The 72,089-nt window shown below is 38.9% G+C and overlaps 2 non-coding genes across 2 annotated transcripts; both read right to left on the reverse strand.

Moving 5' to 3' along the window:
* Positions 1–36,359: 36,359 nt before the first annotated feature.
* LOC112753439 (small nucleolar RNA R71) lies at positions 36,360–36,467 on the reverse strand. Its single transcript, XR_003177827.1, has one exon. It is a non-coding gene; the product is annotated as a small nucleolar RNA R71 (small nucleolar RNA).
* Positions 36,468–52,349: 15,882 nt separating this feature from the next.
* LOC112753196 (small nucleolar RNA R71) lies at positions 52,350–52,457 on the reverse strand. Its single transcript, XR_003177590.1, has one exon. It is a non-coding gene; the product is annotated as a small nucleolar RNA R71 (small nucleolar RNA).
* Between the last annotated feature and the right edge of the window lie 19,632 nt (positions 52,458–72,089).

The raw sequence follows: 72,089 nt of genomic DNA on the forward strand, positions 1-72,089 counted from the left end.
GGTTCTAACTTATACCACGAAGATACTAATAACTCGGACTCGGTCCCCTGTATTAGATATCTAAGAGATATTCATTCTAGCTTGTTTGCATGTAGAACGGAAGTGTTTGTCAGGCACGCGTTCATAAGTGAGAATGATGATGAGCGTCACATAATCATCACCTTCATCATGTTCTTGGGTGCGAATGGATATCTTAGAAGTGAAATAAGTTGAATTGAATAGAAAAACAGTAATACTTTGCATTAAATCATGAGGAACAGCAGAGCTCCACACCATGATCTATGTAGTGCAGAAACTCTACCGTTTGAAAGTACATAAGTGATAATGGTTCAGGCATGGCCGAATGGCCAGCCCCCATGAAAGTCTAAGATCGCATAAAACTGATCAAAGATTCCTAATACACTAGTAAAATAGTCCTATTTATACTAAACTAGTCACTAGGGTTTACAGAAGTAAGTAATTGATGCATAAATCCACTTCCGGGGCCCACTTGGTGTGTGCTTGGGCTGAGCTTGAAGTTTACACGTGGAGAGGTCATTCTTGGAGTTGAACGCCAGTTTGTAATGTGTTTCTGGCGTTCAACTTTGGCTTGTGACGTGTTTCTGGCATTTAACTCTAGACTACAGCGTAGAACTGGCGTTCAACGCCCTTTTGCGTCATCTAAACTCGAGAAAAGCATAGACTATTATATATTGCTGGAAAGCCCTGGATGTCTAATTTCCAACACAATTGGAAGCGTGCTATTTTAAGTTCTGTAGCTCCAGAAAATCCACTTTGAGTGCAGGGAGGTCAGAATCCAACAGGATCAGCAGTCCTTCTTCAACCTCTGAATATGATTTTTGCTCAAGTCCCTCAATTTCAGCCAGAAAATACTTGAAATCATAGAAAAATACACAAACTCATAGTAAAGTCCAGAAATGTGAATTTAACATAAAAACTAATAAAAACATCCCTAAAAGTAACTAGATCCTACTAAAAACATACTAAAAACAATGCCAAAAAGCGTATAAATTATCCGCTCTTTACTTGCTGTCATTGGCGTTTGACTCAATGTTGGAGGGCCAATGTTCAGCTTACCCACGCATACGCGTGCTTCACGCGTACGCGCAAAAGGGTCAAAAATGGTTATCCACGCGTACGCGTGCTTCACGCGTGCGCGTGGATGCAAATATTTCATTTTTCAGCTTCAGGGGATGTTGGCCTCAGCGTTGGATCCCCAACATTCCCTTCAACGTTGGCAATATCACGCGTGCGCGTACTCCATGCTAACGCATAAACTGTCTTTTTTTCTATCCACGCACACGCGTGCTTCACGCCTTCACGTGAAATCTGAAATTTTTCTTAGTCATGCGTAAGCATTTACCACGCTTACGCGTCTATTGCCTTGTTTTCAATCCACGCATACGCGTAACTGACACGTACGCGTCGATTTCAAAAATTTCAAATCAAAATTCTAGGCTGAGTATCGCAGACGTTGGAGGCTAGCGTTTGAGGTGATGTTGGACCTCCAACGTCCGATTTTGACGCGTATGCGTGACCCACGCGCACGTGTGGATGGTCAATTTTTGCCATTCCACACGTGCGCGTGACGTACGCTTGCGTGTGGATATCAAATTTTGCTTTTTTCACGCGTACGCGTCATTGACGCGTACGCATCACCCAAAATCCCCTTAGCTCCAGAATTGAATTTTTCATCACCACATTGGGGGTAACGTTGGATGTCCAACGCTACCTCAAACGTGAGCATCAGCAGTGTTTATAGAGAAGTGCCCTATTTCTCTTCCAACATTTGAGGCAACGTTGGTCGTCCAACTTGGCCACCAACGTTGCTTCCTCTTCATCTTTTCCATGCTCCCTCTTCAACCTTCCTCCATGCTTTCCTTCACCTATCATTAACCAATGAATGCATCAAATCCTTGCTAAAGTCATGAGGGTTCTTATCATTCTTAGTGTACAAGCAATCATAACATAAATCATCATGAAATTTAATCAATTCACTCATGGTTGAATGAATATAGGCAAACACAAATTTCTACCCAATTTGCTTACTTATAGCTCAATAAAGTGCATAAAACCTATCGAAAACAAAGAAAAAGGCTAGTGAAACTAGCCTAAGATGCCCTGGCATCAATAGCTTTCTTCCATCTCAAGAACAACAAAATATGTGGGGAGGAAGTAGCTTCGTACTTTCACTAGCACATTTTTAACTACTCTCAGTACTTGCTTCTGGGTCTTATCAGCCAGTTGAAGGGTTACATCTGTGGGTTTCAATTCATTGATTTGAAGCTTCCTCATGAGAGACAAGGGCATTAAATTTATGCTCGCTTCAAGATCACAAAATCCTCTATCAATCATTGTGTCCCCTATAGCACAAGGGATTTGAAAACTCCCTGGATCCTTCTTCTTCGTGGGTAAGTCCTTCTGGATAAGTGCACTACACTCTTATTCATCACCACTGTTTGTCCACCCTTCAATGGGCTTTTCTTGGTTAGCAACTCCTTCATGCATTTGATATATGATGGCATCTGTTGAAGGGCTTCAATGAAGGAGATATTAATATGAAGAGACTTGAATCTATCTAGAAATCTAGAATATGTCCTCTCTTTCTCACCACCCCTGACTCTTCGAGGTAATGGTGCCTTTGGTATATATGGCTTCAGGATTTCCTTCTCCATTGGCTCTTTCCTTTGTGCAGGGTCAATTCCCTGTTCTCCCCCTCCCAAATCCTTCTTTGGATCTTCTTGGTTGTGCTCTGTTGTCCTGTTAACTTCTTCCTCCAATGTCACCTCACTTCTTAGGGTGATGATCTTGCACTCATCCTATCTCACATTCCTTGTTTCTCCTCTCGGATTCTTCTCAGTGTCACTTGGAAAACTGTCAGTAGATTTAGGGATTTGTTGAGAAAGATGTCCTACTTGGCATTCAAGCTTCTTAATGGCATCCTCTTGATTTTTCATACTAGACCTCACTTCCTCCTTAAATGCTTTGTTGTCCTTAAACTCCTTGTATAAATCTCCAAGCAAGGCCTCGATCCGGGATAGTCTATCCTCATATGGTGTGATGCCATGGCATCTTAACTAGTTTCACAAGCCATTTTTAGTTTGTTTTAGGGTAGTTTCATGCATTTCTTAGGCAATAAGTAAGTATTTGGATGAGAATTTCATGCATGCCTTGATTCAATCAAACATTGCTAATTTTATGCATTTTCATGAGATTTATGCAAGAATTATCTAATGCTATGAATGAAGCAAAATCTTGTGATTATGACAATGCTTTAATGCATTTGTTTGGTTGATGATAGGTGAAGAGAAGCAGAGGAAGAGCAAGGAAGAGGAGAAGGAAGCAACATTGGTGGCCAAAGTTGGCTCACCAACATTGCCTCCAACGTTGATGAAGGAGGACAAACCAACGTTGCTGGCAACGTTGCAAAGAAAAGGGTGCCTAACGTTGGTGGGAACATTGGTGAACCAACTTTCCTCACCAACGTCTTCGAAAAAATCTGAAATTGGAATTGGAAAAATTGGTCGCGACGCTGATGACAAGTCATCTTATGCTAGTTTCATAAGCATTTTTCATTTGTTTCATTAGGTTTTATTCACTTTCTTGCACAACAAGTAAGTGGTTGGAGTGGCATTTCATGATTATTTTGAGTCAATCAAACATCATCTATTTTATACAAAATCATGAGATTTATGCAAGAATTTAAGTGATTATTATGAACGATGCAAATTTTTATGATTTTGGTGAGACTTTGATTGCTTGTTTGGTTGATTTTAGGTGAGAAAATGAAGAGAAGGAAAAGCACTATAGAATAACATTGCGTTCAAATAAAAAACGCCACGCTCACTTGTGACGCGTCAGGGGCAATTTTCGAAGACCCACGCGTACGCATGTATGACACGTACACTTGGAAGTGGTTGGCGCTTGTTTTTGAAGAGAGCGCTACGTTCACAAAGCTAGCCTTTTTGGGCAGATTTAAATTCCGAGGTGAAGTTCTGTAATCGACGCGCACGCGTGCATGACGCGCACGCGTCAATGGAGCACCTGGGAGGAACCACGCGAATGCGTGGGTGGAGCTGAAGCTTGGAATTGGTATTTTGCTACCCACGCGCTTGCGCAGAGGACGCGCATGTGTGGGCTGATAAACCCCAATTTCCTGATTTATCTTATGCTTATTTTAAGGGATTTTATCACCTTTTCCCACATTTATTCAATGAAATAGCATGGTTTTGTAATTCTCCCTTGAATTGTGCTTAAATGTAAAAACATGCTTTTTAGGCCTTAAAATAGCAAAATTTAATCCACTTTAATTCCATTTGATACCTTGATGTGTTTGTTAAGTGATTTCAGGTTCATAAGGCAAGTACTGGATGGAAGAAGTGAGGAGAAAAGAATGCAAGTGGGAGAACTCATGAAGAAATGAAGGAACCGTAAAGCTGTCAAGCCTGACCTTTTCACACTCAATCGATCATAACTTGAGCTACAGAGGTCCAAATGAGGCGATTCTAGTTGTGTTAGAAAGCTAACATCCGGGGCTTCAAAATGATATAAAATATGCCATAGTTACTTCACGTTTAAAGATGCACACGCGCACTGTACATGTGTACACCGATGGAGCAGCGTGATTCACTAAAGTGAAATCGTGGCCAGCGATTTGTAGAGCATTTTGGGCCCAATCCAACTCATTTCTAATGCTATTTCATGCAGAATTCAAGCTTGGGCAAAGGGGGAGCAATTATTTGTAACTTAGAATCATGTAGGTTAGTTTCTAGAGAGAGAAGCTCTCTCTTCTCTCTAGAATTAGGGTTCTTAGGTTATTCTCTCTTAGATCTAGCTTTGATTTCATGATTTCATCTCATTTCCTTTATGAATTCTTGCTTCTACACTTTCATTCTCATGGGTTATTGTGTTAATTTACTTTCATGTCCCTTTTATGTTCATGAATGCTCTATGTTGGATTTGGTTTATATTTAATAAAATTTGATGTTTGATGTTTCCTTTATTGGTGATTGAGTTGTGAATTTGCTTTTCTTGAAATTGGTAGTTGGTAGATTTATCATTCTTGCACTTTTACTATGCTTTTATTTTGTACCCACCAAGTGTTTGACAAAATGCTTGGTTGGCCTTTAGAGTAGACTTTGAGCATTCTTGGCTTGGAAAGAGTAATTAGGCAATCTTAATTAATGAAAACCCAACTTATGTTGGTGATCTAGAGTTTTTAGTTAATATCATTTCCATTGACTCTAATCTCTTGCTAATCCAATTAGTGAGTTAATTAGGACATTTGGATTGAGAATAGCTAGTCTTGTTAGACTTTCTCTCATGGAAGATAACCTATATCTTCTTCCATAACTGGGGATGACGTAATAAGATAAATTCTTATTAATTATTGTTATTAGTGACTAGGATGGAAGACCTATGATCTCAATTCTTGCCATGAATGTCTCTCTTTATTAATTGCTTTTCTTTATTTTTCTTTCTTTAATTGCTTGCTTGATTTACTTTTCTTGCCATTTATTTTCCGCCCCTTATAAATCAAACCCCTTGTTCCTTCATAGCCAATAAGCATACACTTCATTGCAATTCCTCGTGAGACAACCCAGAGTCTAAATACTTCGGTTAATTCTTATTTGGGGTTTGTTCTTTGTGACAACCAAAATTTTTGATGTGAGAATTGTTTGTTGGTTTGGAGCTATGCTTACAACGAAGTAATTCTTTTCTATAAGAAGAAAATCTAGACCATCAAGAAATTCTCGTTCATCAAAATGGCACCGTTGCCGGGGAGTTACAATGGTGCTATGTTATTGGTTATTGTATATATTATGAATAGCTTGATTTTTGGTTTGTTTGTTGGCTTTTGCTAGGTGTAGGACTTTGTTTTCTTTGTTTCTTGTTAGTTTTGTTTTTGTCTTCTCTTATCACCATAAATTCTCATCACTTTGGCTATGAGTGTGGTTCAAACTATGTTGTAGGAAATGGAAGCTTCAATGAGGATGTGCATCAAGGATTTGGAAATCAAAGATGGGAGGATCCCCAAGCTTATGGACAACCTTCTTGGCAACAACCTCCTCCGCACTCTTATGGGTATAATCCTAATCCTAATGCATACCAATCCAATGTGTGTGATGACCCTTATCGTGATTGTCAACCACAACTACCACATGCATATGAACCCCCTCCTCAACATAGCCCTACACCACTCTCACAAGCCTTCTACCACCATCCACCTCCATATGATCCCAACCCGTATCCACCATACCAACCACCATATCAACCATACCTAGAGCCGCCACCATTCCAACACCAATACTCCCAAGAACCACAAAGTCCACACACACCACCTCAAGAATTTCACCAATATGAACCACCTTCCAATTACAACAACCTTCCCTCAAATAGTGAACTCTCTCTTCCACCATCACCTCCCGATGAAGCCCACATGCTACAATTGAGAGATCTTGAATCTCATATCTTAAGGCGACACGAGGAAGATGAAAAGAAGTTTGAGGAGTTAAGAGCGAAAGTGGCTATCATGGTAGAAGCCATTGGCAACATAGTCTCATCCCGCCTAAGCCTATGCGATCAAGGCACTCCCATTGTTGAATATGGAGAAGCAACCAAGGAGCTTAGTGAGGGAGTGAACTTGAAGCTCCAAGGTAAAAAAGAGGAGTTAAAGCAAGAAATGCAACAAGAGGAGGAGGTAGAGATTATTGAACAAGAGGAAGTAGTGGTTGGAGCCTTAGGATATGTTGAGTACATAAAGGAAGCACAAATTGAAGAGCCTTCTTCCATGGAGTTCGAAGTTGATGTTGAGGAGGAGAGTGCACAACCTCCAAGGCACAATGTGATTGAAGAATTGGAAGAAGTGTCCCAAGTAATAGGCCCTCCTATTTATGATGATTCCATACTATGATCCTTTTGAGCTTGAAGAATCCTTCCCTACTATGCTTGAAATTGATGATGAAGTAGATTTCACTCAGCCTCCTATGTATGATTTGAGTAATGGGGAAGAGCTAGAGGACATTGGTGAAGAAGAATGTGAACTTGAGGAAACTTGGCAAGAGGTAGAGCATGAAGTATCTTGCCAAGTGGTGGAAGCCTTCCAAAAAGGATGGACAGGAGTGGAGCGTGTTTTGTCAAGACCGTTGGGAACTCCTCCACCTAGGTTGTCATCTAATCCTTCATTTGAGTGGGTAAAACTTCTAACTCTTAGCTTTATTATCCCACTTGAATATGGTTTGCTTGAGACGGATAGCCAACTTAGGACGCTTTGTGGAATTAAGCGTAAGAGGAGGATGTTTAGTGGTTGGCGTTGTAAGTCTAGGCTCATTATGGTTGGAAGCTCAAAATTGAGGAGCATGGATTGGTGTAGTGCTCAACTGAATGGGTATAGGAGGATAGTTTGGTGCTTCCATGAGAATTCATCTCTCTTTCCACCTGGAGAAAATCACTATGATCAACTCAAGGACAGGTGTGAAAACAAAGTGTGGGATCCCGGATCGCACAAAGAAGATCAACTTTGGGAGCCTATGGTTTGTGAAGAACTCCATCAAAGCTTGGCGTTATTTACTTTGAATGATGAAGCACAATGGAAGTCCAAGAATTGGTGGATGTTCAAGGATGGATTCAAGCGCAAGCCACCTTGATGAAGAGCTCCCCATAAGTCCAACTTAAGGACAATAAACAAAAGTGCTAGGTGGGAGACACCCCACCATGGTAACATCTTTTCATTCTCTCTTTTGTAAATATTGGTAAAATAAGTTTAATTCATTATTTTGATTGCTTAGTTGAGTTTATTTGGGAATCTAGTAGGTTAAATAAGGTTTTATGATGTTTTGGTAGCTGTTTGGAGGTTTGAAATGCTTGGTTTGGTGCAAAAACATAGAAAAATTTTGAAAAACAGAGCACCGTCCACGCATACGCGTGCTTCACGCGTACGCGTGCCCAAGTATTTTCGGCCATCCAGGCGCACGCGTCATGCACGCGTACGCGTGGATTGAATTTTTCCACTTCCCATACATTCACCCGAGAGTTGTGCCTCAAGTGTGCCAACTTTGTGCCCCAGGGCATGCGCACGTGTACCTTGCGCATACGCGTCGACTCTCTGCTTTGCCATGCACTCGTACGCGTCAGCCGCGCATACGCGTCGCTTCCCTTTCATCAATCCACGCTTACGCGCACATGACGCGCACGCGTGGATTGCCCTGTTTCACTCACCTTCTTTTCTTCTCTTCTTTCCATTCCTTTCCTTCTTTTCTTCTCTTTCCACCCTTCAAACATCATCCAACACTACCAAACACCATGTAACAGCATTTCTTTTAGTTAGTTAGTTAGTTTAATTTTTGTTTTCCATTATAAGTGTTGGATTACTAATCTTGTTTACTATTTACTGCTGCTTATTACTAATAAGATGTTAGTTTAACATCATTGATGTTAATTGTCATTGTTGGATTCTTTGTTGAGGTTATATTTGGTTACTTGGTTCGGAACTTTTCATGTTTAATGCTTTTGAATACCAAGTACATGTTACATTGCCTTCATGCATCTTAACTCTTTGAATTACATGTTTTGGCAACCATGCATTCATCATCTATTATTAGGCAATTGTACATTGTCAATGCATTTTTTTTAGGTGATGCTTGTTTATGATTGACCCTTTGTTCATATCACCTATTTCATGCATTGAGAGTGTGGGTGTGAAATTGGATCGAAAGCTTACCTAGTGACATATTTTTGAGCTTTTCAAGCTTTGTGGACTATGCTTGCTATGTGATTGATCTTAACTCTTATATTTCTTTTTCTAAGTTCCATATCATCCATGTGTTTCACCTCTATGTCACTTAGGTGTTGCAACAACTTCAATAGGTGTCATTGATTGTGGTGTAAGTTTCATATACCATTATGTTCATTAAGTTCACTTACACATCAATCAATGCCCATTCATTATCCAATTTGACAATCGCTTGATTTTTGCTTGAATGATTTCATGCTTCTTCACTACTTGTTTGGTTGCCTTAACCTACAAGTCTTTTAAAGCATCCCAAGCACACTAGAATGAGTGAAGTGCATGTTCTCTTTTGTGTAATTGTTACATCACTTTTATACTAGCGTGTGTGTGTTATAAACCGCGCGCAATTTTAGAACCCGCACACCTATTTTTCATTAATGTCACACTAATTCACTCACTCCATTCTAGTGGTTCTTACCTCATTCCAAAAATTCATGCTTCCTTAATTTTGTATGTTTTCATCTTACGGTGTTTATTTTGTTTTTCATTATTGATGCACCATAAGCAAAAATGGAAGCGGAAGGAAGAACACGTAGCACCGGTTAACCCACCAGCTGAAGGTGGCAACTCGGAAAGTCGTCGTACCCCCTTGCTCATTTTTAGGTGCAAACTTTTAAGTGTGGGAAGGTCGTCTGACCATTCAGCATTTTTGGGTAACAAGTTTCTAATCTCAACACTCTTGCATTTCATTTTAAGATTTTTAGCTGCACTTTCTCATTTTACATATGTATATATTAAGCTTAGTCAAAATCATGATATTTTCCAATGATTTGATCTATAGGGCACCCCTATTGATTGAAAAAAAATTTTTTTAGAACTTTCTTAAATTATACACTTTGTGGATCATGTTTTGAGCTAAGAACACAAGCATGTAAGTTTTGAGACTTAATTGTGTGGTTACATCATATAACCACTTATTTTCATTCTTGTGTGCATTATTCTCTCTCTATGAGTGTAATCTTTGATTTGTTTGATTCTTTATGTCCATTATCTTATGTATACATGCATTTAGATGATTGAGGCCATTGTTCAAATAGCTCACTTACCCAAATAGCCTACCTTTTATCTTCTATTGTTAGCCAATCTTGAGCCTATGCTTAACCCATTTGTTCTTAATTGTAGCACATTACAAGCCTAAGTGAAAAACAATAAATATCCCTTAATTTGGATCTTTGATTAGCTTAGGCTAGTGAGAGTATTTATCATTTGATTTTGGGAGAGTTGGGAACATTGTGTAGAGATAAAAGTGTGTTTTTGTATTTGTGTTGAGAATCTTGAGAATTGGGTACATACTCATGTATTAATCATGTATAAACCATATGCATTGATGTTCTTGTATATATTTTTGTTTGAAAAAAAAAGAGGAAAAAATGAGAAAAACAAAAAAAAAGTATCTATATATATATATATATATATATATATATATATATATATATATATATATATATATATATATATAAAAGAAGAAAAAAAATATATACAAAAGAAAGAAAAAGAAAAGCAATAAAAAAGGGACAAAAAGCCTCAAAGTGAAGTTCAATAAGAGTCAATGCATATGTGTGGTGATCAAAAAGAGAATACATGAGTGTGTGTGAAAAGTGAAGAATGGGTAGTTAGGTTTCTTTAGAATTGTATAGGTTGTCATAGGTTAGGTGGAAAGTTTAAGTTAATCAAAGATTCGAATTTCAAGCTCACTTGACCATATGCATCCTACCTTGACCCTAGCCCCATTACAACCTATGGGAAAGTCCTCGTGATATTTGTATGCATGCATGAAATAATTGTTGATTGTTAGATGAAAAATAAATCTTGGAAAGCATGATTAGGGGAGAATCGAGTGAATCAACCCTATACACTTGAGTGCCTAGAGCGGATACACATCCGGTGAGGGTTCGATTGCTCAATTACATGTTTCCACCCATAATCATCTTTTCTTGCAAGTTTGTAAAATCTTTCAATGATTCAATTCAATTGTGGGTTTGCTTTAACTGCTATGGCTTTAGCCCTTATACTTATATATGTATTCTTGGAAGTTGACTTATTTTGACCAAGTAGTTGCATTCATGTAGATAGATTGCATATAGATAGATTGTATTTAGTTATTTTGTATTGAATAAATGTTGATACCCCTTTGCTTCTTTCTTGATTTTAGCATGAGGACATGCTTAGTTTAAGTGTGGGGAGATTTGATAAACCCCAATTTTGTGGTTTATCTTGTGCTTATTTTAGGAGATTTTGTCACCTTTTCCCACATTTATTCAATGAAATAGCATGGTTTTGTAATTCTCCCTTGAATTGTGCTTAAATGTAAAAACATGCTTTTTAGGCCTTAAAATAGCTAAATTCAATCCACTTTAATTCCATTCGATGCCTTGATGTATTTTTTGAGTGATTTTAGGTTCATAAGGCAAGTATTGGATGGAAGAAGTGAAGAGAAAAGCATGCAAGTGGGAGAACTCATGAAGAAATGAAGGAACTGTAAAGCTGTCAAGCCTGACCTCTTTGCACTCAATCGATCATAACTTGAGCTACAGAGGTCCAAATGAGGCGGTTTCAGTTGCGTTGGAAAGCTAACATCTGGAGTTTCAAAATGATATAAAATATGCCATAGTTGCTTCACGTTTAGGAATGCGCACGTATACTGTATGCGTTCGCACTGATGGAGCAGCGTGATTCACTAAAGTAAAATCATGGCCAGTGATTTGTAGAGCATTTTGGGCCCAATCCAACTCATTTCTAATGCTATTTCATGCAGAATTCAAGCTTGGGCAAAGGGAGGGCAATTATTTGTAACTTAGCATCATGTAGGTTAGTTTCTAGAGAGAGAAGCTCCCTCTTCTCTCTAGAATTAGGGTTCTTAGGTTAATCTCTCTTAGATCTAGCTTTGATTTCATGATTTCATCTCATTTCCTTTATGAATTCTTGCTTCTACATTTTCATTCTCATGGTTTGTAGTGTTAATTTACTTTCATGTCCCTTTTATGTTCATGAATACTCTATGTTGGATTTGGTTTACATTTAATGAAATTTGATGTTTGATGTTTCCTTTATTGGTGACTGAGTTGTGAATTTGCTTTTCTTGAAATTGGTAGTTGGTACATTTATCATTCTTGCACTTTTATCATGCTTTTCTTTTGTACCCAGCAAGTGTTTGACAAAATGCTTGGTTGGGCTTTAGAGTAGACTTTGAGCATTCTTGGCTTGGAAAGAGTAATTAGGCAATCTAGAGTCATAAAAACCCAACCTATGTTGGTGATCTAGAGTTGTCAGTTAATATCATTTTCATTGACTCTAATCTCTTGCTAATCTAATTAGTGAGTTGATTAGGACATTTGGATTGAGATTAGCTAGTCTTGTTAAACTTTCTCTCATGGAAGATAACCTATATCTTCTTCCATCATTGGGGATGACGTAATAAGATAAATTCTTGTTAATTATTGTTATTAGTGACTAGGATAGAAGGCCTATGAATGCTTTTCTTTATATTGCTTTCTTTAATTGCTTGCTTGATTTACTTTTCTTGCCATTTATTTTCCGCCCCTTATAAATCAAACCCCCTTGTTCCTTCATAGCCAATAAGCATACACTTAATTGCAATTCCTCATGAGACGACCTGGAGTCTAAATACTTCGGTTAATTCTTATTTTGGGTTTGTTCTTTGTGACAACAAAAATTTTTTATGTGAGAATTGTTTGTTGGTTTGGAGCTATGCTTTCAACGAAGTAATTCTTTTCTATAAGAAGAAAATCTAGACCATCGAGCAATTCTCGTTCATCATGGGCAGCGTTCACTAAGCAAACGTAGCGCTCATTAAGTGAACGTCATTGAGGACGCGTACGCGTGAAAGGGGCGGGCGAGCATGTTGGGAGCTGAAGATTGATAGCGACGCGCACGCGTCGATGAGCAAAAATGCAAAAAGGAATGGTATGCGAAATTGTTACTCAGGTTGTGAATTATTGTTCGAAATTGATTCCCTGGCAATGGCACCAAAAACAGATGCACAGAACCATGGTCTAAACATATCTTCACAACTTTGCATAACTAACCAGCAAGTGCACTGGGTCGTCCAAGTAATACCTTACGTGAGTAAAGGTCGAATCCCACAGAGATTGTTGGTATGAAGCAAGCTGTGGTCATCTTGTAGATCTTAGTCAGGCAGATATAAAATAGTAATGGGGTTTTCGAAATTAATAATAAAATAAGGATAGAAATACTTATGTAGATCATTGGTGAGAATTTCAGATAAGCGCATAGAGATGCTTTCGTTCCTCTGAACCTCTGCTTTCCTGCTGTCTTCATCCAATCAGTCTTACTCCTTTCCATGGCTGGCTTTATGCAAGGGCATCACCGTTGTCAGTGGCTACATCCCCTCCTCTTGTGAAAATGGTCCAAGATGCCCTGTCACGGCACGGCTAATCATCTGAGGTTCCCGATCATGCTGAAATAGGATTCACCCTCCTTTTGTGTCTGTCACTACGCCCAGCACTCGCGAGTTTGAAGCTCGTCATAGTCATTCAATCATTGAATCCTACTCGGAATACCACAGACAAGGTTTAGACTTTCCGGATTCTCTTGAATGCCGCCATCATTCTAGCTTACACCACGAAGATTCCGATTAAGAGATCTAAGAGATACTCATTCAATCTAAGATAGAACGGAAGTGGTCGTCAGGCACGCGTTCATAGGGAATGATGATGATTGTCACGTTCATTACATTCAGGTTGAAGTGCGAATGAATATCTTAGAAGCAAAATAAGATGAATTGAATAGAAAACAGTAGTACTTTGCATTAATCTTTGAGGAACAGCAGAGCTCCACACCTTAATCTACTTAGTGCAGAAACTCTACCGTTGAAAATACATAAGTGATAATGGAGTTTATTGGTCTCAGCCCCAGAGGGGAACCGGAGTAACCAAGACTCGAATACAATGATAAAAAGTTCTATTTATAATAAACTAGTCACTAGGGTTTACAGAAGTAAGTAATTGATGCATAAATCCACTTTCGGGGCCCACTTGGTGTGTGCTTGGGCTGAGCTTGAAGCCTACACGTGGAGAGGTCATTCTTGGAGTTGAACGCCAGCTTTTGTGCCATTTTGGGCGTTGAACTCCACTTTGCAACTTGTTTCTGGCGCTGGACGCCAGAATTGGGCAGAGAGCTGGAGTTGAACGCTAGTTTGCGTCATCTAAACTCGGGCAAAGTATGGACTATTATATATTGCTGGAAAGCCCTGGATGTCTACTTTCCAATGCAATTGGAAGCGCGCCAGGTTGAGTTCTGTAGCTCCAGAAAATTCATTTTGAGTGCAGGGAGGTCAGAATCCAACAGCATCAGCAGTCCTTCTTCAACCTCTGAATCTGATTTTTGCTCAAGTCCCTCAATTTCAGCCAGAAAATACCTGAAATCACAGAAAAACACACAAACTCATAGTAAAGTCCAGAAATGTGAATTTAACATAAAAACTAATGAAAACATCCCTAAAAGTGACTAGATCCTACTAAAAACATACTAAAAACAATGCCAAAAAGCGTACAAATTATCTGCTCATCACAACACCAAACTTAAATTGTTGCTTGTCCTCAAGCAACTGAAAATCAAATAGGATAAAAAGAAGAGAATATACTATAAATTTCAAAATATCAATGAAACATAGCTTCAATCAGATGAGCGGGACTTATAGCTTTTTGCCTATTGAATAGTTTTGGCATCTCACTTTATCCATTGAGGTTCAGACTGATTGGCTTCTATAGGAACTCAGAGTTTAGATAGTGTTATTGACTCTCCTAGTTCAGTATGATGATTCTTGAACACAGCTTGTTTTATGAGTCTTGGCTGTGGCCCTAAGCACTTTGTTTTCCAGTATTACCACTGGATACATAAATGCCACAGACACATAATTGGGTGAACCTTTTCAGATTGTGACTCAGCTTTGCTAAAGTCCCCAATTAGAGGTGTCCAGGGTTCTTAAGCACACTCTTTTTTTTGCTTTGGACCTTGACTTTAACCGCTCAGTCTCAAGTTTTCATTTGACACCTACACGCCACAAGCACATGGTTAGGGACAGCTCGGTTTAGCCGCTTAGACCAGGATTTTATTCCTTTAGGCCCTCCTATCCACTGATGCTCAAAGCCTTGGGATCCTTTTTATTTGCCCTTGCCTTTTGGTTTTAAGGGTTATTGGCTTTTTCTGCTTGCTTTTTTTTTTCTTCGCCTATTCTTTTTTCTTTTTTTTTTCTGCAAGCTTTGTTCTTTGCTGCTTTTTCTTGCTTCAAGAATCATTTTTATGATTTTTCAGATTATCAAATAACATGTCTCCTTGTCATCATTCTTTCAAGAGCCAACATATTTAACATTCTTAAACAACAACTTCAAAAGACATATGCACTGTTCAAGCATACATTCAGAAAATAAAAAGCATTGTCACCACATCAATATAATTAAACTAAGTTCAAGGATAAATTCGAAACTCATGTACTTCTTGTTCTTTTGAATTAAAACAGTTTTCCTTTAAGAGAGGTGATGGATTCATAGGACATTCATAACTTTTAGACATTGTTACTAACTACTAATGATCATGTAATGAAGACACAAACATAGATAAGCACTTAACATAGAGAAAACGAAAAATAGAGAAAGTAAGAACAAGGAATGAATCCACCTTAGTGATGGTGGCGTTTCCTTCTTGAGGAACCAATGATGTCCTTGAGCTCTTCTATGTCTCTTCCTTGTCTTTGTTGCTCCTCCCTCATTGCTTTTTGATCTTCTCTAATTTCATGAAGGATGATGGAGTGCTCTTGATGTTCCACCCTTAATTGTCCCATGTTGGAGCTTAGTTCTCCTAGGGAGGTGTTGATTTGCTCCCAATAGTTTTGTAGAGGAAAATGCATTTGAGGCATCTCTGGGATCTCATGGTGATGAGCTTCATGCGCCTCTTGAGCTCCATGAATGGGCTCTCTTGCTTGCTCCATCTTTTTCTTAGTGATGAGCTTGTCCTCTTTAATGAGGATATCTCCCTCTATGTCAATCCCAGCCGAATTGCATAGGTGGCAGATGAGGTGAGGAAAGGCTAACCTTGCTATAGTGGAGGACTTGTCAGCCACTTTGTAGAGTTCTTGAGGTATAATCTCATGAACTTCCACTTCTTCTCCAATCATGATGCTATGGATCATGATGGCCCGGTCTATAGTAACTTCAGACCAGTTGCTAGTGGGAATGATTGAGCATTGAATGAACTCCAACCATCCTCTAGCTACAGGCTTAAGGTCCAGTCTTCTTAGTTGAACCGGTTTGCCTTTCGAGTCAATCTTCTATTGAGCTCCTTCTACACATATGTCCATGAGGACTTGGTCCAACCTTTGATCAAAGTTGACTCTCCTTGTGTAGGGGCGTGCGTTCTCTTCCATGTTTGGCAAGTTGAACCCCAACCTCACATTTTTCGGACTAAAATCTAAGTATTTCCCCCGAACCATGGTGAGATAATTCTTTGGGTTCGGGTTCTTACTTTGATCATGGTTCCTAGTGATCCATGCATTAGCATAGAACTCTTGAACTATTAGGATGCCGACTTGTTGGATGGGGTTTGTTAGAACTTCCCAACCTCTTCTTTGAATTTCATGTCGGATCTCCGGATACTCATTTCTTTTGAGCTTGAAAGGGACCTCGGGGATCACCTTCTTCTTGGCCACAACATCATAGAAGTGGTCTTGATGGGCTTTGGAGATGAACATTTCCATCTCCTATGACTCGGAGGTGGAAGCTTTTGTCTTTCCTTTCCCTTTTCTAGAGGAATCTCCGGTCTTTGGTGCCATCAATGGTAATGGAAAAACAAAAAGCTTATGCTTTTACCACACCAAACTTAGAATTTTGCTCGCCCTCGAGCAAGAGAAGAAAGAAAAGATGAAGAAGAAGAAAAGATGGAGAAGAGGGGGGGTGTGTTTCGGCCAAGAAGAGAAGAGAGGGTTGTGTTGTGTGAAAATGAGGAAGGATGGAAGGCTTTATATAGGGAAGGGAGGGGGTGAAGGTTCGGCCATTTAGGGTGGGTTTGGGTGGGAAATTGATTTTGAATTTTGAAGATAGGTGGAGTTTATGAGGTAGGTTTATGGGGAAGAGTGGATGGATGTGAGTGGTGAAGAGGTGATGGGGAAGAGAGTTTATGGGATTGTGTGAAAGAGGGGTGAGAAGAAGTGAGTGGAGGTAAGTGGGGATCATGTGGGGTCCACAGATCCTGAGGTGATCCTGTGGGGTCCACAGATCCTGAGGTGTTCAAGGATTTACAACCTTGCACCAAATTAGGCATGTAAAATGCCCTTGCACATAACTCTGGGCGTTCAGCGTCAGGCTGGTGCTTGTTTTGGGCGTTGAACGCTCATTTGTAGCCTATTTCTGGCGTTGAATGCCAGAACCATGCTTGTTCTGGGCGTTCAGCGCCAGCTCTCCTCCAGGGTGCATTTCTGGCATTCAAACGCCCAGATGCTGCCCATTTCTGGCGTTCAGCGCCAGAACCATGCTCTGTTCTGGCGTTGAATGCCCAAAACATGCTTCTTACTGGCATTTAAACGCCAGTAAGGTCTTCCTCCAGGGTGTGATTTTTCTTCTGCTGTTTTTGATTCTGTTTTCAATTTTTATATTTATTTTGTGACTCCACATGATCATGAACCTATAAAGACATATAACTAAGAAAAATATAGTTAGATAAATAAAAATTGGATTGCCTCCCAACAAGCGCTTCTTTAATGTCAATAGCTTGATAGTGGGCTCTCATGGAGCCTTACAGATGTGCAGAGCTTTGTTGAGACCTCCCAATACCAAACTTAGAGTTTGGATATGGGGGTTTGACACCAAACTTAGAGTTTGGTTGTGGCCTCCCAACACCAAACTTAGAGTTTGACTGTGGGGGCTTTGGTTGACTCTGCTTTGAGAGAAGCTTTTTATGCTTCCTCTCCATGGATGCAGAGAGAGATCCTTGAGTTGTAAACACAAGGTTGTCCTCATTTATTTGAAGGATCAATTCTCCTCTGTCCACATCAATCACAGCTCTTGCTGTGGCTAGGAAAGGTCTTCCTAGGATGATGGATTCATCCTCTTCCTTTCCAGTATCCAAGACTATGAAATCAGTAGGGATGCAAAGGGCTTCAACCTTCACTAACACGTCCTCTACTTGTCCATAAGCCTGTTTTCTTGAATTGTCTGCCATCTCTAATGAGATTTTAGCAGCTTGTACCCCATAGATTCCCAGTTTCTCTATTACAGAGAGGGGCATGAGGTTTATACCTGAACCAAGGTCACACAAAGCCTTAAAGATCATGGTGCCTATAGTACAAGGTATTATGAACTTTCCAGGATCCTGTCTTTTCTGAGGCAATGTCAGTTGATCCAGATCACTTAGTTCATTGGTGAACAAGGGAGGTTCATCTTCCCAAGTTTCAATACCAAATAATTTGGCATTTAGCTTCATGATTGCGCCAAGGAACTTGGCAGCTTGCTCTTCAGTAACATCCTCATTCTCTTCAGAAGAGGAATACTCATCAGAGCTCATAAATGGCATAAGGAGGTTCAATGGAATCTCTATGGTCTCTAGATGAGCCTCAGAGTCCTTTGGTTCCTCAGAGGGAAGCTCCTTATTGATCACTGGACGTCCCAGGAGGTCTTTCTCCTTGGGATTCACGTCCTCTCCTTCCCTTACAGGTTCGGCCATGGTGCTTATGTCAATGGCCTTGCACTCTCCTTTTGGATTCTCTTTTGTATTGCTTGGGAGAGTACTAGGAGGGATTTCAGTGATCCTTTTACTCAGCTGGCCTACTTGTGCTTCCAAATTTCTAATGGAAGACCTTGTTTCATTCATGAAACTTACAGTGGCCTTGGATAGATCAGAGACTAAGTTTGCTAAATTAGAGGTATTTTGTTCAGAGTTCTCTGTCTGTTGCTGAGTGGATGATGGAAAAGGTTTATTATTGTTAAACCTGTTTCTTCCATCATTATTAAAGCCTTGTTGAGGCCTTTGATCCTTCCATGAGAGATTTGGATGATTTCTCCATGATGGATTATAGGTGTTTCCATATGGTTCACCCATGTAATTTACCTCTGCTATTGCAAGGTTCTCAGGATCATAAGCTTCTTCTTCATAAGAAGCCTCTTGAGTACTGTTGGATGCAGCTTGCATTCCAGTCAGACTCTGAGAAATCATATTGACATGCTGAGTCAATATTTTATTCTGAGCCAGTATGGCATTCAGAGTATCAATTTCAAGAACTCCCTTCTTCATAGGTGTCCCATTACTCACAGGATTCCTCTCAGAAGTGTACATGAACTGGTTATTAGCAACCATGTCAATGAGTTCTTGAGCTTCTGTAGGCATTTTCTTTAGGTGAATGGATCCACCTGCAGAAGTATCCAATGACATCTTTGATAGCTCAGATAAACCATCATAGAATATATCCAGGATGGTCCATTCTGAAAGCATGTCAGAAGGACACTTTTTGGTCAGCTGCTTGTATCTTTCCCAAGCTTCATATAGGGATTCACCTTCTTTCTGTCTGAAGGTTTGAACATCCACTCTAAGCTTGCTTAGCTTTTGAGGAGGAAAGAACTTGGCTAAGAAAGCCGTGACCAGCTTATCCCAAGAGTTCAGGCTATCTCGGGGTTGAGAGTCCAACTACACTCTAGCTCTGTCTCTTACAGCAAAAGGGAAAAGCATGAGCCTGTAGACTTCAGGATCTACTCCATTAGTCTTAACAGTATCATAGATCTGCAAGAATTCAGTTAAGAACTGAAAAGGATCTTCAGATGGAAGTCCATGAAACTTGTAGTTCTACTGCATCAGAGAAACTAGCTGAGGTTTCAACTCAAAATTGTTTGCTCCAATGGTAGGAATGGAGATGCTTCTTCCATGTAAATTGGAATTAGGTGCAGTAAAGTCACCAAGCATTCTCCTTGCATTATTGTTGTTGGGTTCGGCTGCCATCTCCTTTACTTGTTCGAAATTTTCTGACAGGTGCTTGCTGGATAGTTGTAATTTAGCTTCTCTTAGTTTCCTCTTCAGAGTCCTTTCAGGTTCTGGATTAGCTTCAACAAGAATGCCTTTTTCTTTGTCCCTGCTCATAAGAAAGAGAAGAGAAAAAGAAAAGAAGAGAAATCCTCTATGTCACAGTAAAGAGGTTCCTTATTGTTAGTAGAAGAAGAAAAGAAGAAAAAATTCGAACACAGATAGAAGAGGGGGTTCGAATTTGGTGAATGATGTGAGGAAGAGATGTTAGTAAATGAATAAATAAATAGAATAAGATGAGAGAGGGAGAGGATTTTTGACAAAAAATTTTGAAAAAGGTTAGTAATTTTTTTTTTGAAAAGTTTAAAATCAAAAGTTAAAATAATTAATTAATTAAAAAGAATTTTGAAAAAGAGGGAGATATTTCAAAATTAGAGAGAGAGAGTTAGTTAGGTGGTTTTGAAAAAGATAAGAAACAAACAAAAGTTAGTTAGTTAGTTGAAACAAATTTTGAAAAGATAAGAAGTTAGGAAGTTAGAAAAGATATTTTGAAATCAAATTTTTGAAAAAGATAAGATAAGAAGATATTTTTGAAAAGATATGATTAAAATTAGTTTTTGAAAAAGATTTGATTTTTAAAATCACAATTAATGACTTGATTCACAAGAAATCACAAGATATGATTCTAGAACTCAAAGTTTGAATCTTTCTTAACAAGCAAGTAACAAACTTGAAATTTTTGAATCAAAACATTAATTGTTATTGTTATTTTCGAAAATTATGATGTAAAATTAAGAAAAAGATTTTTGAAAAATATTTTTGAAATTTTCGAAAATAACTAAAAAAATTTGAAAAAGATTTGATTTTTGAAAAAGATAAGATTTTTAAATTGAAGATTTGATTTGACTCATGAAAACAACTAGATTTTTAAAATTTTTGAAAAAGTCAAATCTAATTTTCGAAATTTTAAGAGAGAAAAAGGGAAAGATATTTTTTTGATTTTTGAATTTTTATGATGAGAGAAAAAAACAAGAAAAATGATGCAATGCATGAAAGTTATGGATCAAAACAATGAATGCATGCAAGAATGCTATGAATGTCAAGATGAACACCAAGAACACTCTGAATGTCATGATGAACATCAAGACTTATTTTTGAAAATTTTTATATGCAAAGAAAACATGCAAGACACCAAACTTAGAAATCTTTCATGTTTAGACTCTATGGATGCAAAAATGCACATGTAAAACAAGAAAGGATGCAAAAATGCACATGTAAAACAAGAAAAGATGCAAAACAAGAAAACATCAAGATCAAACAAGAAGACTTACCAAGAACAACTTGAAGATCATGAAGAACACTATGAATGCATGAATTTTCGAAAAATGCAAAATGAATATGAAATTGACACCAAACTTATAACATAACACATGACTCAAACAAGAAACATGAAAAATATTTTTGATTTTGATGATTTTATGAAATTTTTTTGTATTTTCTTTTAATTTTTTCGAAAATCATTTTGAAAAAGAAAAATAAGGATTCCAAAATTTTTAATATGAATTCCAGGAATCTTATGCTCTTTAGTCTAAAGCTCCAATCAAAGGGTCAGGCATGGCTTAATAGCCAGCCAAGCTTTAGTATGTAACTCAGACATGACACGCCTGACATGCCCTACAGAGGAATTAGACATGGCTTTACAGCCAGCCATGCTTCATGAAACACTAGAAGTCATTCTTAAAAATTCTGAAGAAAAATATATTTTTGAAAACATTTTTATTTTAAAATATTTTTTTTTTCAAAAATAGATGAGAAGTTTTTGAAAGATTTTTGAAAAATTTTTGAAAACAAAACAAAAAGAAAATTACCTAATCTGAGCAACAAGATGAACCGTCAGTTGTCCAAACTCGAACAATCCCCGGCAACGGTGCCAAAAACTTGGTATGCGAAATTGTTACTCAGGTTGTGAATTATTGTTCGAAATTGATTCCCTGGCAATGGCACCAAAAACGGATGCACAGAACCATGGTCTAAACATATCTTCACAACTTCGCATAACTAACCTATGTTGGTGATCTAGAGTAGACTTTGAGCATTCTTGGCTTGGAAAGAGTAATTAGGCAATCTAGAGTCATAAAAACCCAACCTATGTTGGTGATCTAGAGTTGTCAGTTAATATCATTTTCATTGACTCTAATCTCTTGCTAATCCAATTAGTGAGTTGATTAGGACATTTGGATTGAGATTAGCTAGTCTTGTTAAACTTTCTCTCATGGAAGATAACCTATATCTTCTTCCATCATTGGGGATGACGTAATAAGATAAATTCTTGTTAATTATTGTTATTAGTGACTAGGATAGAAGGTCTATGATCTCAATTCTTGCCATGAATGTATCTCTTTATTAATGCTTTTCTTTATATTGCTTTCTTTAATTGCTTGCTTGATTTACTTTTCTTGCCATTTATTTTCCGCCCCTTATAAATCAAACCCCCTTGTTCCTTCATAGCCAATAAGCATACACTTCATTGCAATTCCTCATGAGACGACCTGGAGTCTAAATACTTCGGTTAATTCTTATTTTGGGTTTGTTCTTTGTGACAACAAAAATTTTTGATGTGAGAATTATTTGTTGGTTTGGAGCTATGCTTACAACGAAGTAATTCTTTTCTATAAGAAGAAAATCTAGACCATCGAGCAATTCTCGTTCATCATGGGCAGCGTTCACTAAGCAAACGTAGCGCTCATTAAGTGAACGTCATTGAGGACGCGTACGCGTGAAAGGGGCGGGCGAGCATGTTGGGAGCTGAAGATTGATAGCGACGCGCACGCGTCGATGAGCAAAAATGCAAAAAGGAATGGTATGCGAAATTGTTACTCAGGTTGTGAATTATTGTTCGAAATTGATTCCCTGGCAATGGCACCAAAAACGGATGCACAGAACCATGGTCTAAACATATCTTCACAACTTCGCATAACTAATCAGCAAGTGCACTGGGTCGTCCAAGTAATACCTTACGTGAGTAAGGGTCGAATCCCACGGAGATTGTTGGTATGAAGCAAGCTGTGGTCATCTTGTAGATCTCAGTCAGGCAGATATAAAATAGTAATGGGGTTTTCAAAATTAATAATAAAATAAGGATAGAAATACTTATGTAGATCATTGGTGAGAATTTCAGATAAGCGCATAGAGATGCTTTCGTTCCTCTGAACCTCTGCTTTCCTGCTATCTTCATCCAATCAGTCTTACTCCTTTCCATGGCTGGCTTTATGCAAGGGCATCACCGTTGTCAGTGGCTACATCCCCTCCTCTTGTGAAAATGGTCCAAGATGCCCTGTCACGGCACGGCTAATCATCTGAGGTTCCCGATCATGCTGGAATAGGATTCACCCTCCTTTTGTGTCTGTCACTACGCCCAGCACTCGCGAGTTTGAAGCTCGTCACAATCATTCAATCGTTGAATCCTACTCGGAATACCACAGACAAGGTTTAGACTTTCCGGATTCTCTTGAATGCCGCCATCATTCTAGCTTACACCACGAAGATTCCGATTAAGAGATCTAAGAGATACTCATTCAATCTAAGGTAGAACAGAAGTGGTTTTCAGGCACGCGTTCATAGGGAATGATGATGATTGTCACGTTCATCACATTCAGGTTGAAGTGCGATTGAATATCATAGAAGCGAAATAAGATGAATTGAATAGAAAACAGTAGTACTTTGCATTAATCTTTGAGGAACAGCAGAGCTCCATACCTTAATCTATGGAGTGCAGAAACTCTACCGTTGAAAATATATAAGTGATAATGGAGTTCATTGGTCTCGGCCCCAGAGGGGAACCGGAGTAACCAAGACTCGAATACAATGATAAAATGTTCTATTTATAATAAACTAGTCACTAGGGTTTACAGAAGTAAGTAATTGATGCATAAATCCACTTCCGGGGCCCACTTGGTGTGTGCTTGGGCTGAGCTTGAAGTCTACACGTGGAGAGGTCGTTCTTGGAGTTGGACGCCAGCTTTTGTGCCATTTTGGGCGTTGAACTCCACTTTACAACTTGTTTCTAGCGCTGGACGCCAGAATTGGGCAGAGAGCTGGCGTTGAACGCCAGTTTGCGTCGTCTAAACTCAGGCAAAGTATGGACTATTATATATTGCTGGAAAGCCCTGGATGTCCACTTTCCAATGCAATTGGAAGCGCACCATTTTGAGTGCAGGGAGGTCAGAATCCAACAGCATCAGCAGTCCTTCTTCAACCTCTGAATCTGATTTTTGCTCAAGTCCCTCAATTTCAGCCAGAAAATACCTGAAATCACAGAAAAACACATAAACTCATAGTAAAGTCCAGAAATGTGAATTTAACATAAAAACTAATGAAAACATCCCTAAAAGTGACTAGATCCTACTAAAAACATACTAAAAACAATGCCAAAAAGCATACAAATTATCCGCTCATCAAGGACGCGCACACGCAAGGGACGCGCACGCGTGGATGAATGAACGCTGCGCTCAATTTGAGAACGCAATGTTCCCCTGGAAGCAGCACTGAAGCACCCAGTTCTGATCCATTTTCTTCACAGGCCAAAAAGCCCACTCCAAGTACTTGAGGACTGAAATAGAAAGTGTATAAATAGAGAGGAATTTGATTTCATAGGGGAGCTCTTTTAATTTTCCTTTTAGAATTTTAGAATTGGAGATCAGATCTGAGTTTTCTTTTTTTGGTTTGTTTCCTCTCTTCTGCAATTTTTATTTTCTATTTTTGGGTCTGGGAATTGGGATTGAAGAATTCTTCTGAATTTCTTCATCTTGAAGCCATCTTTTACTTTTCCTTTTTATAATTCTAAGAATTGGAGATCTGATCTTAGCTTTCTTTCTGTTGTTCTTCCTTCTGCAATTTCTTCTTTTCTGTTTTGTTAAGAGAGCAATTGAGATCTTAGTTTTCTTTCTGTTTTGATTCTTCTGTGAATTTTCCATTTCTGTTTTGATACTAAAATCCTGATTGATCAATTTTTCTGAATTTTTTCACCTTAGAGTCTCTCATTTAGTGCAATTTACATTTTCCAGTTCTATGTTGATTTCCAACACCCAAATTCCTTTATTCTTTAAGCAATTTAATTTTTCTGGCAATTTAGATTCAGCAATTTAAAATTCTTGCACTTTAAGTTTCAGTTATTTACCTTTCTTGCAATTTAAGTTTCAGTTCTTTTAATTTCTTGCACTTTAAATTTCAGTAGTTTAACTTTTCTGCCATTTACTTTTCAAGTAATTTACATTCTGCAAATTTAGATTCATAGAAATTTACATTCTGTCAATCAATTTCCCATCAAATCATCAATATTAGCTTAACTAAATTTATCACCATACTAAAGTTGCTTGATCCATCAATCCCTGTGGGATCGACCTCACTCCTATGAGTTATTACTACTTGATGCGACCCTTTACATTTGCCAGTGAGTTTGTGTGGAATCGTTTTTCCCTCATCAAGTTTTTGGTGCCATTACCGGGATTGATTTAGATTGACAATGATTAAGTAGGTGATAATCTAGATTAAGAACTTTTTCTTTGTTTTTGTTAAGCATTTTAACTGTTTGAGATTTTTGTTTCAACTAATCTTAACCACACTCTAGCAGTAGAGTGTTTTATTTTAGTTTTCTGGTTTTGTTTGTGTTGTATGCCAGGAGGAAGAAGAAGTGCATCCACCTCTTTTGATTCTGAGCCAGAGAGGACATTTTTGAGATTGAGAAGAGAAGCAAGAGGGAAGGGAGTTATTGGAGAAGAAGAATCAGAAGAAGAGGATCAAGAGATGGAGGGAACCTACCAAATCTACCTGAGGATGTGGCTAACAACAATGGCCAGCTTCAGAGAAGAGTTTTAGCCTCTTACACTATCCCCAACCCAAGGAATTGTGGGAGCAGTATCCTAACCCCCAATGTCCATGCTAATAACTACGAACTAAAGCCTCAATTGATTACCTTGGTTCAGAACAATTGTCAATATGGAGGAAGTACTGTTGAAGATCCAAACCAACATCTCTCTATATTTTTGAGAATTTGTGATACTGTCAAAACCAATGGAGCCCACCATGACATCTACAAACTCTTGTTATTCCTATTTTCACTGAGAGACAAAGCCACATATTGGTTAGAAACCTTCCCTAAACAAAGCATCACCAATTGGGATGATTTGGTTAGCAAATTTTTAGCCAAATTCTATCCACCCCAAAGAGTCATTAAGCTAAAAACTAATATGCAAACCTTCAGACAGCTAGAAGGAGAATAATTGTATGAAGCCTGGGAGAGGTATAAAGCTTTGATCAGAAGGTGTCCAGAGGGAATGTTCAGTGAATGGGTGGAGTTACAGAATTTCTATGAAGGCTTGTCCTTGCCTTCGAGGAAAGCTTTGGATTATTCATCAGAAAGATCTTTGCAAATGATGAAAACTGCTCAAGAGGCACATGATCTTATAGACATGGTGGCCAACAATGAGTACTTCTACTCTTCTGAAAGGCAAGCAGCTCCAAAGAAAGGTGTATTCAAACTTGAAGGAGTTGATACAATCTTAGCTCAGAATAAACTCATGCACCAGCAGCTTCAACAACAAATTGAAATGATGTCAAAGAGGATGAATAGATTACAACTTGCAGCAGTGAGCACAACTAACCAACCACCAGTGGTGTGGGACAGCAAGAGGAAAGCTATGAAGAACAGCAGCCTGAACAAGTGCAGTACATGCACAATCAAGGCTCTGGACCAAATGATTTCCATGGAGACACTTACAACTCATCTTGGAGAAACCACCCCAATCTGAAATGGGGAGAGAACCAGAACTAGCAACCTTGGAAAAGGAACTCCAACCAAAATAACTTCCGCAACACAAACCACCAAAACCATCAAAACACTAACCAAAATCCATACAGAAAAACACAAAATAATCAACCTCAACCCAACTTCTATCCACCCAATAAACCATCAACTAACCAAAATAACTTTTATCCCCCATCTACATCCCACACTCAGCCACAACTGCCCCAAGAATCTCAAAGAATCTCCAACCTGGAGATGATGATAGAGAAAATGATCAAGCATCAAGAATTGGCCAACAAGAACCATGAAACTTCACTGAGGAACCTGGAAAGACAAATTAGACAATTGTCCATGAAAACAGTAGCTGAAAGATCAACCAATGCACTACCAAGTGACACTATTTCCAACCCCAAAGAAGAATGTAAAGAAATTCAACTTAGGAGTGGAAAGACATTAGAAAATAACAAAGAAGCTAACAAGAAGCCAGCAGAGGATGATAAGGCTAACAGCAAGGACAAATTGACAATTAAAGAAAAGGACCAGGAAGAGCTCAGAAAGAAGGATGAAGAGTCACAAGCTTCAAAGAAAGGAAAACAAGTCATGATAGAGCCTCCACAAGAACAGAGGAAGGAAGTTAAACATTACTTCCTTCCTCTGCCATACCCTCAAAGATTGCAAAGAGAGCTCAAGGATCAGCAATTTCCCAACTTTCTGGAAGTTTTTAAGAAGTTGGAAATCAACATCCCACTTGCTGAAGCATTGGAGCAGATACTTCTATATGTAAAATTTCTGAAAGAACTCATTAACAAGAAGAGAAGCTGGAATAAGAAGGAGACCATGCTCTTGACCCAAGAATGCAGTGTAGTGATTCAAAAAGGTCTCCCACCAAAACTCAAGGATTCCGGAAGCTTTTTTTTGCCTGGCACCATTGGCAACATATCCATTGATAAGGCATTGTGTGATCTAGGATCAAGTATCAATCTAATGCCCTTATCTATGATGAGAAAGTTGTCCATGGAAGAGGTGAAACCTATAAGGATGACCTTGCAACTTGCTGATAGATCAATGGTAATCCCTAATGGAGTGGTTGAGAATCTCTTAGTCAAGGTGGATAAGTTCATATTTTTGGCAGATTTTGTGATCTTGGATCTAGATGAGGAGGGAGGCAATTCTATCATATTAGGAAGGCCTTTCCTAGCTACAGCAAGGGCCATCATTAATGTGGAACAAGGAAAAATGACTTTGAGGGCACATAATGAGAAGATCACTCTAAATGTCTTTAAGGAAATACAGCATACTGCTGAAGAGAAAAGCTGCATGAGAGTTGAAGAAGAAGACTTGCATTGGAAGGAAAAACCCAAAGAAGCACTCGTCAACTCACCTTTGAAGCAGAAGACAGACAGTGGAGAAGAACAAAAGGGTAATGAAAATATGACAGCTGAGAAGGGACTACAAGAAGAGGTTAAGAATTTGATCACTAGAAAGAAAGCCCCTGACATAAAGCCTGTTGCCAAGACAGAAGGGTCACCGAAGAAAGGAAAGAAGAGCAAGAAAAATGGTCCAAAAGGGTGGAGAAACAAAAGAATCCCAATTGAAGGGTTCTCGAAAGGAGACAAAGTGAAACTGATCTACCAACAGTTAGAGACAGACCCACAAACTGATGATTTTTACATTATCAATAAGATACTCTCATTGGAGTATATAGAGATTGATCATCAAAGCATAGGAAAAGGGCTCACAGTGAGAGGGGACAAGCTGAGGCACCATAATCATCAACCACCCTAACAAGGAACCAATGTCAAGCTAGTGACAGTAAAAGAGCGCTCCATGGGAGGTAGCCCATGATTTAATATTCTTTCTTTTGTCTTAATTTCAATAATTAATGGTTCTTCTAACATAAATCTGAGCTCTCATGAGTAGATTTAATAACTGCACATATCATTTTGAAGCATATGTCTGATTCCTAAGTTTGGTGTGCCTAAAGGCACTCTAAAATGGCTTTTCAAGCATGCTGACCATATAACCATTTTAGGATATATATATCATTCATTCTATTGAAGTATATAGCCAAACATTAAGTTTGGTGTTCTACATATGCTGTAAGTTTCAAGAAAGTCACTTCTACTCAAAGACTCAAATTCATGAAATAGATAAACCATATCTTGCATCATTTTATGAATTTATTTTATTAAGGTGGAAAATAAAATGTTACTTGCAATGAATATACTAACTATGATAGGAATTATTTGGGTTTCATATAAATCATTTGGCATAATAAGTTTGGTGTTCACCAATATTCTATTCAATCTCAAAGGGGCAAAGTTGGTTATTCATAAATAAGGAACATATAGCAAATCTTATTTTTGCTTTTCCATACTTTTTACTTGATAACCACTACCTTGCTAAATTCAAATTTTGTACTTACTATTGCCTTGATTGAAATTGATAAGTATGCAGAAGATTAAGGAAGGGACAAAAAACATGCAAGTACGGATGTCACAAGGAGGAAAAGTGAGTCACATGTGCTTGGGAATTGCTTTTTGGGAAGCAAAAATCTGCAAAGTTTAGCACCTAGGAGACTGAACCACATGCCCAATGAAAAGGTGGTCCTTGTCCTCATCCTTCCTTACATGCACACCATTCATTCTAACTCTTTCAAAAGACATCCTAGCCATCCAATCTTCATTAAAGTTACTATAAATAGAATCACTTGGACTATGCCTCATAACCCAACTTTCACACTCCGTGCATTGAAAAATTTAGCTTTCGGTTTCCTTAAGAAAAAGTCCTAGCAACCGTGTTCTGTGAGCCCTAAACCACACTTGTCTCCTTAATCTTTTATTCTTGCTTCACCAGTAAGCCAAACACTCATCCTAAGAGTCACAAAAATCCCCTCTCCCTCACCATTCTTCAATTCTCCACTCGGCCTACCCTCCTTCCCTAATTAATGGCTTCGTCAAGTTCCAGAAGAAGGAAAGGGAAGCAACTAGTTGAAGCTGAACCACCAACCTATGATGACAAAAGATTTAAATCTCAATTTCATGAGTCACGATATCATAAATTGATGGAATCAAAAGAAGTCATTCCAGAGATTGGTTTCAGATTGAAAGAAGGAGAATACCCCATCATGAGAAGGATAATCGAACAGAGAAGAAGGGAACTCTTGTGTGAACCTCTCACAAACATAAGTGCAACCATGATAAGGGAGTTCTATGCAAATGCTATATAGCCAAGCAAAACCAGCCTTCCTTACAAGAGCTATGTTAGGGAGGGTTGATGTGGATTTCAGCCCATCATCCATCATGAGGGTCTTGCAGATAAGAGTGATACCCTTTGGAGAACCCAGCTTTGATGAAAGAATGAAGGGTGAAAATGATCCTGATGAGCTACTAAATGGTTTATGCTTGGAAGGCAAAGACTAGGAAAGGGATTCAGATGGGGATCCAAGCTACTTAAAGAGGATTGATCTCATACCTGAAGCCAAAGGTTGGTATGAGATAGTAAGAAGATCCATACTCCCCACGGGAAATACCTTAGAGGTCACAATAAAGAGAGCAATTCTGACATACTGCATACTCAGAGGAGGAGAAATCAATGTCCCACAGCTCATATTAGACAACATCCAAGAAATGGCTGAGGATAGCAGCAAATCAAGCAGACTTAGTCACCCAAGTACTTTTTTGAGGCTGTGCAATAGAGCATGGGTACTCTTTGAGGATGAAAATGCAGATCGGGTAAAAGGAGGCAGAGGAATCACTAAGCAAAGGATGGAAGGTGTCACTGACACCCAGGAGGAGAGAAGAACTCAAGGATGAAGAAGGATACCACAAACGGAGGAGGGACAAGCTTCTGGCGCAATGGACTTAAGCCAAATGCAAAGAGCCATTGAAGAAATGTCTCAGCAGTATATAAGAGCACATGAGCAATAACAAGAGCAAATACTAGAGGCAGCAAGAGCAATATTTGAGATCTCAGGAGCAACAAGTGAATTGGAAGCTAAAGATGATGGAATAACAACAAAACTTCCAGCTGAAGGTGATGGACCAGCAGAGAGAATTCCAAGCAAGAATTCTGGAGCAGCAGAGGGAACAATTTAGTCACTCTCGAGAATCATTCGACAAATTGTTTCAACAACAAGCTGAACAGGAGAAGTACCTCCAGAATTTTTGTCAATGGAAGAATATATACCACACAGCTAGAGAAGCTCGGCACTTAGACAGGATTGATTATGATATTGATGGGTGGAAATTAGATTCCACACCTAAACTCACCGGCAAGTGTACCGGGTCGCATCAAGTAGTAATTACTCACAAGAGTGAGGTCGATCCAACAGGGATTGATGGATTGAGCAATTTTAGCTAGGTGATGAATTTAGTTAAGCGAATAGTTGATTATTTGAGTGATTTTAATTCACAGAAGCTGAATTGCAAGTAAATAGAAGTGAAAAATGTAAATTGAGCAGAAAAATAGAGTGCAGAAGGTAAATTGATTGAATCTAAAGGTACAAAAAGATTAAATTGCATGAAACTTAGAGTGCAAGAAAGTAAATGAACTGAAACTTAAATTGCAAGAAAAGTAAATAGCTGAAACTTAAAGTGCAAGAAATGTAAATTTGATGAATCTAAATTGCTGAAAAATGTAAATTGCTTGAAGATAAAAAGGATTTAGGTGCTGGGAGTTGAAATTGAATAAGAAATTGCAAACTAAAGTAATCAGAAAGCTTTGAGATGCCAGATTTTAGATCTGGATCTCAGTAGCAAGGAAAGAAATGGAAAATTTCTTCAAGAAATAAAACAGCAAGAGAATTTGAGTCAATTGTGAAATCCTTGAAGAGAAATTGAAGATCGAAGAAGAGAAATGAGGTTAGAAAGCAGATCTAACTCTCAATTACTCTCCTGATCAAGCAAAATATGGATTTGCAGAAGAAATTGAAATTTAAAATATCAGAAGAAACTCAGATCCAAATTCAATAGAATTTTCCAATTGCAATCCAAAAACCCAAAACAGAAAAGTAGAAGTTGCAGATGAACGAAATTGGGAAAAAGAAAGAATTAAAATAAGATCTAATCCTTAGAACAATTGAGAAGAGAGGTAAAACATGATTCTCAAACATAGAATCAATGAAGCTCTTCAATCCAAATTCAAATTCTAGGAACAGAAATTAAAGCTTGCAGAAGAAAGAAAAATGTAGAAAGAAAACCAGATCCAATTCCCAAATCCCAAATTCAAAACAAGAGAGAAAACTAAAACTTCGCTAAAGGTAAAACTAAAAATGAGCAAAAAGTTAAAAGTCCTCTACAAATCAAATCAACTCCTATATATACACTTTCTATTTTGGTCTTCAAAGCTTGGAGTGGGCTTTCCAAAGTTGGCCTTGGATGAGAAATGGATTTGAAGAAGGATGGGTCCGGTTTGGCTTTGGTTCAATTGAAGTGGTCCGGTTTGACTTTGGTTCAAGTTGGTTTGGTTTGAGGGATTGATGAGCGGATAATTTATACGCTTTTTGACATTGTTTTTAGTATGTTTTTAGTAGAATCTAGTTACTTTTAGGGATGTTTTCAATAGTTTTTATGTTAAATTCACATTTCTGGACTTTACTATGAGTTTGTGTGTTTTTCTGTGATTTCAGGTATTTTCTGGCTGAAATTGAGGGACTTGAGCAGAAATCAGATTCAGAGGTTGAAAAAGGACTGCTGATGCTGTTGGATTCTGACCTCCCTGCACTCAAAGTGGATTTTTTGGAGCTACAGAACTCGAAATGGCGCGCTTCTAATTGCGTTGGAAAGTAGACATCCAGGGCTTTCCAGCAATATATAATAGTCCATACTTTGGCCAAGAATTGACGACGTAAACTGGCGTTCAACGCCAGCCTTCTGCCCAAATCTGGCGTCCAGCGCCAGAAAAGGATCCAAAACCAGAGTTGAACGCCCAAACTGGCACAGAAACTGGCGTTCAACTCCACAAATGGCCTCTGCACGTGCCACACTTAAGCTCAGCCCAAACACACACCAAGTGGGCCCCGGAAGTGGATTTGTACATCAATTACTTACTCATGTAAACCCTAGTAGCTAGTTTATTATAAATAGGACCTCTTACTATTGTATTAGGCATCTTTGGATTACCTTATGATCCTTTGATCACATTTTAGGGGCCTGGCCATCTCGGCCATGCTTGGACCTTCACTTATGTATTTTCATACGGTAGAGTTTCTACACTCCATAGATTAAGGTGTGGAGCTCTGCTGTTCCTCAATGAATTAATGCAAAGTACTACTGTTTTCTATTCAATTCTTCTTATTTCACTTCTAAGATATCCATTCGCACCCAAGAACGTGATGAAGGTGATGATTATGTGTGACGCTCATCATCCTTCTCCCCTATGAACGCGTGCCTGACAAACACTTCCGTTCTACATGAAATAAGCTAGAATGAATATCTCTTAGATCTCCTAACCAGAATCTCCGTGGCGTAAGCTAGAATGATGGCGGCATTCAAGAGAATCCGGAAGGTCTAAACCTTGTCTGCGGTATTCTGAGTAGGATTCAATGATTAAATGACTGTGACGAGCTTCAAACTCGCGATTGTTGGGCGTTAGTGACAGACGCAAAAGGAGGGTGAATCCTATTCCAGCATGATCGAGAACCGACAGATGATTGGCCGTGCTGTGACAGAGCATGTGAGCATATCTTTCACTGAGAGGAGGGGATGTAGCCACTGACAACGGTGATGCCCTTGCATAAAGCCAGCCATGAAAAGGAGTAAGACTGATTGGATGAAGATAGCAGGAAAGCAGAGGTTCAGAGGAACAAAAAGCATCTCCATTCGCTTATCTGAAATTCCTACCAATGATTTACATAAGTATCTCTATCCCTATTCTCTTATTTATTATTCGAAAACTCCATAATTATTTTATATCCGCCTGACTGAGATTTACAAGGTGACCATAGCTTGCTTCATACCAACAATCTCCGTGGGATTCGACCCTTACTCACGTAAGGTATTACTTGGACGACCCAGTGCACTTGCTGGTTAGTTGAACGGAGTTGTGTCCACACATAGAGCCACAATGAGGATTCAATACAATTATATATTGTTAATCACACACAAGTACAAAGAACGTGGAACACAATTTCGTGCACCAAGTTTTTGGCGCCGTTGCCGGGGATTGTTTGAGTTTTCGGCAAGCTTTTGGTCCGGTAATATCAGTGCCAAGTCTGATCCGGCAACAACACCAAGTTTTTGGCGCCGTTGCCGGGGATTGTTTGAGTTTGGACAACTAACGGTTCATCCTGTTGCTCAGATTAGGTAATTTTCTTTTTATTTTATTTTCAAAAATTTTTCAAAAATATTTCTAAAATTTTCTCATCTGTTTTCGAAAAAAATAAAAATGTTTTCAAAAATAAATTATTCTATGGCTTCAAAATTTTTAAGAATGAATTCTAGTGTTTCATGAAATATGTTGAATCATATCTGGCTGTAAAGCCATACCCAAACTACTTTGGGATTGGTATTCAACTAATCACTCCAGCCCATGTAATTATATGTTGTAGCCTGGCTGGCTGTAAAGCCATGTCTAAATTTATTTGGACTGAGGCAGCAATTTGTTATCAAGAGCAAGCTAGTTGGAGCTAATCCACCTGCTACTGTTCCTGATCTACCTGCTGAAGCTTGGCTGGCCATTGGCCATGTCTAGTGTTTTGGACTGGAGCTTTCATTGAAAGCTTGGCTGGCTAGTGAGCCATGTCTAATTCCTGGACTGAAGCTTTAGACTAAGAATGCAAGATTCCTGGAATTCATGTTAAAAATTTTGGAATCCTTATTTTCCTTTTTCAAATTAATTTTCGAAAAAAAAATATATACAAAAAAAAATTAGAAAATCATAAAAATCAAAAATATTTTTGTGTTTCTTGTTTGAGTCTTGAGTCATATCATAAGTTTGGTGTCAATTGCATGTGCATCTTGCATTTTTCGAAAATATCATGCATTCATAGTGTTCTTCATGATCTTCAAGTTGTTCTTGGTAAGTCTTCTTGTTTGATCTTGATGATTTTTTGTTTTGTGTCTTTTCATGTTTTTCATATGCATTCTTGAATTCTTAGTGTCTAAGCATTAAAGAATTCTAAGTTTGGTGTCTTGCATGTTTTCTTTGCATTAAAGATTTTTCAAAATTGTATCTTGATGTTCATTATGACATTCAAAGTGTTCTTGGTGTTCATCTTGACATTCATAGCATTCTTGCATGCATTCATTGTTTTGATCTAAAAATTTCATGCATTGCATATTTTTCATGTTTTTCATAAAAATTTCAAAAATAAAAAAAAAATATCTTCCCCTTTTTCTCTCATCAAATTCGAAAATTTGAGTTGACTTTTTCAAAAATTTTTAAAATCAAATTGTTTCTCATGAGTCAAATCAAATTTTCAATTTGAAAATCTTATCTTTTTCAAAATCTTTTTCAAAAATCAAATCTTTTTCAAAATTCTTAGTTATTTTCGAAAATTCCAAAAATATTTTTCAAAAATCTTTTTCTTATTTTTGTACCAAATTTTTGAAAATAACATAATCAATTAATGTTTTGATTCAAAAATTTGAAGTTTGTTACTTGCTTGTTAAGAAAGATTCAAACTTTAAGTTCTAGAATCATATCTTGTGATTTCTTATGAATCAAGTCATTAATTGTGATTTTAAAAATCAAATCTTTTTCAAAACTAATTTCAATCATATCTTTTCAAAAATATCTTCTTATCTTATCTTTTTCAAAATATCTTTTCAAAAATCTTTTCTAACTTCCTAACTTCTTATCTTTTCAAAAATTGTTTCAACTAACTAACTAACTTTTTGTTTGTTTCTTAACTTTTTCAAAACCACCTAACTAATTCTCCCTTTCTAATTTTCGAAAATATCTCCCCCTTTTTCAAAAATTTCTTTTTAATTAACTAATTATTTTTATTTTCATTTTTATTTCAAAAAATTTTCGAAAAATACTAACAAATTTTCAAAAACCAATTTTCAAAAATCACTAACTCCTTTTCAAAATAATTTTCGAAAATTATACCTCCCCCATCCTATTCTATTTATTCATTCATATCCTAACATCTCATCTCACATCTCTTCCATTCTCACAATTGTGTTTCTTCCTTTATATTACATTCTTTGTCTCCCCCTTTTCTTCCACTCACAAAGGGATCCCTATACTGTGGTATAAAGGATCTCTATTATTATTATTATTATTTTTCTGTGCCTTCTTCTTTGTCATATGAGCAGGAGCAAGGATAAGAACATTCTTGTGGAAGCAGATCCAGAACCTGAAAGGACTCTGAAGAGAAAATTTAGAGAAGCTAAAATACAACAATCCAGAGATAACCTTTCAGAAATTTTCGAACAAGCAGAGGAGATGGCAGCCGAAAATAATAATAATGTAAGGAAGATGCTTGGTGACTTTACTACACCTAATTCCAATTTACATGGAAGAAGCATCTCCATTCCTGCCATTGGAGCAAACAACTTTGAGCTGAAACCTCAATTAGTTTCTCTGATGCAGCAGAACTGCAAGTTTCATGGACTTCCATCTGAAGATCCTTTTCAGTTCTTAACTGAATTCTTGCAGATATGTGATACTGTAAAGACTAATAGAGTAGATCCTGAAGTCTACAGGCTCATGCTTTTCCCTTTTGCTGTAAGAGACAGAGCTAGATTATGGTTGGATTCTCAACCCAAAGACAGCCTGAACTCTTGGGATAAGCTGGTCACGGCTTTCTTAGCCAAGTACTTTCCTCCTCAAAAGCTGAGCAAGCTTAGAGCTGATGTTCAAACCTTCAGACAGAAAGAAGGTGAATCTCTCTATGAAGCTTGGGAAAGATACAAACAGTTGACCAAAAAGTGTCCTTCTGACATGCTTTCAGAATGGACCATCCTGGATATATTCTATGATGGTTTATCTGAGCTATCAAAGATGTCACTGGACACTTCTGCAGGTGGATCCATTCACCTAAAGAAAACGCCTGCAGAAGCTCAAGAACTCATTGACATGGTTGCTAATAACCAGTTCATGTACACTTCTGAAAGGAATCCTGTGAATAATGGGACGCCTATGAAGAAGGGAGTTCTTGAGGTTGATACTCTGAATGCCATATTGGCTCAGAATAAAATATTGACTCAGCAAGTCAATATGATCTCTCAGAGTCTGCATGGAATGCAAGCTGCATCCAACAGTACTCAAGAGGCTTCTCCTGAAGAAGAAGCTTATGATCCTGAGAACCCTGCAATAGCAGAGGTAAATTACTTAGGTGAACCTTATGGAAACACCTATAACTCAACATGGAGAAATCATCCAAATTTCTCATGGAAGGATCAAAAGCCCCAACAAGGCTTTAATAATGGTGGAAGAAACAGGTTTAGCAATAGCAAGCCTTTTCCATCATCAACTCAGCAACAGACAGAGAACTCTGAACAAAATGCTTCTAATTTAGCAAATCTAGTCTCTGATCTATCTAAGGCCACTGTAAGTTTCATGAATGAAACAAGGTCTTCCATTAGAAATCTGGAAGCACAAGTGGGCCAGCTGAGTAAAAGGATCACTGAAATCCCTCCTAGTACTCTCCCAAGCAATACAGAAGAGAACCCAAAAGGAGAGTGCAAGGCCATTGACATAAGCTCCATGGCCGAACCTGTGAGGAGAGGAGAGGACGTGAATCCCAAGGAGGAAGACCTCCAGGGACGTCCAGTGATCAATAAGGAGTTTCCCTCTGGGGAACCAAAGGACTCTGAGGCTCATCTAGAGACCATAGAGATTCCATTGAACCTCCTTATGCCCTTCATGAGCTCTGATGAGTATTCCTCTTCTGAAGAGAATGAGGATGTCACTGAAGAGCAAACTGCCAAGTTTCTTGGTGCAATCATGAAGCTGAATGCCAAATTGTTTGGCATTGATGCTTGGGAAGTTGAACCTCCCTTGTTCATCAATGAACTAAGTGATCTGGATCAACTGACATTGCCTCAGAAGAGACAGGATCCTGGAAAGTTCATAATACCCTGTACCATAGGCACCATGATCTTTAAGGCTCTGTGTGACCTTGGTTCAGGAATAAACCTCATGCCCCTCTCTGTAATAGAGAAACTGGGAATCTATGGGGTGCAAGCTGCTAAAATCTCACTAGAGATGGCAGACAGCTCAAGAAGACAGGCTTATGGACAAGTAGAAGATGTATTAGTAAAGGTTGAGGGCCTTTACATACCTACTGATTTCATAGTCCTGGATACTGGAAAGGAAGAGGATGAATCCATCATCCTAGGAAGACCTTTCCTGGCCACAGCAAGGGCTGTGATTGATGTTGACAGAGGTGAAATAGTCCTTCAATGGAATGAGAACTCCCTTGTATTCAAAACTCAAGGATCTCCCTCTGCAACCATGGAGAGGAAGCTTGAAAAGCTTCTCTCAAAGCAGAGTCAACCAGAGCCCCCACAGTCAAACTCTAAGTTTGGTGTTGGGAGGCCACAACCAAACTCTAAGTTTGGTGTTGAACTCCCATATCCAAACTCTAAGTTTGGTGTTGGAGAGTCTCAACAAAGCTCTGCACATCTGTGAGGCTCCATGAGAGCCCACTGTCAAGCTATTGACATTAAAGAAGCGCTTGTTGGGAGGCAACCCAATATTTATCTAATTCTTATTGTTTTTCATGTTTTCTTAGGTTCATGATCATGTGGAGTCACAAAATAAATATAAAAATTGAAAACGGAATCAAAAATAGCAGAAGAAAAATCACACCCTGGAGGAGCATCTGTCTGGCGTTCAAACGCCAGAACAGAGCATAGTTCTGGCGCTGAACGCCCAGAATGGGAGCATCCTGGCGCTGAACGCCCAGAACAAGCATGGTTCTGGCGTTCAACGCCAGAAATGGCAGCAAAGGGGCGTTGAACGCCCAAAATGGGCACCAACCTGGCGCTGAATGCCCAGAGTTGTGTGCAAGGGCATTTTACATGCCTAAATTGGTGCAGGGATGTAAATGCCTTGACACCTCAGGATCTGTGGACCCCACAGGATCCCCACCTACCTCATCATCTCTCTTCCCATTCATGATCATCCCTTCTTTTTTTTCCATTTACCACTCACATCCATACACCCACTACCTTCAAAAAAATTCAATATCTCTCCCCCACCCAATCCCACCCATATGGCCGAATACACACTCCCATCCATCTCCTCCATATCTTCTTCTTATTCTTCTATTCTTTCTTCTTTTGCTCGAGGGCGAGCAACATTCTAAGTTTGGTGTGGTAAAAGCATAGCTTTTTTGTTTTTTCCATAACCATTGATGGCACCTAAGGCCAGAGAAACCTATAGAAAGAGGAAAGGGAAGACAAAAGCTTCCATCAAGGGTCTATAGCTCAGTGGTAGAACATTTGACTGCAAATCAAGAGATCCCTGAGATACCTCAGGGGATTCATTTTCTTCCACACAATTATTGGAAGCAACTAAGGGTGGAACATCAGGAGCACTCCATCATCCTTCATGAAATCAGAGAAGATCTAAAAGCAATGAAGGAGGAGCAGCAAAGACAAGGAAGAGACATAGAAGAGCTCAAGGACATCACTAAGGTGGACTCATTCCTTGTTCTTACTCTCTCTATTTTTTCGTTTTCTATGTTATGTGCTTATCTATGTTTGTGTCTTCATTACATGATCATTAGTAGTTAGTAAATTTGTCTTAAAGATATGAATGTCCTATGAATCCATCACCTCTCTTAAAAGAAAAATATTTTAATTCAAAAGAACAAGAAGTACATGAGTTTCGAATTTATCCTTGAACTTAGCTTAATTATATTGATGTGGTGACAATGCTTCTTGTTTTCTGAATGTATACTTGAACAGTGCATATGTCTTTTAAAGTTGTTGTTTAAGAATGTTAAATATGTTGGCTCTTGAAAGAATGATGACTAGGAGACATGTTATTTGATAATCTGAAAAATCATAAAAATGATTCTTGAAGCAAGAAAAAGCAGCAAAAAAAAAAAAAAACAAAGCTTGCAGAAAAAAAAATAATAGAAAGAAAAAGAAAAAGCAAGCAGAAAAAGCCAATAACCCTTAAAACCAAAAGGCAAGGGCAAATAAAAAGGATCCCAAGGCTTTGAGCATCAGTGGATAGGAGGGCCTAAAGGAATAAAATCCTGGTCTAAGCGGCTAAACCAAGCTGTCCCTAACCATGTGCTTGTGGCGTGTAGGTGTCAAGTGAAAACTTGAGACTGAGCGGTTAAAGTCAAGGTCCAAAGCAAAAACAAAGAGTGTGCTTAAGAACCCTGGACACCTCTAATTGGGGACTTTAGCAAAAGCTGAGTCACAATCTGAAAAGGTTCACCCAATTATGTGTCTGTGGCATTTATGTATCCGGTGGTAATACTGGAAAACAAAATGCTTAGGGCCACGGCCAAGACTCATAAAGAAGCTGTGTTCAAGAATCATCATACTGAACTAGGAGAGTCAATAACACTATTCGAAATCTGAAGTTCCTATAGATGCCAATCATTCTGAACCTCAACGGATAAAGTGAGATGCCAAAACTATTCAAGAGGCAAAAAGCTATAAGTCCCGCTCATATGATTGGAGCTATGTTTCATTGATAGTTTGGAATTTATAGTATATTCTCTTCTTTTTATCCTATTTGATTTTCAGTTGCTCGGGGACAAGCAACAATTTAAGTTTGGTGTTGTGATGAGCGGATAATTTATACGCTTTTTGACATTGTTTTTAGTATGTTTTTAGTAGAATCTAGTTACTTTTAGGGATGTTTTCATTAGTTTTTATGTTAAATTCACATTTCTGGACTTTACTATGAGTTTGTGTGTTTTTCTGTGATTTCAGGTATTTTCTGGCTGAAATTGAGGGACTTGAGCAGAAATCAGATTCAGAGGTTGAAAAAGGACTGCTGATGCTGTTGGATTCTGATCTCCCTGCACTCAAAGTGGATTTTTTGGAGCTACAGAACTCGAAATGGCGCGCTTCCAATTGCGTTGGAAAGTAGACATCCAGGGCTTTCCAGCAATATATAATAGTCCATACTTTGGCCAAGAATTGACGACGTAAACTGGCGTTCAACGCCAGCCTTCTGCCCAAATCTGGCGTCCAGCGCCAGAAAAGGATCCAAAACCAGAGTTGAATGCCCAAACTGGCACAGAAACTGGCGTTTAACTCCACAAATGGCCTCTGCACGTGCCACACTTAAGCTCAGCCCAAACACACACCAAGTGGGCCCCGGAAGTGGATTTGTACATCAATTACTTACTCATGTAAACCCTAGTAACTAGTTTATTATAAATAGGACCTCTTACTATTGTATCAAGCATCTTTGGATTACCTTATGATCCTTTGATCACGTTTTAGGGGCCTGGCCATCTCGGCCATGCTTGGACCTTCACTTATGTATTTTCATACGGTAGAGTTTCTATACTCCATAGATTAAGGTGTGGAGCTCTGCTGTTCCTCAATGAATTAATGCAAAGTACTACTGTTTTCTATTCAATTCTTCTTATTTCGCTTCTAAGATATCCATTCGCACCCAAGAACGTGATGAAGGTGATGATTATGTGTGACGCTCATCATCCTTCTCCCCTATGAACGCGTGCCTGACAAACACTTCCGTTCTACATGAAATAAGCTAGAATGAATATCTCTTAGATCTCCTAACCAGAATCTCCGTGGCGTAAGCTAGAATGATGGCGGCATTCAAGAGAATCCGGAAGGTCTAAACCTTGTCTGCGGTATTCTGAGTAGGATTCAATGATTGAATGACTGTGACGAGCTTCAAACTCGCGATTGTTGGACGTTAGTGACAGACGCAAAAGGAGGGTGAATCCTATTCCAGCATGATCGAGAACCGACAGATGATTGGCCGTGCTGTGACAGAGCATGTGAGCATATCTTTCACTGAGAGGAGGGGATGTAGCCACTGACAACGGTGATGCCCTTGCATAAAGCCAGCCATGGAAAGGAGTAAGACTGATTGGATGAAGATAGCAGGAAAGCAGAGGTTCAGAGGAACAAAAAGCATCTCCATTCGCTTATCTGAAATTCCTACCAATGATTTACATAAGTATCTCTATCCCTATTCTCTTATTTATTATTCGAAAACTCCATAATTATTTTATATCCGCCTGACTGAGATTTACAAGGTGACCATAGCTTGCTTCATACCAACAATCTCCGTGGGATTCGACCCTTACTCACGTAAGGTATTACTTGGACGACCCAGTGCACTTGCTGGTTAGTTGAACGGAGTTGTGTCCACACATAGAGCCACAATGAGGATTCAATACAATTATATATTGTTAATAACACACAAGTACAAAGAACGTGGATCACAATTTCGTGCACCAGGGATCCTCCCAGGGAAGCGCTCCGCTTGGTATAGTGAGCATAACGCTCACTTGCCTTGTCAATTGCCAAGCTCCCTAGCCATAGCGCTCACTTTTTGAGCGCTCCGGTCACTTTTTTAGCGCTACACTCTTGGTTTGTTGATTTTGTGCCTTGGTTTGCATGGATTGGCACGAGAAAGTGAGAAGAAGAGAGCGCTGCGCTTGAGTTTTGGAGTGCTACCCTTGGCCCTTGCTAGGTTCCCCTCTTCAAACATTGGCCAATGCATTGTGCTTCCTTGTTTTGTTTGGCCTTGTGCCTTGCTCCATTGCCAAAGAAGGCACAAAAAAGGTAAAAGAATGGAGCGCCACACTCAAAGTTTTGAGCGCTCCTTCCTTGGCCAGCCTTGTGCATGCTTCCCTGGGCTTGGATGCGCGAGAAAGGGAACAAAAGAGAGCACTACACTCTCAATTTTGAGCGCCCTCTTGGTCCTTGGTGCGTGTTGTACCATTTGGTGCTTCCCCTGGGCTTGTTGTACTCACGCAAAAGTGAGCAAAAGAGAGCATAGCACTTCAATTTTTAAGCGCTACTTTTTGTGTCTTTGATGCGCCACGCTCTATGGTAATGGGCCATGCTTTTCAAAGCGTGGCCTAAGGTCCAAAGCGTGCCCAAACTTCAAAAGTGTGCCAAAATTCCTTTTTCCACCATTTCTTCACCTACAAGCAATCCAAACAACTAATCAAAGCTCCACCAAAATCACTAGATCTTTGCATTATTTATTAAATCAATGAATTTTAGCACAAAACCTATGATTTAGTATAAAATGAATGATGTTTGATTGGTTCAAGATAATCATGAAAATTCACTCCAATTACTTACTTATGGTGCAAGAAAGTGCATAAAACCTAATGAAACTAATGAAAAATGCTTGTAAAACTAGTATAAGATGACTTGTCATCAGATCTAGTGACTCAAGCGAAGCTGAACTACATAGTCTGTGGCATGCCAGTGTTAAATAGAGAGATCAAACCATTCATGGAGTGCCAGGAATTGGTAAACAAGCAAAGAGCAAGAGCCCATGGAAATATAGAATGAATGGAACAAAGGCTGAAGGATGCTGGACTTTGGAATCAGGTAGACTAGTCTTGGCCTCAGAGATGCCCTGTTGAAGATCCACAAGAAACAAGCAAGAAGATACCAAAAGGTTGTATTGTTACTCAACTATTTATATCTTGCTGTGTTTTGGTTGGAAGTTTAATTGTATCCCTCTCTGATAGGTTACCCTTATCTGCATTCTGTTTGTCTATTCTCCTGTCACTTCTCAAAATAGATGTTCTAGTATAAGTGTTTGCATCACTCATCCTACTTGAATATATGTCTCGTTTCCCTTTTGCATGAATAAAAGAAAATGTTGAAACAGGAACCGAATGTCCAATGTGGTAGGAATAATAATAAAGTTCAGTGGTGGTATATATGTTTGATTGTTAAAGTAAGCTCAGTAATAAAGGATAAAGGTTAGGATGATCCCTTGTAGTGTGAACTTAGTTGATGTTGTAAAGCCTTCAATTAATAATTATCCTTGGAAAAAGAAAGAGAAAGAAAGGAAAGGAAGAAAAGCCAAGAATTGGCAAACAAAAAATGAAAGAAACAAATAATAAGGCTAGACACCAATAACTTGGACCTTAGAACATATGCCTGTGGTGCTTTTTGTACTAGGATCCGCTTGGACAAATAGGTTCTAAGGAGTATTTTAAAACTTGGTAACTTGGGTGGATTAATCCGGGATTATGAACCGAAAGTCCATTATCAAGAGCAACCTAGTTACAAGGCATTTAGTAACCCAAAGAGGTACTGGGCATCAATGTCTTAGGATGAATTATGAGCCAAGTGTCTGTGGTGAAGATGTGTTGACTGAAAAACAAAGCTAAAAAGCTACTGCAACACATAACACTTAGCTTTGAATAAAAGTATAAGCTTCTCAGCATGAAAGACAAAAGAAAATCAAAACACCAAGGATGGATGAATGACAAGGCTCACAGAAACAACTTTGGTTATCATTTAAAGGGATATTTCAATCCTAAAATCTAAAGAAAGTAGAGCTTCAATTACTTCTGCATAAAATTCCATGAACCAAATTCAATTACCTGCTAAATAAGGACATATATGCTTTTCTGTTTTCTTCCATTTCCTCTCATGTTTTAGTGCTTGCTTAGGAACAAGCAAGATTTAAGTTTGGTGTTGTGATGACAAGTCATCTTATGCTAGTTTCACAAGCATTTTTCATTTGTTTCATCAGGTTTTATGTACTTTCTTGCACAACAAGTAAGTGGTTGGAGTGGAATTTCATGATTATTATGATTCAATCAAACATCATCTATTTTATACAAAATCATGAGATTTATGCAAGAATTTAAGTGATTATTATGAATGATGCAAATTCTTATGATTTTAGTGAGACTTTGATTGCTTGTTTGGTTGATTTTAGGTGAGAAAATTAAGAGAAGGAGAAGCCCTGCAGAATAACGCTGCGTTCAAATAAAGAATGCCACACTCACTTGCGACGCGAACGCGTACAGGACGCTTACGCGTCAGGGGCAATTTTCGAAGACCCACGTGTACGCGTGCATGACGCGTATGCATGGATGTGGTTGGCCTTCGTTTTTGAAGAGAGCGCTACGTTCACTAAGCCAGCATTTTCGGGTAGATTTAAATTCGGAGGTGAAGTTCTGTAATCGACGTGCATGCGTGCATGACGCGCACGCGTCGATGGAGCACCTGGGAGGAACCACGCGAACGCTTGGGTGGAGCTGAAGCTTGGAAGTGGTATTTTACTACCCACGTGCACGCGCAGAAGACGCACACGCGTGGGCAGCGTTCACTAAGAAAACGTAGCACTCATTAAGTGAACGCCATTGAGGACGCGTACGCGTGAAAGGGGCGCGCGAGCATGTTGGGAGCTGAAGATTGATAGTGACGCGCACGCGTATGTGACGCGTACGCGTCGATGAGCAAAAACGCAAAAAGGACGCGCACACGCAAGGGACGCGCATGCCTGGATGAATGAACGCTGTGCTCACTTTGAGAACGCAACGTTCCCCTGGAAGCAGCACTCAAGCACCCAGTTCTGATCCATTTTCTTCACAGGCCAAAAAGCCCACTCCAAGTACTTGAGGACTGAAATAGAAATTGTATAAATAGAGAGGAATTTGATTTCATAGGGGAGCTCTTTTAATTTTCCTTTTAGAATTTTAGAATTGGAGATCAGATCTGAGTTTTCTTTTTTTGGTTTGTTTCCTCTCTTCTGCAATTTTTATTTTCTGTTTTTGGGTCTGGAAACTGGGATTGAAGAATTCTTCTGAATTTCTTCATCTTGAAGTCATCTTTTACTTTTCCTTTTTATAATTCTAAGAATTGGAGCTCTGATCTTAGCTTTATTTTTGTTTTTATTCCCTCTGCAATTTCTTCTTTTCTGTTTTGTTAAGAGATCAATTGAGATCTTAGTTTTCTTTCTGTTTTGATTTCATAGGGGAGCTCTTTTAATTTTCCTTTTAGAATTTTAGAATTGGAGATCAGATCTGAGTTTTCTTTTTTTGGTTTATTTCCTCTCTTCTGCAATTTTTATTTTCTGTTTTTGGGTCTGGGAACTGGGATTGAAGAATTCTTCTGAATTTCTTCATCTTGAAGTCATCTTTTACTTTTCCTTTTTATAATTCTAAGAATTGGAGCTCTGATCTTAGCTTTCTTTTTGTTGTTATTCCCTCTGCAATTTCTTCTTTTCTGTTTTGTTAAGAGAGCAATTGATATCTTAGTTTTCTTTCTGTTTTGATTCTTCTGCTTATTTTCCATTTCTGTTTTGATACTAATATCTTGATTGATCAATTTTTCTGAATTTCTTCACCTTAGAGTCTCTCATTTAGTGGAATTTACATTTTCCAGTTCTATTTTGATTCCCAACACCTAAATTCCTTTATTCTTCATGCAATTTAATTTTTCTGGCAATTTAGATTCAGTAATTTAAAATTCTTGCACTTTAAGTTTCAGTTATTTACTTTTCTTGCAATTTATGTTTCAGTTCTTTTAATTTCTTGCACTTTAAGTTTCAGCAGTTTAACTTTTCTGCCATTTACTTTTCAAGTAATTTACATTCTGCATATTTAGATTCATACCAATTTACATTCTGTCAATCAATTTCCCATCAAATCATCAATATTAGCTTAACTAAATTCATCACCATACTAAAGTTGCTTGATCCATCAATCCCTGTAGGATTGACCTCACTCCTATGAGTTATTACTACTTGATGCGACCCGGCACACTTGCCAGTGAGTTTATGTGGAATCGTTTTTCCCTCATCAGACGCCCACGCGTGGGTGACGCGTACGCGTGAGCGTGGAAATTTGATACTCCATGCGTACCCGTGAGTGACGCGCACGCTTTACCAGACCAACTTTGGAGGTAACGTTGGTTCACCAACATTCCCTCTAATGCCTTCGATAAAAATTTCAAATCTGGAGTTGGAAAATTTGTAGTGACGCGCACGTGTCGATGACGCGCACGTGTCGATGACGCGTACGCGTGAAAATGGAAAAAACAGCAAGTCTCACGTACGCATGGACGACGTGCACACGCAAAATGGCAAAAATTTAGTTTGACGCATACGCGTGACCAGGCTAACATTGGTAGTAACGTTGGTGCACTAACGTTGCCTCTAACGTTCCCAATGACTAAAAGGGAACGTTAGCCAAAGTTAGTGGCCACCAACGTTAGTCACTAACGTCCATACCAAGCTCAATTCCAAAATGCACCCATTTAAACTTGTGAACGTTAGTTGCCAAATAAAACCTCATCAACATCACTAAGAGTCACTCCTAACTGATTCAATCAAGGCCAAGACCCACATCCAAGTACAATGAAGACCCAATAGAAGATGGGAAGGAGAGCATAAATAGAGGAGTTTTTGAAGATGGAAGGCAGCTCTCTGGGAGGCCCTGAGGGGGGGCTCTGGGAGTTCAATAAGGCTGGAAGCAGGGGGATCCCAATTGGACAACCCTGATTTCATTTTCTCTGCACTTTTTTTTCCTTTTCTGTTGTGAGATTGGCACCTGGGGATCTAGGATTGCAAACACTTCTTGTATTACTTTTTGCAATTCAGTTTTACTTTCAGAATGCACTTTCCAATTTCAATTTCCATTTCTAGAGCTATGTACAACTAAACCCCTTTTCATTGGGTTAGGGAGCTTTGTTGTAATTCAATGGATTAATAATAGTTTTCATCTTTCTTCCTCTTTCTTTTCTCTTGATTTTTCTTGAAAGCTTTTGATCTCCATTCAATTGAACAATTATCTCGAGAGAGAAATTGTTCATAGTTGGATTTTCTTGGAACCTTGAAAGAGGAATGAGGAAATCATGCTAGAAATACTTTCTCACATCGGATTAGGTTGGGGGTTGGATGGATATAGTGACATGAATCCTACCAATACTTTGATCTATGAAAGTGTGTGGTATAATCAGTGACCAAACTTCATCTCTTCCTATGAGCAATTAAATCAAGGAATTGCGCAATTGTTCAAGCTTAGAGAGATTTGATTGCCAAGGAATTGGGATCCAATCACTTAAGATTGCCTAGGAGATCAATAAGTACATTGATTGAGGAAGAGATGAGAATGAACTTGATCCGGAGAATGAAACATCTCCTAAGCCCATTGAATCCCCCATTTTTTATCTTTCCCATTCTCTTTAATTCTGTTGTTTACTGATGAACGGATAATTTATACACTTTTTGGCATTGTTTTTAGGTAGTTTTTAGTATAATTTAGTTAGTTTTTACTATGTTTTTATTAGTTTTCAAGCAAAATTCACATTTCTAGACTTTACTATGAGTTTGTGTGTTTTTCTATGATTTTAGATATTTTCTGGCTGAAATTGAGGGACCTGAGTAAAAATCTGATTCAGAGGCTGAAAGGACTGCAGATGTTGTTGGATTCTGACCTCCCTGCACTCGAAATGGATTTTCTGGAGCTACAGAAACCCAATTGGGGCGCTCTAAATTGCGTTGGAAAGTAGACATCCAGGGCTTTCCAGTAATATATAATAGGCCATACTTTGCCTGAGTTTTGATGACGCAAACTGGCGATCAAACGCCAACTTCCTGCCCTATTCTGAAGTTAAACGCTACAAACAGGCTGCAACCTGGCGTTTAACTCCAAGAAGAGTCTCTACATGTGAAAGCTTCAATGCTCAGCCCAAGTACACACCAAGTGGGCCCCAGAAGTGGATTTATACACTATCTACAATTAGTTACTTATTTTCTGTAACCCTAGCTACTAATTTAGTATAAAAACTACTTTTAGGGATTTATTTTATGTCGATCTTTGGAACGTTTTTCCTTAGACTTGGGGGCTGGCCATTCGGCCATGCCTGGACCTTTCACTTATGTATTTTCAACGGTGGAGTTTCTACACCTCATAGATTAAGGTGTGGAGCTCTGCTGTTCCTCATGAATTAATGCAAAGTACTATTATTTTTCAATTCAATTCAAGCTTATTCTTATTCTAAGATATCCATTCACACCCAAGAACATGATGAATGTGATGATTATGTGACACTCATCACCATTCTCACCTATGAACGCGTGCCTGACAACCACTTCCGTTCTACATGCAAACAAGCTTGAATGTGTATCTCTTGGGTTTCTAATCTAAGATTAAAACCTTCGTGGTATAGTGATGAGCGGATAATTTATACGCTTTTTGGCATTATTTTTACATAGTTTTTAGTATGATTTAGTTAGTTTTTAGTATATTTTTATTAGTTTTTAATAAAAATTCACATTTCTGGACTTTACTATGAGTTTGTGTGTTTTTCTGTGATTTCAGCTATTTTCTGGCTAAAATTGAGGGACTTGAGCAAAAATTAGATTCAGAGGTTGAAGAAGGACTGCAGATGCTGCTGGATTCTGACCTCCCTGCACCAAAGTAGGTTTTCTGGAGCTACAGAACTCCAAATGGTGCGCTCTTAATTGCTTTGGAAAGTAGACATCCAGGGCTTTCCAACAATATATAATAGTCCATACTTTGCCCGAGTTTAGACGACGCAAACTGGCGTTCAACACCAGTTCCATGTTGCATTCTGGAGTTAAACACCAGAAACAGGTTGCAAAGTGGAGTTAAACACCAGAAACAGATTACAAACTGGCGTTCAACTCCAAGAGAAGCCTCTACACGTGTAAAGCTCAATGCTCCGTCCAAGCACAAACCAAGTGGGCCCCAGAAGTGGATTTCTGCATCATTTACTCATTTCTGTAAACCCTAGTAACTAGTCTGATATAAATAGGACCTTGTTCTTATGTATTTTCAACGGTAGAGTTTCTACACACCATAGATTAAGGTGTGGAGCTCTGCTGTTCCTCATGAATTAATACAAAGTACTATTATTTTTCTATTCAATTCAAGCTTATTCCGATTCTAAGATATTCATTCGCACTTCAATATGAATGTGATGATCGTGACAGTCATCATCATTCCCAACCTATGAACGCGTGCCTGACAACCACTTCCATTCTACCTTAGATTGAATCAATAACTCTGGGATTCCTTAATCAGAGTCTTCATGGTATAAGTTAGAATCCATGGACGGCCATTCTTGAGATCCGGAAAGTCTAAACCTTGTCTGTGGTATTCCGAGTAGGATCTGGGAAGGGATGGCTGTGACGAGCTTCAAACTCGCGAGTGCTGGGCGAAGTGACAGACGCAAAAGGATCAATGGATCCTATTCCAGTATGATCGAGAACCGACATATGATTAGCCATGCAGTGACAGCGCATTGGACCATTTTCACTGAGAGGACGGGATGTAGCCATTGACAACGGTGACGCCTAACATACAGCTTACCATAGAAAGGAGTATGAATGATTGGATGAAGACAATAGGAAAGCAGAGGTTCAGGAGGAACAAGCGTCTTCATACGCTTATCTGAAACTTTCACCAATAAATTACAGAAGTATCTCTATCTTTAATTTACGTTTTATTTATCTTTTAATTATTAAATCTCCATAATCAATCGAATCTGCCTGACTGAGATTTGCAAGATGACCATAGCTTGCTTCAAGCCGACAATCTCCGTGGGATCGACCCTTACTCATGTAAGGTTTATTACTTGGACGACCCAGTGCACTTGCTGGTTAGTTGTGCGAAGTTGTGACAAAGAACTAAGATTATGAACGTGCGTATTAAGTTTTTAGCGCCGTTACCAAGGAATGAACCGTCACGATTTCTGCGCACTATGTTTTTGGCGCCGTTGCCGGGGATTGTTCTAGTTTGGACAACTGACGGTTCATCTTGTTGCTCAGATTAGGTAATTTTATTTTATTTTTAAGATTTTAAATTTTATTTATTTTCGAAAACCAAAAAAAATTTTCTTCTTTTTCATTTTTCCCAAAATAATTTTCGAAAAAAAAAAACCAAAAAAATCTTATAAAATGATAAAAACCAAAAAAATTAATTTGATGTTTCTTGCTTGAATCTTGTGTCAGTTTTTAAGTTTGGTGTCAATTGCAGGTTTATCTCTTTCTTGCATTTTTTTGAAAATTCATGCATTGCATTCTTCATGATCTTCAAGTTGTTCTTGGTAAGTCTTCTTGTTTGATCTTTAAAATTTCTTGTTTTGTGTCTTTTCTTGTTTTCCATATGCATTTTCAATTTGTTAGTGTTTAAAGTTTGAAAATTTCTAAGTTTGGTGTCTTGCATGTTTTTCTTTTCTTCAAAATTTTCAAAAATAAGTTCTTGGTGTTCATCTTGATCTTCAAAGTGTTCTTGGTGTTCATCTTGACATTCATAGTGTTCTTGCATGCATCATTTGTTTTGATCCAAAATTTTCATGCATTGAGTCTTTTTGATGTTTTTCTCTTTCTTCATTAAAAATTCAAAAATAAAAAAATATCTTTCCCTTTTTCTTCTCATAAAATTCGAATATTTGACTTGACTTTTTCAAAAATTTTTAAAATCTAGTTGTTTCTTATGAGTCAAATCAAATTTTCAATTTAAAAATTCTATCTTTTTAAAAACTTTTTCAAAAATCAAATCTTTTATATTTTTTTCTTATATTTTCAAAAATTTCAATTTGATTCTCAAAAATCTTTTTTTTTTGTTTCATAATTTCAAAATCTTTACTAACAATTAATGTGATTGATTCAAAATTTTTTAAGTTTGTTACTTGCCTAGTAAGAAAGGTTCAATCTTTAAAATTTAAATCATAGCTTTCTGTTTCTTGTTAGTCAAGTAATCAACTTTGATTTCAAAAATCAAATCTTTTTAAATTTCTTTTTCAAATCTTTTTCAAAATAAATATCAATCACATCTTTCTCAAAATCAATTTCAAAATCTTTTCCAACTTCTTTTCGAACTTCTTATCTTTTCAAAAATTGATTTTCAAATCTTTTTCATTTAACTACTTGACTTTTTGTTTGATCTTAAAAGTTTACTATTTCAATCATATCTTTTTCAAAACTACCTAACTAATTTTATCTCTAATTTTCAAAAATCCCTTCTCTCTTTTTCAAAATTCCTTTTTATATTAACTAATTATTTTAAATTTAATTTAATTTGATTCAATTTTCCTTTCTTAATTTTTGAACTTTAATTTTTATTTTTTATTTTAAATTCAATTTAAAAACAAAAATACTTTTATTTTAATTTATTTAATTTTTGAATTTCTCTTCTCCTCATCTCTTTCTAATTATTTATTCATCTACTAACACCCTTCTTTCACCTAAGAATTCGAACTCATTCCTCTCCCTTGTGTCTGGATTCTTATCTTTTCCTTCCTCCATTATTCTCTTCTTATACTTACATAAGGAATCTCTATACTGTGACATAGAGGATTCCTCTTCTTTTCTGTTTTCTTCTTTTTCATATGAGCAGGAACAAGGATAAGAACATTCTTGTTGAAGCTGACCCTGAACCTGAAAGGACTCTGAAGAGGAAGCTAAGGGAAGCTAAAGCACAACTTTGGAGAAAATCTGACAGAAATTTTCGAAAAAGAAGGAGGCATGGCCGAAAATAATAACAATGCAAGGAAGATGCTTGGTGACTTTACTGCACCTAATTCCAATTTACATGGAAGAAGCATCTCAATCCCTGCCATTGGAGCAAACAATTTTGAGCTGAAACCTCAACTAGTTTCTCTGATGTAACAGAATTGCAAGTTTTATGGACTTCCATCCAAAGATCCCTTTCAGTTCTTAACTAAATTCTTGAAGATCTGTGATACTGTTAAGACCAATGGGGTTGATCCTGAGGTCGACAGGCTTATGCTTTTCCCATTTACTGTAAGAGACAGAGCTAGAATATGGTTGGACTCTCAACCTAAAGACAGCCTGAACTCTTGGGATAAGCTGGTCACGGCTTTCTTAGCCAAGTTCTTTCCTCCTCAAAAGCTTAGCAAGCTTAGAGTGGATGTTCAAACCTTCAGACAGAAGCAAGGTGAATCCCTCTATGAAGCTTGGGAGAGATATAAGGAACTGACCAAAAAGTGTCCTTCTGACATGCTTTCAGAATGGACCATCCTGGATATATTCTATGATGGTCTGTCTAAATTATGAAAGATGTCATTGGACCATTCTGCAGGTGGATCTATTCACCTAAAGAAAACGCTTGCAGAAGCTCAAGAACTCATTGACATGGTTGTAAATAACCAGTTCATATACACTTCTAAAAGGAATCCTGTGAGTAATGGGACTCCTCAAAGGAAGGGAGTTCTTGAAAGTGATACTCTGAATGCCATATTGGCTCAGAATAAAGTATTGACTCAACAAGTCAATATGATCTCTCAGAGTCTGAATGGATTGAAGGAATCATCCAACAGTACTAAAGAGGCATCTTCTGAAGAAGAAGCTTATGATCCTGAGAACCCTGCAATAGCAGAGGTGAATTACATGGGTGAACCCTATGGAAACACCTATAATCCCTCATGGAGAAATCATCCAAATTTCTCATGGAAGGATCAACAAAAGCCCTAACAAGGCTTTAATAATGGTGGAAGAAACAGGTTTAGCAATAGCAAGCCTTTTCCATCATCCACTCAGCAACAGACAGAGAATTATGAGCAGAATCTATCTAGCTTAGCAAATATAGTCTCTGATCTATCTAAGGCCACTGTAAATTTCATGAATGAAACAAGGTCCTCCATTAGAAATTTGGAGGCACAAGTGGGCCAACTGAGTAAAAGAGTCACTGAAACTCCTCCTAGTACTCTCCCAAGCAATACAGAAGAAAATCCAAAGAGAGAGTGCAAGGCCATTGATTTAACCATCATGGCCGAACCTACAAGGGAGGAGGAGGACGTGAATCCTAGTGAGGAAGACCTCCTGGGACGTCCAGTGACCAATAAGGAGTTTTCCTTCGAGGAACCAAAGAAATCTGAGGATCAATTAGAGACCATAGAGATTCCATTGAACCTCCTTCTGCCCTTCATGAGCTCTGATGAGTATTCGTCCTCTGAAGAGGATGAAGAAATTACTGAAGAGCAAGTTGCTAAGTACTTTGGTGCAATCATGAAGCTGAATGCCAAATTATTTGGTAATGAGACTTGGGAAGATGAACCTCCCTTGCTCACCAATGAACTGAATGTATTAGATAGGCAGAAATTACCTCAAAAGAAATAGGATCCTGGCGAATTCTTAATACCCTGTACCATAGGCACCATGACCTTTGAGAAGGCTCTGTGTGACCTAGGGGTCAGGAATAAACTTAATGCCACTCTCTGTAATGGAGAAACTTGGGATCTTTGAGGTGCAAGCTGCCAGAATCTCATTAGAGATGGCAGACAACTCAAGAAAACAGGCTTATGGACAAGTAGAGGACGTGTTAGTAAAGGTTGAAGGCCTTTACATCCCTGCTGATTTCATAATCCTAGACACTGGGAAGGAAGAGGATGAATCTATCATCCTTGGAAGACCCTTCCTAGCCACAACAAGAGCTGTGATTGATGTGGACAGAGGAGAATTGGTCCTTCAACTGAATGAGGATAACCTTGTGTTTAAGACTCAAGGATCTCCTTCTGTAACCATGGAGAGGAAGCATGAAAAGCTTCTCTCACTGCAGAGTCAACCAAAGCCCCCACAATCAAACTCTAAGTTTGGTGTTGGGAGGTCCCAACAATGCTCTGAGCATCTGTGAGGCTCCATGAGAGCTCACTGTCAAGCTATTGACATTAAAGAAGCGCTTATTGGGAGGCAACCCAATGTTATTTAATTATATCTATTTCATTTTCCTTTTGTTATGTCGTGTTTTAGTAGGTTGATGATCATGTGGAGTCACAAAAACTACTGAAAAATCAAAAACAGAATGAAAAATAGCATTGAAAATAGCACACCCTGGAGGAGAGCAGTCTGGCATTTAAACGCCAGAAACAAGCATCTGTCTGGCGTTTAACGCCAGAAACAAGCACCAAGCTGGCATTTAACGCCAGAAACAAGCATCTGCTTGGTGTTAAACGCTAGAAACAGGCTACATTTGGGCGTTTAACGCCAGAAACAAGCAGCAGTCTGGCGTTAAACGCCAGGATTGCACAGCAAGGGCGTTTTACACGCCTAATTGGAGCAGGGATGTTAAGTCTTTGACCCTACTTGATCTGTGGACCCCACAGGATCCCCACATCTTTTTCTCTCCTCTTCACACATTTTCATAACTCTCTTCCCCAAATACCCTTCACCAATCACCTCAATCACTCTTTCCCATCACCTCTTCACCACTCACATCCATCCTCTCTTCCCCATAAACCCCACCTACCTCCAAAATTCAAACTCTTTTCCCTCTTAACCCCAACCCTAATGGCCGAACCCTAAGTCCCATCCCACCCCTATATAAACCCCTCTTTCTTTCTTCATTTTTACACAACACAACCCTCTCTTCTTACCCTTGGCTGAATACACCTTTTCCCTCCATCTCCTCCATTCTTTTTCTTCTTCTCCTTCTTTCTTTCTTCTCTTGCTCGGGGACGAGCAAACATTTTAAGTTTGGTGTGGTAAAAGCATAGCTTTTTGTTTTTCTATAACCATTTATGGCACCTAAGGCCAAAGAAACCTCTAGAAAGAGAAAAGGGAAGGCAATTACTTCCACCTCTGAGTTATGGGAGATGGAGAGATTCATCTCAAAGGTCCATCAAGACCACTTCTATGAAGTTGTGGCTAAGAAGAAAGTGATCCCTGAGGTTCCTTTCAAGCTCAAAAAGAATGAGTATCTGGAGATCCGACATGAGATCCGAAGAAGAGGTTGGGAAGTTCTCACCAACCCCATTCAACAAGTCGGGATCTTAATGGTCCAGGAGTTCTATGCAAATGCATGGATCACTAGGAACCATGATCAAAGTGTGAACCCGAATCCAAAGCATTGGCTCACCATGGATCGGGGGAAATACTTAGACTTCAGTCCGGAAAATGTAAGGCTGGCGTTCAACTTGCCAATGATGGAAGAGAACACATGCCCCTACACAAGAAGGGTCAACTTTGATCAAAGGTTGGACCAAGTCCTCATAGACATATGTGAGGAAGGAGCTTAATGGAAAATTGACTCAAGAGGCAAGCCAGTTCAATTAAGAAAGCATGACCTCAAACCAGCAGCTAGGGGATGGCTAGAGTTCATTCAACGCTCAATCATTCCTACTAGTAACCGGTCTGAAGTTACTATAGACTGGGCCATCATGATCCATAGTATCATGATTGGAGAGGAGGTAGAAGTTCATGAGATTATACCTCAAGAACTTTACAAGGTGGCTGACAAGTCCTCCACTTGGGCAAGGTTAGCCTTTCCTCACCTCATATGCCACCTCTGCAATTCGGCTGGAATTGACATAGAGGGAGACATCCTCACTGAAGAGGACAAGCCCATCACTAAGAAAAGGACAGAGCAAATAAGAGATCATGGACCTCAACAAGAGCATGAGGAAATCCCGCACCATGAAATCCCTGAGATGCCTCAAGGGATGCACCTTCCTCCACAAAACTATTGGGAGCAAATCAACACCTCCCTAGGAGAATTAAGTTCCAACATGGGACAACTAAGGGTGGAGCATCAAGAGCACTCCATCATCCTTCATGAGATTAGAGAAGATCAAAGAGCTATGAGGGAGGAGCAACAAAGGCAAGGAAGAGACATAGAGGAGCTCAAAAGCACCATTGGTTCTTCAAGAAGAGGAAGACGCCACCCTTACTAAGGTGGACTCATTTATTAATCTCCTTGTCTGTTTATTTTACTATTTTTTGTTTATTATGCTTTATATTTATTTATGTTTGTGTCTTATTACATGATCACTAGTGTTTAAGTGTCTATGTCTTAAAGCTATGAATGTCCTATGAATCCATCACCTTTCTTAAATGAAAAATGCTTTAATTACAAAAGAACAAGAAGTACATGATTTCGTGAAACTAGTTTAGTTATTTTGATGTGGTGACAATACTTTTTATTTTCCAAATGAATGCTTGAACAGAGCATATGTCTTTTGAATTTGTTGTTTATGAATGTTAAATATCTTGGCTCTTGAAAGAATAAGGAAAAAGGAGAAATGTTATTTGATGATCTGAAAAATCATAAAATTGATTCTTGAAGCAAGAAAAAGCAGTGAATACAAAGGCTTGCGAAAAAAAAAAGAAAAAAAATGGCGAAAAAAAAAGAGAAAGAAAAAGAAAAAGCAAGCAGAAAAAGCCAAAAGCTCTTTAAACCAAAAGGCAAGAGCAAAAAGCCAATAGCCCATAAAACCAAAAGGCAAGGGTAATAAAAAGGATCCAAGGCTTTGAGCATCAGTGGATAGGAGGGCCTAAAGGAATAAAATGCTGGCCTAAGCGGCTAAACCAAGCTGTCCCTAACCATGTGCTTGTGGCGTGAAGGTGTCAAGTGAAAACTTGAGACTGAGCGGTTAAAGTCGAGGTCCAAAGCAAAAGAAGAGTGTGCTTAAGATCCTTGGACACCTCTAATTGGGGACTTTAGCAAAGCTGAGTCACAATCTGAAAAGGTTCACCCAGTTATGTGTCTGTGGCATTTATGTATCTGGTGGTAATACTGGAAAACAAAGTGCTTAGGGCCACGGCCAAGACTCATAAAGTAGTTGTGTTCAAGAATCAACATACTGAACTAGGAGAATCAATAACACTATCTGAATTCTAAGTTCCTATAGATGCCAATCATTCTGAACTTCAATGGATAAAGTGAGATGCCAAAACTATTCAAGAGGCAAAAAGCTACTAGTCCCACTCATCTGATTGGAGCTAAGTTTCATTGATATTTTGGAATTTATAGTATATTATATTCTTTTTTATCCTATTTGATTTTCAGTTGCTTGGGGACAAGCAACAATTTAAGTTTGGTGTTGTGATGAGCGGATAATTTATACGCTTTTTGGCATTATTTTTACATAATTTTTAGTATGATTAAGTTAGCTTTTAGTATATTTTTATTAGTTTTTAATAAAAATTCACATTTCTGGACTTTACTATGAGTTTGTGTGTTTTTCTGTGATTTCAGGTATTTTCTGGCTGAAATTGAGGAACTTGAGCAAAAATCAGATTCAGAGGTTGAAGAAGGACTGCAGATGCTGCTGGATTCTAACCTCCCTGCACTCAAAGTAGGTTTTCTGGAGCTATAGAACTTTAAATAGCACACTCTCAATTGAGTTGGAAAGTAGACATCCAGGGCTTTCCAGCATAATGTAATAGTCTATACTTTGTCGGAGTTTAGATGACGCAAACTGGCGTTCAACGCCAGTTCCATGTTGCATTCTGGAGTTAAACGCCAGAAACAGGTTGCAAAGTGGAGTTAAACGCCAAAAACAGGTTACAAACTGGCGTTCAACTCCAAGAGAAGCCTCTACATGTGTAAAGCTCAATGCTCAGCCCAAGCACACACCAAGTGGGCCCCAGAAGTGGATTTCTGCATCATTTACTCATTTCTGTAAACCCTAGTAACTAGTCTGATATAAATAGGACCTTTTACTATTGTATTAGACATCTTTGATCAGTCTTATGATATCTTAGACCTTTATGGGGGCTGGCCACTCGGCCATGCCTAGACCTTGTTCTTATGTATTTTCAACGGTAGAGTTTCTGCACACCATAGATTAAGGTGTGGAGCTCTGCTGTTCCTCATGAATTAATATAAAGTACTATTGTTTTTCTATTCAATTCAAGCTTATTCCGATTCTAAGATATTCATTCGTACTTCAATATGAATGTGATGATCGTGACAGTCATCATCATTCCCAACCTATGAACGCATGCCTGACAACCACTTCCGTTCTACCTTAGATTGAATGAATATCTCTGGGATTCCTTAATCAGAGTCTTCGTGGTATAAGTTAGAATCCATGGACGGCCATTCTTGAGATCCGAAAAGTCTAAACCTAGTCTGTGGTATTCCGAGTAGGATCTGGGAAGGGATGGCTGCGACGAGCTTCAAACTTGCGAGTGCTGGGCGTAGTGACAGACGCAAAAGGATCAATGGATCCTATTCCAGTATGATCGAGAACCGATAGATGATTAGCCATGTAGTGACAGCACATTGGACCATTTTCACTGAGAGTACAGGATGTAGCCATTGACATCGGTGACGCCTAACATACAGCTTGCCATAGAAAGGAGTATGAATGATTGGATGAAGACAATAGGAAAGCAGAGGTTCAGGAGGAACAAGCATCTTCATACGCTTATCTGAAACTCTCACCAATGAATTACATAAGTATCTCTATCTTTAATTTACGTTTTATTTATCTTTTAATTATTAAATCTCCATAATCAATTGAATCTACCTGACTGAGATTTGCAAGATGACCATAGCTTGCTTCAAGCCAATAATCTCCGTGGGATCGACCCTTACTCACGTAAGGTTTATTACTTGGATGACCCAGTGCACTTGCTGGTTAGTTATGCGAAGTTGTGACAAAGAACTAAGATTATGAACGTGCGTATTAATTTTTTAGTGCCGTTACCAAGGAATGAAGCGTCACGATTTCTACACACCATATAGGCTAGAATTATTGGTGGCCATTCCTGAGATCCGGAAAGTCTAAACCTTGTCTGTGGTATTCCGAGTAGGATCTGCAAAGGGATGACTGTGACGAGCTTCAAACTCGCGAGTGTTGGGCGTATTGACAGACGTAAAAGGATCAATGGATCCTATTCCAACATGATCGAGAACTGACAGATGATTAGCCATGCGGTGAAAGCGCATTTGGACCATTTTCACTGAGAGGACGGACGGTAGCCATTGACAACGGTGATCTCCCAACATACAGCTTGCCATGGAAAGGAGTATGAATGATTGGATGAAAGCAATAGGAAAGCAGAGGTTCAGAAGAAGTAAAGCATCTATATACGCTTATCTGAAATTCCCACCAATGAATCACATAAGTATCTCTATCTTATTCTATTTATATTTTAATTATCAAAACCTCATAACCATTTGAATCTTCCTGACTGAGATTTACAAGATGACCATAGCTTGCTTCAAGCCGACAATCTCCGTGGGATCAACCCTTACTCACGTAAGGTTTATTACTTGGACGACCCAGTGCACTTGCTGGTTAGTTGTGTGGAGTTGTGAAAAAGAATTAAGATTATGATAGTGCGTACCAAATTGTTGGCGCAGTTCAGATCACAATTTCGTGCACCATTTACATTTATGCTCAATCACCCCATTCCCATTTAAATTACTGCAAGTTTAATTTCCTGCAATTACTTTCTGCAATTTACATTTAGCTCTTTTACTTTCATTCATTTACATTTCTTGCAATTTACTTTTCCCGCCATTTTACTTTCTGCAATTCCCAATTCAAATCTATTCATTTAAACTAGAACAATCCTCTAATTAAAGTTGCTCAACCAATCAATCCCTGTGGAATTCGAGCTCACTCTATTGTGAGTTTTTACTTGATGACAACTCAGTATACTTGCCGAGGGAAATTTGTTGAGAGATAGACTTTTGTGCATCAAGTTTATGGCGCCGTTGCCGGGGATTGATTTTGCATTGACAATGATTAAATTAGAGGATAACTAGATTGAACATTTTTCTTTTCTTTTGATAAGTTTTAATTTTAGTATTTACTACTGTTTTCTACAATTTAAGCTATTTTTTTTGTTCATTTACTTTCTAGCACATTAATCCACTAACTGTTTGATTAATTGCACAAACCACTCTAACCATAACTTTCAACATAAGTTACTTCTCTACTTGCTATTTGCTTGTTGTTTGTTGAGTGTATGACAGGTTGAAGTGGAGGAGCATCAGCTTCTTTTGACAGTGAGCCAGAGAGGACCTACCTTAGGCTAAGGAGGGAAGCAAGAGGTAAAGGCATAATTGGTGAAGAGTTGGAAGAAGATTTGGATATTACAATGGAGGAAGAAGTTTATAATCATGCTGGAGAAGGTGCTGGTAACCATGTTGGAGAGGAGAGAAGAGTTTTAGGCTCTTACATCAACCTAAACCCTGGAAATTATGGGAGCAGCATCCTAAAACCAACCATTCATGCTAATAACTTTGAGTTAAAGCCACAGCTCATCACCCTTGTTCAAAATAATTGCTCATTTGGAAGATGTGCCCAGGAAGACCCCAACTAACATCTAACCACATTCTTGAGAATATTTGATACTGTGAAGTCCAATGGTGTTCATCCTGACACCTACAGATTACTTTTGTTTCCCTTTTCTCTTAGGGATAAAGCATCAAAGTGGCTAGTGTCCTTTCCAAAGGAGAGTTGACAAGTGGGGAAGATGTGGTGAATAAGTTCTTGACAAGATTTTACCCTCCCTAAAGAGTTAACAGATTGAAGACTGAGGTACAAATATTCAGGCAACAAGATGGTGAAACTCTCTATGAAGCATGGGAAAGATACAAGGAATTGACAAGAAAATGGCCTCCGGACATGTTCAATGAATGGGTGCAGCTGCACATTTTCTATGAAGGATTATCACAAGAATCAAAGAAGGCCTTAGATCACTCGTCAGGAGGATTTCTCAACAAGAAAAAGACAATTGAAGAAGTCATAGATGTCATAGAAACTGTAGCCAACAATGAACACTTCTATGCCTCTGATAGAAGCACCAATAGAGGGGTGATGGAGCTGAATCACATGGATGCATTACTAGCTCAAAACAAGCTAATTACTAAGCAATTGGCTGACCTCACCAAGCAGATAGAGAAGAATCAAGTTGCAGCAGTCAATACTCAACCACCAGCTCAAGAAGAGTTCAATGCAGAGGAAGGAGGTAACTGGGAGCAAGTCAATTATGTTGGAAATTCATCTAGAAAAGCCTATGATCCACACTCAAAAACCTACAACCCTGCTTGGAAGAACTACCCAAACTTTGATGGGGAAATCAGCAGAACCAGAACCAAGACCAGAAACCTCACAGCTCCAACCATTACAACAATTCCACTTACCATTAATCCAACCCAAAATAGCCATTCTCAGGTTCCAAATTCTAACTTACCATCACCATCTGAGGATAGACTATCCCGGATTAAGGCCTTGCTTGGAGATCTGTGCAAGGAGGTTCAAGACAACAAGGCATTCAAGGATGAATTTAGGTCTAATATGAAGAATCAAGGAGATACCATCAAGAAGCTTAAATCTCAAGTAGGATACCTCTCTCAGCAAATTTCTAAGCCTACTGACAGCTTTCCAAGTGATACTGAGAAGAACCCAAAAGGAGAGACCAAGAATGTGAGATGGGAAGAATGCAAGGCGATCATTCTAAGAGATGAAGAGATTTTGGAGGAAGAACTTAGCAAGCCAACAGAGCATACTCAAGGAGTTCCACAGGAGATACTGGAAGAGAAAGAACAAGGAGTCAACCATGCACAAATGAAGGAATCAATAGGGAAGGAAATCCTGAAACCATATATACCAAAGGCACCATTCCCTCAGAGGTGGTAAAAAAGAGAGGACATATTCTAGATAACTAGATACATTCAAGTCTTTTCATATTAACATTCCCTTCATTGAAGCCCTTCAACAGATGCCCTCATATATCAAATGCATGAAGGAGTTGCTAACCACAAGAAACCCATTGAAGGGTGGGCAAACAGTGGTGATGAATAAAGAGTGCAGTGCACTTATCCAAAAGGAGTTACCCACAAAGAAGAAGGATCCAGGGAGTTTTCACATCCCTTGTACTATAGGGGATACCATGATTAACAAAGGATTTTGTGATCTTAGAGCAGGCATAAATCTAATGCCTCTGTCTCTCACGAAGAAGCTACAAATCTAACCCTTCAATTGGCTGACAAAACCCAGAAACAAGCACTAGGAGTAGTTGAAAATATGCTGGTGAAAGTAGGGAAATACTTCCTCCCTACAGATTTTGTTGTTCTTGAGATGGAAGAAAGCTATCTCCATCCAATCATTCTGAGGAGACTATTCTTGGCCACAGCCAGAGCACTCATAGATGTTGAGCAGGGAGAGTTAATACTGAGAATACATGATGAACAACTCACCTTTCTTGTCTTCAAGCTCTCACATGAATCTGAACAAGAGAACAAAGACCTGAAGGAGGACCACAAGGAATTCATGAAGGATGATTTTGGAGATAAAAACCTGAAAGAAGCACCCAATGAATCACCCCCAGAGCATCCAAGGTCATGCCAGAAAGAGAAGAAATAAGTAAAGGTGGTGCTACAGACTAAAAAAATCATGGAGAAGCTATGGCCACAAACCCCACATGAGACAAGTAATAAGATCCCTCCTGACAAAGAGATCACAAGGAATAAGGCACCGCTAGAAGAAGGATGGAAGAAAATGCCAAGAGGTTAGAGGAACAAAAAAATCCCCACTAAAGATTTTTCTCCAGGGGACAGAGTGATATTGATTCACCATCCACTAATACCACCTCATTTTCCTGTGATACCATTTCAGCTGCCTCAAGTGTACATAATCAACAGAGTCCTCTCATTGGAGCATGTAGAGATTCTCAAAGAGGCAAGCGGGGATAGATTCACTGCAAGGGGAGAGGACGTGAGACATTACAACTCTCCTTGACAAAACCAATCATCAAGCTAATGACGTTAAAGAAGCGCTTGTTGGGAGGCAACCCAACCAGAGGTAGCTCTCCTGTTTTTTAAGTTGTTTCAATAAAAGAGTTAGGTAGATTTCTTTGTATTGCAAGGAGCTAAGCTTGGTGTTGCACACCAAAGTAATTCAAGGGTGAATGTGTAATCTAAGTTTGGTGTTCCACCATAGATTTCATTAAGAACACATTGCATCCTTCAGCATAATTAGTCACTGGTTCCAAACAATCAGAGAAACTACTTAACAATTGTTTAATTTTTAGTTCATAGTTTTTTTTCTTAATAAATGCACTTGATGTTTCCTGCACGTATTCACTTTGCTGCATATAGAAGTAGGCAAGGAATTAAGTTTGGTGTTCACACACCAACTAAAGTTCAGAAAACCACAAGCATACATGCATGCTAACTGTCTCTCAAGTGCTTGGGGAATAAGCAACTTCCAATAACTTTGCGGGAATTCAATTAATCTCTTGGAAGAACTATGCGCCATCATCCAAGGAGACAAAGAAGGATACAAAAGCTATGGATGATGATGACAAGGAAGAAACAAGAAGACACCAAGAGGTTGTATTGTTACTCAACTGCTTTTGGTTTGTAGTGCTTTAATTATAAGTATGATTGTGCCCTGTTTGCTTGAACCTTTACATTCTATATGTCTTTCTTTATTTTCATTTTAGGCTGCTAGTCTAAGTGCCTGCTTCATTTTCATCCTTCTTGAATTGTATGTTGTGTCCTTGAGCTCAATAAAAGAATTTATGAGAATTTACTGCGAAAGACAAGAGTGAAATCCAATGTGCAGAATAAAGTCCTAGTGTTGTGGTGGTATTTGCTAGCTAAGTTAGTTCATCAATAAGGTACAAGGCTAAGATATCTCTTGAATTATGATCTTGAAGTGCATTCTATGAGACTTAAATGAATTAATAAGATCCTAAAAAGAAAAAAAAGAAACAGAATAAAAAAAAGAAAAGAGCAGAAAATAAAGCTAGGCACCAATAGTTTGAACCTTGAGGCATGTGTCTTTGGTGTTGATTGTACAAGTATCTGCTTGGATGACTAAGTTCTTGGGAGTGCTTTATCACTTGATAAATTGGGTTAACTAACCCGGGATTATCAACTGAGAGTCCATTATCAAGAGCAACCTTGTCAAAAAATATTTAGTAACCTAAAGAGGTGCTAGACACCAAGGTCTAAGGAATGAATAACAAACCATGTGCCTGTAGTGAGTATGTGCTGAGGAGAGACTTGGGTGATTAAGTCCTTAGGAGTGTTTCAATACCTAGCACCTTGAACCAACTGGTTCGAGAGTGTTGGCTGAAAGCCTATCCTAAAGAGTTGTCTCAACACAGAACACTTAGCTACAGAAAGCAATAAGCTCTAAAGAAGGAAAGAAAACAAAAATAGAGCTAAGTTAAGGATCAAGAATAAGAGTTTCATAGAAGGCAATAGAGTGAGAATTCAAGAGCATATGAGAGCCTAGAAACCAGCAAGAACATGAACCTCATGCATGAAACTCCATGAACCAAGGATTTGAATTCTCTGAATAAGGACTTGTATCTCTTGTATTTTCATTTCATTCTTCTTATGTTCTATCACTTGCTTGAGGACAAGCAAGATTTAAGTTTGGTGTTGTGATGCTAGGGCATCTTGGCTAGTTTCACAAGCCATTTTTAGTTTGTTTTAGGGTAGTTTCCTACAATTCTTAGGCAATAAGTAAGTATTTGGATGGGAATTTCATGCATGCCTTGATTCAATCAAACATTGTTAATTTTATGCATTTTGATGAGATTTATACAAGAATTATCTAATGCTATGAATGATGCAAAATCTTGTGATTATGACAAGGCTTTCATGCATTTGTTTGGTTGATGATAGCTGAAGAGAAGCAGAGGAAGAGCAAGGAAAAGGAGAATGAAGCAACGTTGGTGGGCAAACCAACGTTGCTGGCAACGTTGCAAAGAAAAGGGTGCCTAACATTGGTGGGAACATTGGTGAACCAACGTTCCTCACCAACGTCTTCGAAAAAATCTGAATTTGGAATTGGAAAAATTGGCCGCGACGCGCACGTGTGGGCGACACGTACGCGTGAGCATGGAAATTTGACACTCCACACGTACGCGTGGGTGACGCGCACGCGTGACCAGACCAACGTTGGAGGTAACGTTGGTTCACCAACGTTCCCTCCAATGCCTGCGATAAAAATTTCAAATCTGGAGTTGGAAAATTTGTAGTGACGTGTACGCGTCGATGACGCGTATGCGTGAAAATGCAAAAAACAGCAAGTCTCACGTACGCATGGGCGACGCGCATGTGCAAAATGGCGAAAATCCAGTTTGGCGCGTACGCGTGGCTAGGCCAACGTTGGTAGTAACGTTTGTGCACTAACGTTGCTTCTAACATTCCCCATTGAGTAAAAGGGAATGTTAGCCAAAGTTAGTGGCCACCAATGTTAGTCACTAACGTCCATGCCAAGCTCAATTCCAAAATTCACCCATTCAAACTTGTGAATGTTAGTTGACAAACAATCCTCATCAACGTCACTAAGAGTCACTCCTAACTGCTTCAATCAAGGCCAAGGCCTACATCCAAGTACAATGAAGACCCAATTGAAGATGGGAAGGAGAGTATAAATAGAGGACTTTTTGAAGATTAAAGGCAGCTCTCTGGGAGGCCCTAAGGGGTGCTTTGGGAGTTCTATAAGGCTGGAAGTAGGGGGATCCCAATTGGGCATCCCTGATTTCATTTTCTCTGCACTTTTCTTTTTCTTTTCTGTTGGGAGATTGGCACCTGGGGATCTAGGATTGCAAACACTTCTTGTATTACTTTCTGCAATTCAGTTTTACTTTCAGAATGCACTTTTCAATTTCAATTTCCATTTCCAAAGCTATGAACAACTAAACCCCTTTTCATTGGGTTAGGGAGCTCTGTTGTAATTCAATGGATCAATAATAGTTTTCATCTTTCTTCCTCTTTCTTTTCTCATGATTTTTCTTGAAAGCTTTCGATCTCCATTCAATTGAACAATTGTCTCGAGAGAGAAATTTTTCATAGTTGGATTTTCTTGGAACCTTGAAAGAGGAATGAGGAAATCATGCTAGAAATACTTTCTCACATCGGATTAGGTTGGGGGTTGGATGGACATAGTGACATGTAATCCTACCAATACTTCAATCTGTGAAAGTGTGTGGTATAATCAGTGACCAAACTTCATCTCTTCGCATGAGCAATTAGATCAAGGAATTGGGCAATTGTTCAAGCTTAGATAGATTGGATTGCCAAGGAATTGGGATCCAATCACTTAAGATTGCCAAGGAGATCAATGAATACATTGATTGAGGAAGAGATGAGAATGAACTTGATCCGGAAAATGCAACATCTCCTAAGCCCAATGAATCTCCCATTTCTGATCTTTTCCATTCTCTTTAATTTTGTTGTTTACATTTAGGCGTCGTCATCCCATTCCCATGTAAATTACTGCAAGTTTAATTTCCTGCAATTACTTTCTGCAATTTACATTTAGCTCTTTTACTTTCAGTCATTTACATTTCTTGAAATTTACTTTTTCGGCCATTTTACTTTCTATAATTCCCAATTCAAATCTATTCAGTTCAACTAGAACAATCCTCTAATTAAAGTTGCTCAGCCAATCAATCTCTGTGGGATTCGACCTCACTCTATTGTGAGTTTTTACTTGACGATAATTCGGTATACTTTCCGAGGGAAATTTATTGAGATACAGATTTTCGTGCATCAAGGTGGTGGTAGGTTAGAAATTGAAGGTTGAGTATGGTTGTTTTGTGTTTGATATAGAGGATGGAAAGAGTTGTTGTGTGGGGCTTGGTATGGTCCTTGGTTAATTTGTTGATAGGTGGATTTGTGGTAATGGTTGGAGTTTTGAGGCCTATGATCTTGAGTTTGGTTTTGCTGGCTTCCCCACCCAAAGTTTAGGTGGTTCTTCCAACCAGGATTGTAGGTTTTGGAGTGTTGATCATAGGTTTGTCTTGATGAGTTTCCAACATAATTGGCTTGCTCCCAGTCACCTCCTTCCTCTGCATTCACCCCTTCTTGAGCTGGTGGTTGAGTATTGACTGCTGTAACTTGGTTCCTTTCCATCTGCTTGGTGAGGTCAGCCAATTGCTTGGTGATCAACTTATTTTGATCTAGCAATGCATCCATGTGACTCAGCTCCATCACCCCTCTGTTTGGGTTTCTATCAGAGGCATAGAAGTATTCATTGTTAGCCACAGTTTCTATGATATCGATGGCCTCATCAATTATCTTCTTCTTATTGAGAGATCCTCCTGAAGAGTGATCTAAGGCCTTCTTTGATTCTTGTGACAATCCTTCATAGAAAATGTGTAGCTGTAGTAATTCATTAAACATCTCCGGGGGCATTTTCTTGTCAACTCCTTGTATCTCTCCTATGCTTCAAAGAGAGTCTCCCCATCTTGTTGTCTAAATATTTGTACCTCAGCCCTCAACCTCTTAACTCTTTAGGGAGGGTAAAATCTTGCCAAGAACTTGTTCACCACCTCTTCCCAAGTTGTCAAACTCTCCTTTGGAAAGGACTCTAGCCACTTTGCTACTTTATCTATGAGAGAAAAAGGAAACAAAAGCAGTTTATAGGTGTCAGGATGAACCCCATTGACCTTCACAGTATCACATATTCTCAAGAATGTGTTTAGATGTTAGTTGGGGTCTTCTTGGATACTTCCTCCAAATGAGCCATTGTTTTAAATTTATTAGCATGAATGGTTGGTTTTAGGATGCTACTTCTATAGTTTCCTGGGTTTGGGTTGATGTAAGAGCCTAAAACTCTTCTCTCCTGCCCAACATGGTTACCAGCACCTTCTCCAACATGGTTATGAACTTCTTCCTCCATAGTAATGTCTAAATCATCTTCCACAGCTTCCTCTCCAACTATTCCTTTACCTCTTGCTTCCCTCCTTAGTCTAAGAAAGGTCCTCTCAGATTCACCGTCAAAAGAGGTTGATGCTCCTCCTCTTCTACCTGTTATACACTCAGCAAAACACACAAGAAAAATAAGTGAATGGATCACTCTTGTTAGGAGTTGTGGTTAGAGTGGTTGGTGTAACTGATCAAATAGTTAGTGGATTACTGTGCTAAAATGTAAATAAGCAATGGAAAAACAAATAAAATTGCTGAAAATGAAAGTAAATAAGCTGAAATGAAACAAATCAACAAGGAAAAGAAAATTTTCAATCTAGTTATCCTCCAATTTAATCATTGTCAATGCAAAATCAATTCCTGGCAACGGCGCCATAAACTTGATGCACGGAAATCTGTCTCTCAACAAATCTCCTTCGGCAAGTATACCAAATTGTCGTCAAGTAAAAAATGAGAGTAGAGTGAGGTCGAATCCCATAAGGATAGATTGCTTGAGCAACTTTAATTAGAGGAGTGTTCTAGTTGAACTAAGAAAAGTTGGTTTGACAATTGTAGAAAGTAAAATGGCGGGAAATGTAAATAACAACAAATGTAAATGACGGAAAGTAAATTGCATAATATAAAGTGCAGAAAGTAAATTGTAGAAACTTAAATGGGAATGGGGGTGATAAACAATAATGTAAACAGCATAATTAAAGACAATGGAAAGATCAGAAGTGGGGGAGGTCATTGGGCTTAGGAGATATTGCATTCTCTGGATTAAGTTCAGTCTCATCTCTTCCTCAATCCATGCATTCATTGATCTCTTGGCAATCTTAGGTAATTGAATCCCAATTCCTTGGCAATTCAATCTCTCTGAACTTGAACAATTGCCCAATTCCTTGATCTAATTGCTCATGGGAAGAGATGGAGTATGATCACTGATTATACCACATGTTTTTCTAGATCAAAGTATTGGTAGGATTATATATCACCATATCCATCCAACCCCCAACCCAATCCAACATGAGAAAGCATTTCTAGCATGATTTCCTCATTCCTCTTCCAAGGTTCAGAGGAAATCCAAGTATGAGCAATTTCTCTTCCGAGACAATTGCTTAATTGGATGAAGATCGAAAGCGTTCAAGCAAATCAATAGAATAGAAAGAAGAAGAAGAATGAAAACTACAATTGATCCATTGAATTACAATAGAGCTCCCTAACCCAATGAAGAGGGGTTTAGTTGTTCATTGCTCTGGGAATGGAAATTGAAAATGAAAACTGCACTCTAAAATAAACTGAATTACATAGAAAGTAAAAATACAGAGTGTTTTCAATCCTGGATCCCCAGGTGCTAATCTCCTCTCTAGTTCAAAACTACCCCTATATATACTACTTCTCTAATCTTCAGTTAGCTCTGCAAGTCTTTGGATGTGGGCCTTTAAGCATAGTTAAAGCAGTTACAATCTCAGTGGGCTTAGCTCAGCTTGCTGGAAGAGTTTGAGCCAGGTAACTTTCACGTTAGTCAGGCCGTTAGTGTGGTTAACATCAAGTGTAAAATCCTGGTTCAAAGACGTTAGCAACACTAACTTGGTCACTAACATCCCCAAACCCTTTTGAAGTCATGTTAACCCTACCGTTAGTGGCACTAACGTGGCCACTAACGTAGCCTTTCTTAACCTTGATCACATTAATGGTGTTAACTACAGTATTAACGTCAAATTCATCCTTTCCTCTATGTTAATAGCCCACGTTAGTGATATTAATGTGGGCATATTGATGAGCCGAATTCACTCCCCTTATAAAAAATGGTGAATCCGTTCTTTTGGCAAGTGCACCAAAATTATCGTCAAGTAATTACCCACAGTGGAGTGGGATCGTATCCACAGAGATTGGTAGATTTGAGCAATTTTAATTAATTGGTGAATTAGTCAAGCTAAGCAGAATAGATTGTGATTACAGAATTGTAAATGTGCAGAAATATAAATGACTTAAAAGTAAAGGAAAGCAGTAAATGGCAGAATTGAAAATGGCAAGAAAGTAAAGAGCAGAAACTTAAATGACTTAATTGTAAATGGGAATGGGGAATTGCAGAATGTAAAGAGAGCTATAAAGGAAATGGAAGATAAGATTAGGGGAATTCATTGAGATTAGGAGATGCTGTCTCTTTAGATTAAATCCAGCTCAAATCCTCTTCAATTATGCTACTCATTGACCTCTTGACAATCATGATTAATTGAGTCCTAATCCCTTGGTGACTCAATCTCTCGGATCTTGATCAATAGCCGATTCCTTGGTCTAATTGCTCGTGAAGAGAGATATGCTTGGCCCCTGATTATACCACACATCATCATAGGTCCAAGTAGAGGGAGGATTTTATGTCACCATACCCAAACACCAAAACCCAGATCCTACTCAAGTGTGAGAAGGGATTTCTAGCATGATTTCATGTTTCCTTTTCCAAGATTCCCATGAAATCTATTTTGCATTCAACCTGTTTTCCAAGGCGATTGAACACTAGCATGAAGAACGAAATTCCTTCTAGCAAATCAAAGAGAAGATGAAGAGAAGAAGAAATTCACTATCATTAATCCATCAAGTACAGCAGAGCTTCCTCTCTCAATGAGAGGAAATTTAGCTACTCATAGCTCAAGAAAAAGTAAGAGATGGAAAAGTGAATCTAACTATGCTTCAACTAATAGCTCAACTGCTTAGCCCTTTTTTCAGTACTTTAAGGGGGTATTTATACTACTTCTAGCACTAGAAAATAAAGAACATACAAAAGTGGAAAGAAAATTACATTTTGGAGGGAAAAGAAACTCAATAAACGTGATCTCACAGCTGGCGTGTGGTTGGAGCTTCAGTGGCATGCCACGCCTTGCTCTGATTCTGGCTTGGCGTGCCACTCCCAATTCTCAAGTGGCATGCCCTACTTCATTAGCATCCCTGGCGTGCCACGCCTTCGAACCCAAGTGGCACGCCCAGGGTCTTTTGATCACTTGTGTTAGCCTGGCCTGCCATGCCTTCAAGCCCAAGTGGCACGCCCAGGCCATCTCCCTCTTCTTCTTAACTTCTGCAAAGTTGAACTAGCGTGGCACGCCCAGGATCTGGCGTGCCACGCCCATGCTATGTGCTTGATCTATCTCTCTGGAAAGTCGAATTAACGTGGCACGCCCAGGGTCTAGCGTGCCATGCCTGATACTCAAGTGGCACACCCAAGTGATTTTTAAAGCTGGCGTGCCATGCCTTCGATACCAAGTGGCACGTCCATATAGTTGGCCTTCTACTTCCTTCTCTGGAAAATATAACCAGCGTGCCACGCCAAGGTGTTGGCGTGCCACGCCCATCATTTGCCTTGGTTCTAGTAGCTGGCGTGCCACGCCCAGCATTCAAGTGGCACGCCCAAGTGAGAATCCTGAGCTAGTGTGCCACGCCTTCGACACCAAGTGGCACGCCCAAGTAAGGGTGGAAGCTTAGCGTGCCATGCCTTTAATCTCAAGTTGCACGCCCAGCCTTTTTAGCCTTCAGCCTCTTCTCTGGAGTTTTGTACTAGCGTGCCACGACATACTGCTCAAGTGGCACGCCCATTCATTTGTGGCCTTCTTAGCTTGGCGTGCCTCGCCTGGTTCCTCAAGTGGCACGCCCAAGTGATTTTTAATGCTAGCGTGCCACGCTTTTGATACCAAGTGGCACGCCCATGGCTCAAGTGATGGGTTAAGCATGGCACGCCCAGCCTGGCGTGCCACGCCCCTTTAGTGGCCTTCATGGTTGCTCTCTGTAAAATTGTACTGGCGTGCCACGCCCATGTAAATTGCTTGGAGGATCCTCTCTGGACTTTAGTACTGGCGTGCCACGCCCAGCTTTTGGCGTGCCACGCCAATACATTTTTGTGGTGTTTGCTCCAAGTGGCACGCCAGTTTCACACGCCCAGCTTGTTTTGTTGTTTTCTTCCCCTTTTTGATGTCTTTTTCACCTGAAATTCAGTACAAACTCATTTCAAAGTAATGTACTAAAAATGTTCATCAAATAATGCATGAATTGCAATGATCAAAAGAGATTATTGATGGGTTGGAAACAAAATTCCAACACCTAAACTCACCGGCAAGTGTACCGGGTCATATCAAGTAGTAAAACTCACTTAGAGTGAGGTTGATCCCACAGGGATTGATGGATCAAGTAACTTTAGTGGGTGATTAGTTTAGTCAAGCTAACATTGGTGAGTGATAATTGATGCAGCAGAAAGTAAA

The sequence above is a fragment of the Arachis hypogaea genome, chromosome 15, assembly GCF_003086295.3.
Source record: "Arachis hypogaea cultivar Tifrunner chromosome 15, arahy.Tifrunner.gnm2.J5K5, whole genome shotgun sequence".
NCBI lineage: Eukaryota > Viridiplantae > Streptophyta > Magnoliopsida > Fabales > Fabaceae > Arachis > Arachis hypogaea.